Below are 72089 nucleotides of genomic sequence, written 5' to 3' on the forward strand. Positions count from 1 at the left end.
GTCGCTAGGTGATCGCTGGTGAGCTGTCACACAGACAGCTTCACCAGCGATCAGCACAGCGATGCCAAGCGTGCGGCATCGCTGTAAAAAATAAAAATAGTTATTCTCACCTTCCGACGTCCTGTTCAGCCATCCGGCCTCTCTCCACACTCCGGTCCCAGTGATCCTTTGCATGAATGACCGCGAGACTTTGTTATCCCTCGAGACCGTGACATCTCACGGTCATTCATGCAAAGGATCACTGGGGCCGGAGCTTGGAGAGAGGCAAGATGATTGAACAGGACGTCGGAAGGTGAGAATAACTATATTTTTTATTTTTTTTTATTATTTTTTACAGCTGATCGTTGGTCTCCCGCCTGTCACACACAGCAATGCGTGCTGGCCAGCGGGAGACCAGCGACCAAAGAATTGTCCAGAGGTTTCTTCCAGCGATCAGCGATACCAGCAGGGGGGCCGCTCGCTGATCGCTGTCACACACAGCGATCTCGCTGGTGAGATCGCTGTTAAGTCACAAAAGTTGTGACTCAGCAGCGATCTTGCTACCGAGATCGCTTAGTGAGACGGGGCCTTTAGGGTAGGTTAGCATATCTCCATTTCCAATGTCCAATTGTGGTGTAGACATGCATGCCCAGACAATCCTTTCAACTTGCACTTACAATTTAAACCACAGAAACAGATTAGTCAAAGTTGTTTTTATTTCAAAAGCTTTGACAGCTTCAAAAATGTAATGGTGAATTTGCACATGTAAAATACCTTACAATACACATTAGAATCCAAAAGGTACCAAAAAGTACAGTAAAATTAACACTTCCAATTCTGGAAATGTATGACACAAACAATACAAAATAAAAAGGTGGAAGTTGACACTGGTTCCCTAGGATGAGGCCATCTGTACAAAAGGAGCAAGAGTCCTTAACTCCAAGAGGCAGTCCCTAGAAGCAGAGCTGCAGTTTTAAGCAGACCCCCAAATCAGCTGTATTTACCTAATGATAGAATAATAAATCATTACTTATTCATACAATTTAACACTGCCAATCTGTACAGTATACATGCAAGTCTGGGAGAATGAAACTTTTTTTTTTTTTAGAAATTTGTGCCACATTGGAACTCCTAAATGCATACCTGAAGAAATGTTCAGTATGGCTTGTAGTTATTTTGATGGCCACCACGTCTAGGAGTTTTTCCATAATTTGCACTGCCCTGACCTAACATGGGGGAGGGAAAGAAAATAAAGGCCTTGGAAAATAGATTCTACATTGCTCAGGTGTATAGCAATGAAGAGTTTAGAAGAGTTTTTTCTTGATTTCTAAACTAGTGACACTTACTGTAATCATAACCTGGTCCATATCCATAATACCCGTATCCAGTGTAGTCATAGCTTCCATAGCCACCATATCCTTGTTGGCCATAGCCATATCCTTGATTGCCATAACCTTGGTTCCAGTAACTGCTGTATCCTTGATTCCAACTTTGTCCTTGACCTAAGAAGACATTTGTCAGCACGTACCAATATCTGAAACAAACATGTATGGAGAAGGTGGTGGAAGAGACCTAAAAGAATATTCAGTATAGTGGAAGGGGTTAAAACTGATGTCCATAGTACAGCTATGCATAAATTGGTCCAAAATGAGTATTTTAAAGTCTCCTCAGCGTGATCACTACGTGGTGGCCTAAACATGTCAGTTTACACTTCACATTTTCAAGCCTTAAACATGGTAATGCATTGAACAGCGTTTTGTTGGAAGCTATAAAATATCTGAGTGCCAATACCCAAAATATTAGTCTCAGTAGAAGTGTTGCACAGCCAATGATTACTTTTAGGGTATGTTCACATTGAATTTAAAAGCTTCTACCTGAAAAGACAGCATCACAGCAAGTCTTCACATGAAGCTTTTTTGATTTTCCTGAATGAAAAACTCAAGGCCATGGCCAAAAAACTGCAACATAAATTGATGACAAGCCATTTTGAGGTCAGGAAACCACATCACAAGTTAGCTGTTTGAATGATACTTTCTAGAAATCCAAATTTACTGGTATTGTAAAACAGTGTTTTCTGCATGAAAATGTCTTGACAAGCTTTAATAGCAGAAGCGAGTGACATTTCTAAAATCTCATTCACATGGTCTTTCCAGAATTTGTCATTTTCAGGACAATTCTGCAATTCATGGAAAGAAATATACTACCTTTTAACATTCCATTAAGAGCAACCAAAAGGGGCAGTCATCTCCAAAATACCATTTCAATATGGAAGGATATAATATTAGCAAATACCTCCAATTAGAAGAGTAGTGTAGTTCTTCTGATTTGCTATGTCACTTACCTTATTTGCAAGGCAATTGTTTACGTATCCATGACTATGACAAGTGACAGTTTGATGTTGAGAGGTTGTAACCATGGATACCCAAGCTACTGCATTACCTTGCACATGGGGTAAATGACAGCCAGCCAATTAGAACTATACTACATTTCTAAGTGGAGGCATTTGCCAATATTACACCTGTTGCATATTGGAAGAGGATCTTGGAAGATGAGATTACCCCTTTAAGATCCACTGCATCTCCCATTGGTTTTACAGTGAAAAACTAGGCCCAAATTCATCAAGAATAACACTGTTCACACCAGCTTTGAGGGAGTCTACTGAAGTCAGGTGACCGAGTCACTAAGGCACACGTCTTAGAGAATCAGGCATGTCTGAAAAGCCACAAGTCCTGCATTTGGTGCAGATTGCAATAGCATCTACTGGTGGAAAAATATTGCAAAGTGTGCTGCACATTTCCCCTTCACATCACAAAGTGAAATTCACAGCATGTCAAAGGGTGAAATGTGAGGATGATCTGCAATAAGTGGGTGATAAGTGGCTAGTATAGATCTTTTTATAACAGAAGCTTCATAATACTGCAAAATTGTCAATTTTAAGCCAAATAGCCTTAAAAGGGAATGTATCTAAAAATTATCCACCGTTTAAAGAAAAAACATTTTAATACTAGTAACACAAACTTTGTTTTATACTTTCATTTGCAGAGTAAAAAAAAACTGCACCAAAAGAAAAAAAAAGAAAAAAAAAAAAAAAGAAGTCTTTGCCATTTTCAAAATAGCCATTAGGGTTATTTCAGACAGGCTTGCATTCTGGGTTTGTTTAAAGGGAACCTGTCACCAGTTTGGGCCAATATAAGTCATGGCCATCACCTTTCAGGACTGATATACAGCATTCTATAATGTTGTATATCTGCACCCAACCCGACCTGCAAAAGAAAAGTAAATTATACTCACCTGCGGGGTGGTACGGTCTGAGGAGTGTCCATGTTCTTGGTCTGGCACCTCCCATCTTCCGATGCCGCCCTCCTGCTTGCTTCGTGTGGATGAAGCATCCCTGCGTCATCCAGTCTCCTGGGCACAGCACTCCTGCACAGGGGTACTTTTCTGCCCTGTTGAGGGCAGAACAAAGTACTGCAGTGCGCAAGTGCCAGGGCTCTTTGACCTTTCCCAGCACCTGCACACTGCAGTACTTTGCTCTGCCCTCAACTGGACAGAAAATTACCCCTGTGCAGGAGCACAACACAAAGCAAGCAAGAGTGGCATCACAAGATAGGGGTGTCGTTCTTCTTGGTCTGGTGCCTCCTATCTTCTTGCGATGCCACGCTCCTGCGCAGGCACACTTATCTGTCCTGTTGAGGGCTGAGCAAGTACTGCGGTGCGCAGGTGCCAGGAAAGGTCAAAGAGCCCTGGCACCTGCGCACTGCAGTACTTTTCTCTGCCCTCAACAATGCACGAAGCAAACAGGAGGGCAGCACCAGACCAAGAACATCGACACCACTTGGACCAGACCGCCCCGCAGGCGAGTATAATTTATTTTTCTTCTCTTGCAGGTCGTGTTAGGGACAGATATACAGCATTATAGAATGCTATGCATCAGCCCCGAGAGGTGGTGGCCGTAACTTATATCGCCCAAAACTTGTGACAGGTTGCATTTAAGTTAGTTTTTGCTTCTCAACCCAGGCAGGATTACAAAGCTAATTGACATTAAATAAAATGTGACTACAGATTCCCTTTAACTGTTTATATGGGCACACAGGTTAGACTGCTGAAGAGTAATACCCATCTCACATCAGATGCCTTGTTGATAAATCTTTAATCCGTTTATGGAGATTACCTCTTCCAGGTTATAGGCAGGACATTGCCCAGAAGATAATGCTTCCTTCGAAATAAATGTACGTCACCTCTCAGCAATGTCGCTTTATCCCTGTGACATCAGCCGCTTGAGGGGAATTCTCGTGTGTGGCATTACTGTGTTTTTTCCATCAAGTGCTTTCTGCTCAGGTGCCGCTCCCAATGTGATTACACATGCACACAAGATAGCACTAGGAACGGCAAATGATGATGACAATACAGTAATGCGCATGCACGAGATTTCCTCTCAAGCGGCTGATGTCAGAGGGATAGAGCAACACTGATAGGAAGTGAGATGTGGTGATGAAGCATCTATAGGGCGGCAGACTGCCTATAGCTTCCAAGAAGTCCATTACACAAATGGATTCACAAGGATTTAACCACAACAAGGAATCTGATACGAGACACAGGTATCACTCTCCAGCAGTCTGTAACCTGTATGTCCATAATAGCAGGGCTGTGCAGTCACAGTACATTTTGGTGGAGTCTGTATAAAATGGACAGACTCCTAAAATATATAATAAATTGGGTATAGTTCAATGCAGAATGTGCTGTAAATTTTGAGTTTGTGTGATAGAAGACACCACTCCTTATAAAGTATGGTGATCAACATCTCATACTAATAGACAAGTATGAGAGCAGAAAGCTTGCAAACACAGATCACCAACCAGCAATTAAAAAAAAAAACCTACTCAAAACAAAAAAAATAAATAAAAACGACAAGTCAGACTATTAAAATCATTTAAAAAGCACAACTGGTTATGAGCACCACTGTTCTTAAATACATATATAGCTGTACATGATTGTAAGACATCCACTAGGTTACCACGTAATGCACCGATTCACATGGACATTGGTACTTCTGGTTTTATCGGCTCCGTATTTGCTATTCAATCAGTAACTTTACATTCACATGCTCATTAGCAGTTTAATGGTACGAACTACAGTAAGCCAGGCCTCTGCTATTAATGCCATGTGGACTACTTAAAAATCAGAAGTGTAGCTTATGCCCACTGTGTAAAGTGAAAGCAGCAAGATCTTTAGAGATTATATTGGGAGAAATTTAAAAAAAAAAAAAAAAAAAAAAAAAAAGGCAGCTTGAGTTACTAACAAATTTAAAAAAAAAAAACCTCCATGTGCACAGCCTTTAACAAATTAGATTAAGTACATTGGTCACTGACGAAACATTGTTTAAGTGTGAGCCCACGTTTATTTCCAATAAGCCCACCTCCATAGGAAGCCAAATAGCTGTCTGGGCAAGATAAGGAATTCTATTCCACCCCCCCCCACCATCATCTCAGGTGGGCAGTAGAACTCTGCCCAATACTGAAATCTAAGTGTCATTTACATGATGGTGCAGGTACATAGCAATTCTAGAAGCCCCCATATCTGCAGACTATTCGCTGCACATGGCATATGAAGAAACTGGTCATGGTTTCTTAGGTCTCATGTGGAATGACCAAATATGGAAGTAAATTAGACCGATAAACATACTGTATTATGGAATCAAACTCCAGTTTACCAGATTCATACAAATACTTTGTTTTTCTGTAAATCTTGGCATAACATGTGAAACATTAAGTCTAATGTAATATGTTCTCAATGTTTACTGAAACAGTAAGCAGGTACCCCAAGCCATCCCTTGTATTACTCACCTTTTCCACCCCGTCCACCTCTACCGCCAAAGCCTCCTCTTCCACCATACTGTTGTTGATATACTTCTTTAGGTTGGGCTATCTTAATCTCACACTAAAAACAAACAAGGGCACAATGTAGAAAACAATAGTTCCATCCCTGAATGAGGATCAGACTGAAAGACTAATATACTCAACCAGACCATATCTGTTCTCTAAACCAGTGGGAGACCTTTTTATGCCAAGAGCCACTTAGATAGTTATATCATCTAGGGGCTGCACAAAAGTCAAACTTGGAAGGTACCCAGCTAAATTTGGTCAAACCATTAACTCCCCCTGTGATGGCTAGACCAGCTTCTATTTGGTGAGGCATGCGATTTTAGGTGGTATGGATTATGTTACACATGTGGGAGTCTGGAGCACTTCACAAAACTTATAACAAAGTTGAAAGTTTGCAGCAGCAAGTTGTTCTGAACACTGTTGAATACTGCACTTATGTCTTCCTCAAAGAGGGAAATTCATCACTGCTTAGGGTACGTTCCCACTATCAGGAATTGTTGCATATTTACACAGCATTAAACCAGCACTGGCCAGATATTACAGCATATAAAGTGACGACCTTCGGCACTCAAAGGCTATGTGCACAAGCTGCGGTTTTGGCCACAGCAGTACTGCAGACCGTGTACGGTAGCATGTAAGTCTATGGGATTTACAATCTGCTGTGCACATGCTGCAGATTTTTAACTGCGGAAAAGCTGCGGTTTTGAATCCGCAGAAAGAAATGACATGTCACTTTTCTGTGGATTCTGCTGCAGTTTACCATCCCCCCACTGTAGAGATAAACCGCAGGCCAATCCGCAGGTCATTTTACCTGCAGTTCCGCAGATACAAATCCGCAGACCAATCCCCAAAGTAGTTGAAGTTTCAAATAATTTTCAATTTAATGAACAGCCAACAAAACGGGAAAACAGAGATCAATCCATCCGACGTTTCGGCATCATTGCCTTTATCAAGGAAGTCTGTATGGGAATTAAGCCGATAAAAGTCCAAATATTCAGGGTGACATGAAAGTCATGTCAATATAAACTGGTAGGAACAGGCACTATGCTGTGATGTGAGGATGCCAGTGCGCTTCTGGTGGTTACATGGATTGATGTCTGTTTTTCCCATTATGTTGGCAGTTCATTAAATTGAAAATTTGAAACTTCAACTCCTTTGTGACTGCGTGCTGAAGGTCATTATTTTATATTGTATTCTATAAATAGAGTGTACCACTTCTGACTGGCTCTATTAGATGTTACAGCATAGTGGATGGGATTTCTAGAAATCCTGCGTACACCGACATGTGGAGAGTCTCTTGCGAAGACGCAATAAACAGTATTAAATGCTGTAAATCAGCACCGTTCAGTGAACATATGTGGATCTACCTGCGTTCAATAGAAGGCAGCACCCAAAGCGCTACTTCCAGATAGTGGGCACGTACCCTTACATTACAATAGAAGGCAAGGGGGGGGGGGGGGGGGGAGAGTTCTGCAGTAATATAAATATATATAATTTACACACACACACACATTAGGGTTTTACTATATAGTGTGGTTGGAACACGATTGCGTTATGCCGATGGTGTCTACGGTGGCCCAAGCCAAAAGATGGCTGTGCGATCACCCAAGGATGGTGGCCTCATGCTCAGCACGAGCTGACACCTCCTCCCTGCATGTCAGACACTGCTCTATTAATGCTCTGCAAACAAGTCAACATTTAAAGGGAGGGTGCCGTGTTTTTTCATAATTTAATGTAAAAAAGAAAATAGTATAAAAAAATATTGTCCCCCAAGCTTGACTCAGTGGTGTGTATGGTTTGTTTTTTTACTGTATTAATGCAGCCACTGGGGGCTGCCATCTTGCCTTTCTGGCTGCTGAACGACACTTTCCATGCTCATTTACGGCAGTCCCTGGGCATAAGACATAACAGTCGGCTCCCGACCCCTATCTGTATCATTGCAGCGGCATCAGGAGTGAACTGAGCACGCCTCTGTGGGCAGCTCAACTCACAGCTGTAGGTGTGGCCAGGCGCCATCTTATTGGAGCCCAGTGCTTTCTTGCTCCATTTACACTCTATTGCAAGTCCTGGATGCTGTACTGTTCCTGCATAACAGCGCTTGGATGTTCACTCTGCACATACCAGCTGCAGGAGAGGAACCAGGACAAGCTCCTGGAGACTGAGCTGCTCTTTCCAAAACACCCGACCAGCTGCTGCCCCTGCAAAACATAGGAGCTGCTCTTGGCCATCTGCTGGACATCTAATCCTCTCCTGTGTGATACTGACTGCTGAGCCGTGTATCTAATCCTCTCCTGTGTAATACTGACTGCTGAGCCATGTATCTAATCCTCTCCTGTGTGATACTGACTGCTGAGCCGTGTATCTAATCCTCTCCTGTGTGATACAGTCTGCTGGACATCTAATCCTCTCCTGTGTAATACTGACTGCTGAGCCATGTATCTAATCCTCTCCTGTGTGATACTGACTGCTGAGCCGTGTATCTAATCCTCTCCTGTGTGATACTGTCTGCTGAGCCGTGTATCTAATCCTCTCCTGTGTGATACTAACTGCTAAGCCGTGTATCTATTCCTATCCTGTGAGATACTGACTGCTGAGCCGTGTATCTAATCCTATCCAGTGTGATACGGACTGCTGAGCCGTGTATCTAATCCTATCCCATGTGATACTGCTCTCCTGAAATACTCTGTGCTGCTGTCACCCTGCTGGTTTTATGTGTGATCTATATGGTTGTATTGTGTATGATCTATATGGCAGTATTCTGTGTGAAGTATATGGCGGTATTATGTGAGAACCCTATGGCAGTATTATCTGCTAAAAGGGGACCCATTCGAGGATGGTTCTAGCTGAGCACCTGCACACGGGTCAGGGGTAATAAGTGCAGTCAGGGGAGGGCTGGTGAGGCAGCTGAATAGAGGGGTCTCATTTTTATCGTTACTATATGGCTACATTTCCCCCAGCCTGCTTCCCAGCATCACCCCGGACTGCACCGGTCGCCTCGCTTTCACACATCGCCAGGACAGGATCTGAGAAGAGGAATGGGGTGTTTGCATGCAAAGTCTGGATCAGAACAGGCCATCAATCAGCAGAAATGTTTCCTGGATTTCTGTGGTGCTGTCACCCTGCTCCTCCCCCATATATCTCCCTCTGTGCCCCCCATAGACCAGCACACTGCTCTCCTTAAATACTCTGCTGCTGTCACCCTGCTCCCAGAATCCTTGCTGCCTGCCATCCTCGGTGACCGAAGACCCCATTCCTCTCCTCAGATCCCGTCCTGGCGATGTGTGAAAGCGAGGCGACAAGGGCCTGATGTATGGTGGAAGGAGCAGGGCGACAGCAGCACAGAATATTTCAGGAGAGCAGTGTGCTGGTCTATGGGGTGCACCCTGTTTGGTGCCAGGGATTGTACATAGAGCGCTGTGTTTTGTACACCTGGATGGACCATCTGCATGTCTGCTCTACAAAAATCCAGGAAACATTTCTGTTGGTTGATGGCCTGTCCTGATCCAGACTTTACATGCAAAGACAGTCAGTAACTTTGCAGGCCCTATCAAAATGGCTGCTCACTGTGCTCCTAGATGTCATCCTCTCTTTTCCCTCAGCAAACACCCTGAAGGGGAGGACAGGAGACATCACACCCATGTCAGCAGATTACGCCCATAATTACTGCAGGGCAGTAATGTGAGCTAGTTGTACACTAGGTTTTTGTGCCAAATTTCAGTAGCTGCTCCCCCTAGTGTTAACAAGTGGAAATGCCAAACTTTAAAATTATTTTTCATATTTTACAAAATTAAAAACAAATGATAATATTTAAGAAAATGTAAACATTAATTCTTTACATTTTTTCAATTGCTGAAATTTTTTTTTATGGGATGGCACCTTCCCTTTAAGATTGTTTAACCCTTATTGTCCAGACCAAATTTTTCAAATCAGACCAGTGCCACTTTGTTGCAACTCTAGAACGCTTCAACATCGTTTGAGATTTGTTTTTTGTGACACATTTTACTATATTAAATTTATGTTCATATTCTGTTTATAAAATTATCAGAAATTTGTCAAAAAAAAAAAAAAGTTTAAAAATTAGCAGTTTTCAAACTTTGAATAATCCCTTTAATCCAGAGAGTCATACCACATAAAATGGTCATTAAACATTTACCTCAAGTCTGCTTTACATCAGCAGCATTTTTAAAATATCCTTTGGTTTGTTAGGATGTTAGAAGGTTTAAAGTTGCAGAAGCAATTTTTGCAAGGAAATTTACAAATTAACTTTTAGGGACCTATTGAGTTCTGAAGACTTTGGCGGACCCATGTCGTAAAATCCCCAAGAGTGAGACCATTTCAAAAACAGTGCCCCTCAACACATTCATAACTTCTGCCAGGTAGGTTATTAACCCTTCACGTGCTTTTCAGCTATGAATGCAAAGTGGTATGTCAGGAAGGAAAATGTTACTTTTACTACCTAAATATTTGCTATCTTCTGAACAGGCCGCTACAGCCAGCAGACGTTTAGACCGCTATTTGGCCATGAATTGCCATACTAATATCAGGACCACACAAACATGATCTCAGGGTGCCGATGGGGTTAAAGAGGGAGCCCCCACACTTAACCATTTAGATGCTGTAGTCCTGATTGACAGCAGCATTTAAGGGGTTAAAAAGCCATGGTTGATGCCCAAACCAATCAAGGCTGATACAGCAAGGTGTCAGCTATAGTGTACAGTTGTCATGCTGCATTTTCACCAGTCGGGGGGGTGCTATTGTCCGATATGTGGTCACTAGGTGGCTAAAAAAGCCACAAGACAAAAAAAAAAAAAAAAAAAAAAAGAAAAATATTAATCCAATAAGTGAAAGTCAATTCACATGAATCTGGTATTGCTGTAATCGCACCAACCCAAAGAATAAAGTTGGATAAATAATGAGGAACAGCGTAAAAAAATAAAAAAATTTCACCTGCTGTTGATTTATTCCGTCTCTTAAAAGGTGCCACAATTTTTTTTGTATTAAAAATATTTGTTTATCTAAATTTAATGCAAAATTATATTTAACATTATTTTTGCAGACAGTGGGGGCTGCCATTTTGCCTTGCAGGAGTGTAAGTTGCTACATGACACTTACACTCTGCAAATACAGGGGTCACTAGCCAACCCTACACTTGCATTGAGCTGCTCCCTGCTGTGATTTGGGCACGCCCTGGGCTGTCCAACTAGTAGCAGAGCTAGGAGATCGGCAACATTTTTCTGGAGCCCACAGTGTATTTTGTGAGCTCCACTTTCCCCCTAGGTAGCGACTAGATCAGAGTTGATTTTTTGAGGTAATGATGTCACCAGAAGGTCACTACTCTGCCGCGTCAGCGTGATACAGCGAGCAGCACCAACTAACAATCTTTCCTGCCTGCCATCCTCTGTGACCATCTACTTGTCATTATAACTTTACAGTCACCAACAAAACGGCTCCTGTGTTCCTAAATGTCATCCTCTTATCCCTTAGCAAACACCCAGAAGGGGAGAAGTGACATCACACACACGTGAGCAGATTTAGCCTATATTTACTGCAGTGCAATAATGCGAGCTAGTTGTGCACTAGGTTTTTGTAAAATTTCAGTAGCTGCTCCCCCTAGTGTTTAAAAGTGGAAATATCAAAATGATCAAATTTTAAGAAAATTTAAACATTTGTTACATTTTTCACTTTTTTTTTTTTTTTTTTTTTAACACACACTCTAGGCACTTCAGAGACTCCAAACACGACAAGGCATCCACTAATGATTTCAGTCACATTTAAAAAGTGAAACTGCGCTTCAGAGCCGTGTACTTCCACGTTCCTTTAATTTTTGTGAAGCACCTTGAGGGGTGCAGTTTAGAATGGTGTCACTTGAGTATTTTCTATCATACAGACCCCTCAAAGACACTTAAGCTATGTGCACACGTTGCGGATTTGCTGCGGATCCACAGCAGATTTTCCACGCGGAGTCACTGCAGATCTGCAAGTGATTTACAGTAAATCAATGGAAAAAATAAACAGCTGTGCACATGCTGCGGAAAAATCCACACAGAATCCGCAGTGGGTTGTTTTAAGCAGCATGTCAATTTTTTGCGGTTCCACATGCGTTTTTACACCCACTCCATTATAGAAATCTGCATGGGTAAGACGTATGCCAATCTGCAAAGAATCCGCCTGCAAGAAATCCGCACAAAAAAGCGTGGATTTTGACCTGCAGATTCTGCCAAGAGATGCAGATTCCGGGCAGAAAATTCTGTATGCAAATCTGCAGTGTTTGCACATAGTCTTAAAGTGATGTGGCCCCTAAAAAAAGGTTTTGTAATTTGCTGGAAAAGTGAGAACTCTGGTCGACTTAACCCTTATATCTTCCTAAAGAAAAAATTTGATACCAATGGAAAAATAGACATGTGGATATGTCAATTAACTATGGTATGACAATTGATTTAAGGGCATAAAAATGGAAACATTCCAGAGTTACCATGTAAAGACTGTCTGAAATGCAAAAATTTGGCCTGATCAGAAGATTCTCACAAAAAAAAAAAAAAGTTACCTTGCTACCACTGACGTTATGGAACTTCTTTTCCAAAATCTTTTTTACAGGGTCTTCTTCTTTGAACGTAATGAACACAAAGCCTCGTCTTTTGTTGGTTTTTGGGTCCATTGGAAGTTCAACTGCTTCAATCTGAAATGTGACATTTAGTAAGGATGCAGTTTGTTAAATTCCCCCCCCCCCCCAAATATTTTCTGGTTTCAGGGCAACTTAAAGTAAATATAATTTCCTCAACTCCACTGATCAAATGTGAGCAGCGTGGCAAATTTAAGGTTGTAAATGTAGAATTACTACAATCTGAAACATTAAGACCACCTACCAACACACAGACAGATCTGTGATTTGTAGGTGGTGTTCAAGTTTTAAATACTCCAGATTTACCACAGAGTTTCCAACTCTTCAGGATTTACAAGTCCCAATTGAATATGCCAAGAACAAGGACTATGATTTCAGAAAACCACATGCCTCATCTTTCCACCTACATTCTTTTGAAATTGCATTTTGGCTGCATTTGGTTTTGATCATTTTTCTATCCATCCATTTGAATTTTATATTTCGGAATAACTTTGCAGGTCCTGCCTTTTGCGCACAAGTTCCCCCCCCCCCTTTAGTTTGGTTCATTGCTGGTGTTCACAATTCCTTGATTACATCGATTACTGTGCTGCCCACTGCTGTAAGTGCTTAAGGGTTCTGGCACCTGGCTTTTGCTGCTCAACCTGAAAGCAGCATAATGGAGAGACGACAGACATGCTTATTTTAATGTCACTAGGCTGCTTGCCACAGTTTTGATACAGATCACCAGTGGAAAAAGCTGCCATGTAGGCATACATTCATGAGCTCCATATAAACACCACCATCTGGTAGCTTTCTGCCTATACCCATTCAGTGGTGAGGTTGAGGGGTTTGTACAGAGTTCAGCATTCGGAGAACAGGTACATCTTCAGCATATAAACACATGCAACCCAGTAACACTGCCAGACCCAGGTTCTCTCCACCTCCATTATGCCACCATCAAGAAACATTGAGATTCCATTTAAGAACATGATTTATGCAAGTTTCTACTGACATTGTGAAGTGTAGTGCAATGGTAAATCTATATATGCACCACGCCACTCCAACTAAAGAATAAAAAAATATATATATAAAAAATTGTTTTGGACTTCCTACACATGTATCAATTTCTTAAAAGGTGGTGGGGGCAGGGAAGTGAAGCAGCTGCTGATCGGCTGGAGGGATCACATGACAAAGTCAATCCCAAGCTTTTTACAAGGGGGAAACCAGGATTGAGAAGGGGTTGTCCTGAGTAGTCTATACACCCCTTAAGAACTATGGGATGGAGACAGCCCTCTCCATGAGAATCTGCCTCCATATATTTTATATGAAAGTGAGAGTTACTAGTGATATGTAATGGCTGCTCTCCTGCTCTCACTGCAGAGCTGTGCATGATTAAAACATCTGCAGGTTTGTTAGTGCTTCAGCTTCCATCTCACAGGCAACCAGTGTTGTAATACAGCAGAGCTACAGTAAAAATCTTGGTCTCATATGGAACTAACCGGCCACCTTGATATTGCTGAGATGCGGAGCTAACAGTCACTGGGGTTTCCATTAGACCTCCCGACACAGAAAGCCATAAGTTCCCCATGATCGCAACACGGGGGGGGGGGGGGGGGGGGGGGGGTGTCAATGGAGGTTGGTAAACGTTCCATTTTAATGTCACTCAGATTGACAGCAGTATAGAAACTGTTAATAGCCATGAATGTTACAGACAGCATCTGGGACAGCTTTTGAGCCCCCTTCACAAAAAGTCCCTTTCCCAGAACACAATGAAACTTTTGCTGGAAGGTGTTAACATATGCATTTACTTTGATTGTGAAAAATGCAATTAATGATCATTTAAGATTAAAAATTTCATGCAGGGTTAACTGCTTATTTGAACTTTACCTCTCCAAAAGTTACAAAGTATTCTCTTATCTTGTCTTCTCCTGCTTCTGGATTCAATCCACCAACAAATATTTTCTTTATTGGATCTTTCTTCATTGCCATTGCCTTTTTAGGATCAATCAGCCTTCCATCCAATCTATGTTCCTTTTGCTCCAGAACCTGAATGAGTTTTGTAAAAGGGAAGTGAACAATTTATAAAGCAATTCACAACTTCTCAGTTCATGTACACATTACTTGCTCAAACATTAGTACTCATATGCCAAACTCACTAGTTGTCATTTCTTTCACAGTGTTTGCCCCCATCTGTACATGCAAGAGACAGACATTCCTAGCGCCTTATACAGAACACCGGCAGTCTTATGTCGCCACAAAAACTCCTTCCCAGTCATAAGCATGCATATCACCCAGGAGCAAAACAAACCTTGTCAACACTTGAAGAATCTTTAAATAGAATAAAGCCAAATCCTCGAGATCGTCCTGTATTAGAGTCCATCTTGATAGTACAATCCGACACCTCTCCAAACTTCGAAAAATAATCTTTCAGGTCTTTCTTGCTTGTATCCCAACTGAGACCTCCAACAAACATTTTCCTAGATGGAAGTGCATCAGTTTAAGGAGCATTAAGTGTTAGAAGAGTCTTAGAATTTAAGAAATGGCTTGCGTGTCCGTTCACAAAATTTAAGCATATATTACCCTTCCACAGTGAGAGTTACAGATTTTTCCAACAGAATGACAAGTTACTATCAGATGTCATTTTTAACCCCCTTTAAAATAAAAAGTTCCATCACTTGCAAAGAAAGTACCCCTGAACTCCCCCTCAGTTTAGGATTGCATCACTTCACTGCAGAGTTGCATTTGTTCCTTTTGATGCATAATGTGAAATCTAATGGAAGGTGCAGCGCAAAACAGAAGGATATCAATAGATTCAGGGGAGCTCAAATTTTATGAGACACTTAGGCCATGTGCACACGATGCATATTTCCTGCGGATCCGCAGCAGATTTTACCGCGCAGAAATGTTGCAGATCTGCAGTGTAATTTACAGTAGCATGTAAATCAATGGAAAAAAAAAAACGCTGTGCACACGATGCAGTTTTTTCCGCGCAGTACAAAAAAAACGCAGCATGTCACTGTTGCGGTTTACCACCTGCTCCATTCTCCAAATCCGCAGGGGGAAAACCGCAAAAAAAACAGGACGAAATCCACAGGGAAAAATGCAGGTCATTTGACCTACGGATTTCTTATAATCTGCAGGACAAAAAAAAGTACGTGTGCACTTAGCCTTAGCTTTTTTTTTTTTTTGCAAAAGTGACATGTCTGATCTCTGTTTAAAAAAAAAAAAAAAGTTTAACTTTAGGTTGTAGAAAAACATCTCCTTATACATTAGAGCCAAATGATCATTCAGTAATGGCATAAAATTCACCTGATTAATGAGGTCAGGGGACGCTACCTTTTTAGATAGGACAGAATCTGAAATCTTCATTACTCAACTTTCAGCTGAAACCACATCTCTGCTAAAAGTGGAAGAGTGGACAATTTGTATGAAATTGACAAATTAAAGGCAATCTGTCAGTAGGATCAACACTTCTAGGCAGTCTATAAAGGCATGTAGGTCATGGTAAGCTAAACGAAGTGATACCTTGAGGCTATGTGCACACATGTGGAATTGCCGCAAATTTTATGCGTTTGCCGCGTTTTTTCACTGAGAACGCATAAAATAAGCAACCCACTGTATTCAATGGCATTCCACACATGCTGTGCTAATGCTGCATATTTTTCTGCAGCAGAATCGCATTGCAGAAAAATAAGCAGCATGCTCGATCTTTTTGCAGAATCCGGGGATTCCGCACACACAAGAGTGCATTGTTCCACTTACTTTCCGGATGTGCTACGCCCATCATGCGCAAAGTAAACGGAAAATGTGCGGATGATACCCAGGGTCGAGAGGAGACTCTCCCACAGGCCCTGGGTACCATATCCCTGTTAAAAGAACTAAAAAAAAAAAATCGTGATATTCTCTCCTTCCGTGTCCCCCGCAGCGTCCCCATGCCTCAGCGAAGCTCCCGCCAAGTCCCGTTCCCAGTGATGCCTTGCGACAATCAGGGCTGTGGAGTCGGTAAGCCACAGTTGCGACTCCGACTCCTTCATAAATGGCCAATTCATAACAAATTTACTGTTGTAAAATATTAAACATCGTGCTTATTCAGTTTCTCACCATCAAGTAATCAGACCACTTAGAGCAAAAACTACATTTATTAGAATATAGCAAATAACTTTTATAAACTTTTATAAACTGTAAGTAAATATGCAATAAACACTTATGCAGTTAATAAGAAGAAATCTATAAATTTGTCCTCAGAAAAAGTATTGCCTCTGTCAGATCCTCCTTCATGGATGCCCTCAAATCTGATCTAATTATTTTGAGAGCAGAGAACAACCTCTCTACACTAACTTGTGTTGGTGGCAAAGCAGTAACCACTCGGGCAACATCTCTGACAATGTCAGGATATAGAGGAATCGCTTGTTGCACTGTTATTTTTGATGAACGGTCAAATTTCTCAATTTCTTTTAGTGCACATGAAAAATTCTGCTGAAATGTACTGGCTGTGTTCCTTGATAGGGATGACTCTTCTATGCGGGAACGCTTTGCACGGTCCTTGTGATCCAAATATTTTTCGAAATTAAATTCTTCATCAGTTGATGAGGGTGAAGACGTGGCAGGACGACCAAATTCTTCTTGTTCTTCCTGACTGTTCTGCAACCCTTTCTTCCTTACTGCTATTTCAAACAGACCTTCTTTTCCATTACTTAGCTGTTGATCATCTAGAAGAATCCGATGCATTGGGTCTACATAAACAGCTGCCAAAAGAATGTTATTTTGTAATAGTAGCTCCTCTCTCCGTTTCATTGATGTAGCAATGCCACTTGCAATTAACCCTCCTCTTTGGGACAGGTGAAACATCAGGTTCTTCCACTCCTTTAAGAAAATACCTGGAGTTAAGTCCTCTGCTTGTAATTTTTTAGTCACTGTAAATGGGTGCTCTAGCAATTTTTCCAGCTCAGTCACCTGATTCCACTGACTTTCATTTAGCGTCAGTTGAGGGTTAGCCATGTCTACAAGAAAGGTTTTCAGTTCAACCAAGCGCTGAATCATTAAGTACTGCCCCATCGTGTGGCTTGATCAATAATTGCCCCTTTTCCAGCACGTCTCTTCAAAATTGAGTCAACTTTAGGGGTTCTGGCAACAGTAGCCAATTTTCTCACCTTGCCAATCAGTGCAGCAGCATGTCCTTCTTGCAGACTGTCTCTTATAGCCAGCTGTAGCGTATGCACAACACAGCGCATGTGATGAATGAAAGAACATATTGACACAGTTTCAACAAGATCTAAACTATCATGTTGCTGTTCATCTGAAGCAACTTCAGTTTGCTCCTCAGTTACAATACTGTGTTCCTCTATTTCAAACATTTCTGTGTCTGTGGACCCAGAATGTTCTTCTAGCTGCTGGTCACCATCATTACTCTCATTCATTAGCTTAATAGTACTTGCTCTTTTTTAAGTTCATAGTCTTGCAGAACCTTTTCCACCAAGACCTGGAGAAACTCACTGGTGTGATGAGCTTTGGTGTCTTTTACTGCCAATGTCTTGGTAACCATTTCATTTTTGTCACAAACAAATCGGACATTGATGGCAAAATAGTTCACTCTGACGTGTGCAGGCATCCATTTTAAGAAACAAAGCGTCCCTTGAGAGTTTTTTTAAGTTCTTCCTTTTGTTTAAAAGCTTCTTCGATTACTAATTTTCTAATACTCTCTCTCTCCAGAGAAACACCAAGCTTGCGGGCCATTTCCCCATTCAGACACATAAAAGCTGGTCGTGAAAATAATGAAATAGGCACACTATCCTTTACAACAAGCTCTATGATCTGTTTTTTAAATGTATCTACTGTCATTGTCACAGTAACTTTGTCACTGACAAAATATCTTGCAACTGATGGCTGCAAAGTTCTCTGCTCCTTTGTTTGGCTGGAAGAGCTAGGCACTGGTTCATTGGTTTGGATGCAGTCTCTCATCCACTGCTTTCAGTACTTCTGGATGAAAGCGCTGTAAATGTCTCTTTAGATTAGAAGCTCTGGTAGGAGCATTTTTATCTTTGCCTGAATATGCACTCATCTTGGCTTCACAGGATTTGTTTTCGTCTGGATCATTTGTCATACACTGACAGACAATGTTTTCTATCTTGAGTGATGGTGAAATGTTCAAATACAGCTGATTTAATGTGATGCTTCTTTGACATTCTCAGGTTTTTAATTCTGCATTCACAATCCAAATGACAATTGTTTTTCCTAAAAACAATTGTACAAAATTGCCAGGTCGCACAACTGATATAGTGGTCAGTAATACTGTTATTATTCCTCATGTACTCACAGTTAACTGATGCAAAGTTTGTTGAAAGGATAATACTTCTTACAGTCTTCCTCTTCTGAGTAGCAGGCAGCTGTGAGATGCTTGGAAGACGCACACCTAGTATGATCTAGTCTAGATGAGGAGCTTTACTACTAAGAATTTTCAACACATTTTCACTTTCAGTTTCATACATTGTAAGTAGGGGGGTTGGGGCAGCATGAGGTTAACCAAGTATAAGATTAGATAAGGGCAGTGGAGAACAGTGACACACAAGAAGAAAGAAATGTCTATCTCCAGAACTGCTTATCACTGTGGTTCATAGTTTGATAGAACATATATATTTGAGTAACATTTATAAAATTCATATGAAAGTTCAGTTATGAAATATTAATACATTTTTTTTTTAAAGCTGGAGTCGGTACATTTCTACAGACTCCACAGCACTGGCGACAATGACCTGTGATGACGTAGCGGTCTCATGTGATGCTACGTCATCTGGGGTCATTGTCGCAAGGCATCGCTGGGAACGGGACTTGCCGGGAGCATCGCGAGGATCAGGAAAGGCTGCGGGGGACGCCGGAAGGTGAGAATATCACGATTTTTTTTTTAATTATTTTTAACATTATATCTTTTTACTACTGATGCTGCATAGGCGGCATCAATAGTAAAAAGTTGGTCACACTTGTCAAACACGATGTTTGACAAGTGTGACCAACCTGTCAGTTTTCCAAGCGATACTACAGATTGCTTGGAAAACGCTATCATGCTGCAAGCTAATTACGCTTGCAAAACGCTAGTTTTTCGCAGGAATTCCGCATGCAGATTTCCCACGGTAGGGAGCTGCAGAATTGCTGCGGCAATTCCGCACGTGTGCACAGCCTCATTTCTCTGGAAGAGACAGCAAAAACTTTTTTTGTTAAAGAGGGGGGTTGTCGACTACTAGGACATCCCCTTACAAACTAAACGTTCAGCCCTGATAAAACCTATGTGCACCTCCTGTGCCGTACCCGCGGCGTCTGTGCCCGCTCTCCCCAGGGCTGGGAAGTGGTGTTCTGACACAAAGGCACCCAATCAGTGCTGGCATCACCATCTCCACCTTCAGACAAACTGAACATGAAGAGGAAGCCAGGGCTGTGGTTGTTCCTGAACTTCCTTATATTCAGTTTGTCCCAAGGCAGAGACTGCAATGCCAGCTGATATATGTAATTCCACCACAGCCTAGTACTGTGAGTGCAGACACCGCAGGAACAGTGTCGTCACGGGAGGAGAGTGTAGGCTTTATTTTATTGGGGCCACACATTTAGCTTAACAAGGGTTTGTCCTAGTCGTGGACAACCCCTTTAAATGAGCTGATAAAGGGGGTTGTCCAATACTCGGAAAACCCTTCTCAATCACCAAGATTCCCCTTGTAAAATATCTTTTACAACCCTACAGTGTTCGCAAGGGATAGTGACATTTGTGTCATTGAATCCCTGCAGCAATGTCACTCCCCACCTTCAGACAAATCACATACAGGTACATCTCAAAATTAGATAAAGTTAATTTCAGCTCTTCAATACAAAAAGTGAAACTATGAGTCATTACAAACAGTGATCCATTTCAAGTGTTTATTTGTTAATGTTGAGGATTATGGCTTACTGCCAATGAAAACCCAAAAGTCATCTCAGTAAGTTAGAATACTTTATAACACCAGCTTGAAAAATTACTTTAAAATCCAAACTGTTGGCCTACTGAAATGTATGTTCAGTAAATGCACTCAATACTTGGTCAGGGCTTCTTTTGCATCAATTACTGCATCAAAGCAGCAGCAAGGCATGGAGGCAATCATCCTGTGGCACTGCTGAGGTGTTTGCTAGCAGCCTTTGGCTCGTCTGCATTGTTGGGTCTGGTGTCTCATTCCTCCTGACAATACCCTGTAGATTCTCTATGGGGTTAAGGTCAGGCAAGTTTGCTGGCCAATCAAGCACAGTGATACTGTTGTTTTTAAACCAGGTATTTGTACTTTTGGCAGTGTGGACAGGTGCAAAGTCCTGATGGAGAATTAAATTTCCATCTCCAAAAAGCTTGTCAGCAGAGGGAAGCATGAAGTGCTAAAATTTCCTGGTAGATGGCTGCGTTGACTTTGGTTTTGATAAAACACAGTGGACCTACACAAGTAGATGACATGGCTCCCCAAACCATTACTGATTGTGGAAACTTCAAACTAGACCTCAAGCAGCTTGGATTGTGTGCCTCTCCATTCTTCCTCCAGACTCTGGGATCTCGATTTCCAAATGAAATGGAAAATTTACGGTACTTTCATCTGAAAACACCTTGGACAACTGAGCAACAGTCCAGTTCTTTTTCTCCTTGGCCCAGGTAAGACACTTCTGGTGTTGTCTATTGGTCACGAGTAGCTTGACCCAAGGAATGCGACACTTGTAGCCCTTGTCCTGGATACATCTGTGTGTGGTGGCTCTTGAAGCAATGACTCCAGCAGCAGTCCACTCCTTGTGAATCTCCACCAAGTTTTTGAATGGCCTTCTGATAACAATCCTTGGCTGCAGTTATCCCGGTTGCTTGTGCACCTCTTTCGATCACTTTTTCCTTCCACTCAACTTTCCATTAATATGCTTGAATACAGGACTCTAAACAGGCAGCTTCTTTAGCAATGACCTTTACACAATTACCCTCCTTGTGGCATGTGTCAATGACTGACTTCTGGACATCTGTCAAGTCAGCAGTCTTCCCCATGATTGTGGAGCCTACTGAAACAAACTAAGGGACTTTTTTTATACACTTAGGAAGCCTTTGCAGGTGTTTTTGTTAATTCCAATTTACTGACAATGCCTTTTGAGATTTCATTGGATGTTAGCCATAATCAACATTAACAGAAATAAACTCTTGAAATAGATCACTGTTTGTAATGACGATATAATATACAAGTTTCACTTTTTGTATTGAAGAACTGAATAAATTAACTTTTTGATGATATTCTAATTTTTTTGAGCAGCACCTGTACATCTAGAGGAAGAGTTTCTCACTTCATACAAATGTATGCAATTTAGTAGGTGGTGGAGCCTGGGGAAGTGAAGCAGCTGTTGATTGGCTGGAGGGATCATATAAAAAAGGTCAATCCCATGCTGGTACAGAATGGAACTGGAAGTGTTAATTTACAAAGGGGAAACAGGGATTGAGAAGCGGGTTAAGAACTATGACCGGACAGAGATCTCAACGAGAATCTGCCTCCATATCACATTTTATATGAAAGTGTAATATGTAATAGCTGCTCTCCTGTTCACTGCAGAGCTGTGTATGAGTAAAACATCTGCAGGTTCCTTAGTTCTTCAAATTACATCTCACCGGCAGTGTTGTAATACAGCAGAGCTGTACTAAATGTGCTTGTAATGAGGAAAAAAATTATGTAAATGAGCTTTTAAGAGCCAAGAAAGTGTGGATTTCTATGGAATAAGACATCCGATTAGATATGAAATCTCTTTATACTGTCATGTAGATCATGGAAAGTTGACTAGACAGCTAAGGGGAGAGTGGGTGTTTGACAGATTACCTTTGTCCATTCTACTGAAGTGTCAGCCTATTGTGCAAGTGGGTGTCAGACTTTATGCACATGTATTGAGTGGATCATGCCGTGAACCTGATGAATAGTTGCAGGCTGATATGCAGGTTTGGCCAGGTGCAGTGTCTTGTGACCACTTATGCCAAGCTCTATTATGACTGCAAACTCTTGCAGAACCCTAGCCACAGTGCAACTACATTGAGAGGATGCCTCAATATTTTACTACTCAGATACCATAAGAAAAAAGGTATTAGGTGGCCTAAAAATCAGATATAAATCAAATTCTGGACTTCACAGCTGAAACCTGCTGCACCCAGCTCCACCGCTGTGGTTAAAACAGAACTTCAAGACAGTGGGAAGCAGCATTATGAAGTCCCCATACTTCTGATGTCTATTATATGCGAGTGAACAATGACTAGAAATCATTTAGAAGTATCAATCGGAGCCCTTCCCACTAACACCTTGCTTATGGGGGTTATAGGCGCTATAGACTGACTGCCATCTCTGTAGGAATACTCCAATAAACGGGCTCACTAATGACAACTGCGTTTAAAAGCTCTGAATGCCAAATGCGAATGGGATCCAAAATTAACTTACACTTTTTTGGGCAGAAAATGCTTGAAAAGACTGACATGTAAATTGCGATGTTGAATAGACTTGCTGTGCACATGTTACACCCGTGCTGGGTATCCCAGGCTCTGCTTCAGTCTCCTGCCCTCTGTTGTGCTACACATCAGGTTTCACAAGTTTTCTTGGAACTGAACCCATGTTTGATGTGCTCAACATGTTTCCACTTAATCAGTCCTGCTGCTCTTATACTTCCCAAGTGCCCCCAGTCCTTGCTGCCCATATGGCTGTCTGTGTGCCCCTGGTGAGTCTAACATGTTCATTCATAGCATTTCTCATCAGTTTCAGGCAGGTTATGAAGCAGACCCACCTGAAAAATATGTTTGTATACCTTAAATTGAATCATCAAATACCAAAAATGCCCTTTAGAAAAATATTTTTAACCTCCATCTACTTAGAATCGGTTTTATTTTAAAACAACCAATCCTTCCTAGACGTGCCATTTATACTTCCTGTGATGTTTCATTTAAGGAGTTTCAAGTAAGTCACCACAACAACTCCTACACTCACTTTTCCCTTCTATCACACTGCATGGAACAAGACCTCATGGAGCAGCGCTACATTCACATCACAGCCTCTTGCATTGCTGCCCTCTGCAATCAATAGTGCCGACAGAAGTTATGGGAGAGGCGATCCCACCACATTTACCACTGACCTGCAGCTTCTCTGAAGCAGGATGTCAAAAGGCAGCGAGAATGAGCATTGTTAGGCATACCAGCTCCATTTGAGATTTTCATGGTGGTGTCCCACAGCTTGCATTACCAGCCTGAAACTATTAGGCTACTTTCACACATCCGTTTTTTTTAAATCCGGCATGATGCGGCGAAATTTGTGAAAACCGGATCCGGTTTTTTCACATAGCATGTAATGATCGCCGCATCATGCCGGATGGACACGCGGCGCCTCCGGGTTTTGCCGGATACGGCAAACATGCGCCGTCCGGCATCTGCAAAAAACATTGGCTGCAACGTTTTTTTTGCAGCGCCGGACCGGCTTTTTCAACTGCGCATGCCCGGGCACTATGAGTTTTAACCCCACAAGTGCCCGGCGCGCATCTCTCTCCCCCTCCCCTTCTCTCTCCCTCTCTATACGCTCCATACCTTTCTTTGGCTGGCTCTGTAGTCCCCCTCTGTCTCTCCGGCTGCTCTCTCGTCCCCCTCTGTCTCTCCGGCTGCTCTCTCGTCCCCCGCTGTCTCTCCGGCTGCTCTCTCGTCCCCCGCTGTCTCTCCGGCTGCTCTCTCGTCCCCCGCTGTCTCTCCGGCTGCTCTCTCGTCCCCCGCTGTCTCTCCGGCTGCTCTCTCGTCCCCCGCTGTCTCTCCGGCTGCTCTCTCGTCCCCCGCTGTCTCTCCGGCTGCTCTCTCGTCCCCCGCTGTCTCTCCGGCTGCTCTCTCGTCCCCCGCTGTCTCTCCGGCTGCTCTCTCGTCCCCCGGTGCTGCGGCTCCTTTAAAATGTCCTCCTAGCCGCATCAGGGGCCGCATGTACATTCGGTGTCATCGCTGCAGGCCGGATCCGGCGGCCCGGCTATTCGCCGCAAGCCGCCGGACCCCTGACACCGGATGTGTGAAAGAGACCTTAGGGGGCTGGTGATGTCACTCGTACCCTGATGACTTTCTGTTTAAGAGAATCAAGCTGCGGGTTGGTGGTTACAAGGTGTGACAACATCAGGAATATTGATTTCAGACATCAGCAAGGCACATCAATGGAAGAAGCTGTGGCAAGTGACTGAAGTACTGTCCCTGGCAGTGTGCTAGAAGAGAGCAGTATGTTTAGGACCTTCCTCCTGATTACCTATTGTTTGAGACACTATGAAATCTGTTTTATACATCATGTGATGGTTCATTTAAACATTCGCTTTATAGGGGTAAAAAAAAAATCCAAGATAAAGAAAGTTTCATGTTTGCTCATTTGGCATGCAATGTCAGTTGTTGGAAAAATGATCCTATGACTACTTGTTCCCCAATTATTGACATGTGTAAATGGCTGTTAAAATCTGCCATGTTTACACTTCTGCAATAGGAACATAACCAAGACCACCGATCCATCTCATGACGTCACCAACATCAGTAGCTGACAACTGTCTAAGGCTAGTTTCACACTAGTGTATGGCCGAGGTGCGGAGGGATGCGGACTTCCTCTGTGAATCTCAGTCCACGGCCACGCCTCCTCCCGTCAGCTCCACCTATCTCAGCATGCGCACCCCATCTTTAGCATTGGGTACACATGTCACATGCTGAGGTAGGTAGAGCTGATGGGAGGAGGCGTGGCCGTGGGCGGAGCTTCAGAGGAAATCCACAGCCCTCTGTACCTCGGCCATACGCTAGTGTGAAACTAGCCTAAAGGGGGTTTAAAGTTCCTTTGTGGTACCCACGATTTTATTAGGCAGGGAAACAGTCCTGCATGATTTGCCAGTATTTCAGACAAACTGCAGAGAGGCTCACAAAGCTAGAAAAGTTCTCACCATTGACCTAGAAGTATTTTCACCAGGATCGCAGCTTGTCAGCGATCTGTGGATGGATGACAAGTGTATGATCTAGAAGTCAAACTGATAATAGGGTAATGCTTGCCATCCAGTCAAAGGCTCTGGAACTTGTAAAGACCAAATGCAGTGCTCAGTCCCAAAGAAAGTAAGGAGGAGTAGCAGTGGGCATGCAGTCAGCACACCATTCAATGGAGGCTCAAGAGCAACATTCTCATTATTGGTGGTGGGGAAAAGTACAGGCCCCAATGATCAGGCACTTGCCAACCATCTCGTTGATGGGTGATATTCTCTACGAGAAAGCAATTTATATAAACCAATATAGAATTATAGACTGACACCAAGATAGCTAGTTGAAAAGTAGTAAGATACTACACATTAACCACCATTACAAATCTGTAGTCAAACGTTTGCTGAGCACTTCCTGTGCATCAAGTGGCATAGTCTGTCAAGGTCTGGTTACATGGACGGATGGGCACAATATGATCAGCACCACAAGCAATGTGCACCAGGGCTCTGGAGTTAAGAGTCATGGCCCATTTTGATGGAGTCCATATCAAATGGATAGCTTCCTAAAATAGTTAATAAATTGGATACAGTAGTTTAGTGCAGGATGTGCCGTAAATTTTTACATAATTTGGGAAAGTTATAATATGTCCTTTAAATGTACGTACATGATCTGTTGTGAGGCAGTGCTGTGGAGACAGAAGTCTGGGAAACTGAGTCGGTGATTTGGCTTACTGACTCCACAGCCCTGACGCGCACTGAGCGATAGGCTGTACGGCTTGGCAGTGAGATTCTTTTTAATGTTCATTTACAAATATCTTTCTATATAAATGCTCCTTTCCAAGATCCCATGATAAAAGGACAGTCAGTGAGGCTGGTTTACATAGCGTTAATGCGCTGCGTTTAACGCATCAGTTACACAGCGGCATTAACGCTATGTAACTGATGCTTTAACGCTGCCATACACTGCTATAGACGAGTGCATCGCCAACGCATGTCATAATTGGCATGCGTTAGCGATGTGCCATCATTCTGTGACTGACCCTTGGATGCGGTTTGCAGCGTCCGAGGGGCCGTCACTGCTAGCGCTGTTGAAGCATCTGCATAAACGCGATCATTAAAGGCAGTAGCGTTAACGCAGCCCGTCAATGCTATGCGTTGAATGGACTGCATTAACGCTATGTGAACCTGGCCTTAAACAGCCCCCGAGAACTCAGCTGACATCAGTGAATACCTGTCCAATTTACATGTGTCCCTGCAGAGATGGTGGTCAATCCTGAGTGAGGCAGAACGAACAGCAGACATTTAAAGGGGTTGTCCCAAGAACAAAGTACATTTTAATCAATAGATCTTGTAGAATCATTTCCACAATTGGACGTGTAAAAAAAATAAATAAAACGTCCCTGTGCTGAGATAATCCTATACGTGTAATGGCCGTGTAGGAACATGGTCTGATCATACCACAGCTCCTGGGTGGGGGACAAAGCAAGAGAGGATACAGACATTACAACATGGGATCACAGCTGATACTGTGAGGCAAGACATTTCACTGCCTGTTTTTAAACATTTTACCTCAAAGAAAGAATAATCCAATATCCCATGTTGAAATGTCTGTAGACTCTTGCTTACCCCCCCTGCCCAGGAGCTGTGGTATGAGCAGACCAGGTCCCTGTACGGTCAGACACAGCCATTACACAGTACACAGCAGGGGCACATTTATAGATTTATCTCAGCACAGGAACATTTTATTTTTTAATCGCATCCAACCGTGGAAATTATTCTACAAAGATCTATTGGTTCAAATATTGAGTAAATGTAACTTATTCATGTGAAATGTTTTCACAAATTCCTGTTGATACAATAGCCTGCACATGAAGTATTAACACTTGTCCTACTGTAGCAGAATTTCATGCGCAGTTTGGGGATTTTACTGCTGGAATGGTGTCACTAATCCAAGTTCCCAGCTGCAGTCTTTATCTTCTATCAGCGTCATTCTGTCTCTGGTAGTTTGTGACCTGCTGGATCGCTCTAGTGTTTGCTGGGCAGCCTGGAAGTCAGACAAAGCTTCATCCTTACACCGAGAGCCTACGACACAGACTTCTGGTCAGACCGAGTCCTGGTCACAAGATAGACTGGGACTGGAGTGACACTGGGAACAGCTCAAGACAAGAGACTGAAAAGTGCATTACTAGAGGCAAGGAACTCCAGATTAGTGCCACCACAGAGATTAAAAAAAACAAACTACTCACACCACTGAGTGTTGCTCCAAGTTGTACATCGAATACTCTGGGAAAACCCAGGAGGAATTTTACAGCCTCAGGTCTCTTACAGAGGTTTTTCCTGGACCGAGAAGTGTGCTAAACCCTTTCATGACAGAATGTGCTACATCAGGAGCATAAAAGAGGATCTATATCCAGCAATGCAGCTAAGGGCTCGCTCACACAGTCGTATAAACCCAACAAGAGCAATCTGATTAAAAAATAATCGGATGCCACTCCGACCATCAGTGTGGCTTTTGTTTTGTATGGAAACATTGCAATTCTGAAAGGGAAACTGTAAGGGGCCCGGTAAAAGATTATAATAGCTGCTAGGTGAAAAAAAAAAAATCCCACTCTCCCGGATGAGAAAAGGGCATCAGATCTATAGAAAATCCAGGACACAGCAGCACTAAGGGCCAAGATCTATGGAAACACTAAATACATGAGATCTATACTGCATTGTTGCTAAATAAAGTCTACATACAGAAAATGAAGGTTCTTAGTGCAGAAATATACATTCATGTACGCACATCGACCACACAAGGCGACCTCCCTGTGATGGGTACCTAGCCCACCAAGCACGGATCTCAGGCTCTACCATCAGAGGGAGGTCGCCTGGCAGTGGTTAATGGGCAGATATGAATTAGCCAAGTTTTGCGCCAAGAATCTGTTTGCAAGTGTGCAGTATTTGCGTACATCTTGGCCCTTACAATGTGCTGCTGGGGGGTTTTGTCGTCACTGCGGCTTGCATCTGTAACATTATATGGAGGTGCTGGTTTCTTTTCACTATATACATTAGTTTCAGCGTACACGAACAGGAGTGACTAGAGAAAGCTCAGGATTACAGGTTCAAGATTCCTAGGGAGAAAGCAAGAACGGTTTGGGACAGGGCAAACACTTGTCAGGTCTGTAGACCAAACAAAAATCTTAAAATTAGACTGTCAAACTAAAAGGCCCCTGAAAAATACCTGAACTGTCATATCAGTCACCGCACTTCCCGAAAAACTGCAATAAAAAGCCAAGACGGTATGAGAGGCTAGCAGAGCGCAGACAAGTCCTTCCAGCAAGTCTGATGGATCTGGAAGAGGCCACAGATAAAACAAAGGTGCACAAACACCTGCCCTGTCATGAAAGGGTTACAGCCCAGGAGCATCCACCTGGCAGCATTACATGCCCTCCGCGTCTACTCCAAGGCCTGTATAGTCATATGGGCCAGAGGCCCAGGACGCCACAGGGAGGCCGGCTCAGGTACAGGGGCCATGATGTGCCCTAACCAATCAAGTCTATGGGGGAGCCCGGCACAGCTGCATGAAGTGACTGCTCAGGACGGCTCGCGGCCCCTCCCCCTACAGCAGATGGCGCCAACAATAGCTGCGGAACAAAGGAGGCACGTTAGAGCGATACAGTTACCAGAGAGGCTCCACAACTTACGCGGCTTGATTTACACTGGCAGAATTATCAGGTACGCACCCTGCGTCCTCCTCGGCCTTGCTTGCATTGATCTGCTCACCCTCGGAGCCATTTTGGCCTACCAGCGCCGCGGACTGTTTAGTGTCGGCGTCACCCTCTGCAGCGTCATGGCCGTTCTCGGAGGTCTCCATGTACTGCTGCTCGGCCTCGGACATTTCGGTGCAGTCGGGCGAGGTGATCACTTCTAGGAAGAGAGCGAGAGGTTAGTGCGGCCCAGCACGGAGGGCGCTCACGTAGCTACGCGCGGCACAAAGCCAACCCGCGACCCTTCCCACGCCACTCCGGGACCCGTACCGTAAAAACAGTCACGGAAGGTGTAGCGTCACTGTAAGCCTGAGCCTCCTGGGTGCCTGACAGCGCACGGACCCTGTACGAGCGCTCGCCTCCTCCAAAATGGTCTCTCGTGAGAAAGCCAACTCGTGGCTACCTTTATAAAGCCGGAACGGGCCCCGTTGAACACCAGCGCACACTATAGGTCACCGCGCTGGCGCTAGCGAATCATGGAGAGGCGCTATTGGCTGGGTCGTCGCAGAGGGTTGGAGGCGGGGCATGTCTGCGCGTTATATCGCGAGAGTTTGTGAGCGGCTGAGCCTCAGAGCCTGGGAAAGAGCTTATTGTCTGGCGGCGGCCAGCGGCCGCTGGGCTTCCGTGGGAAAGGCGCGGGCTTACCGATGTACAGTCGGTGCTGCTTGCAGTTAGGCGGTTTACAAGCGCAAAAGGCCACTCAGGTGCTCTGTCACCCTAAACACATTCAGCCCCTGCTCTGTGGGGTCTCTGCCCCTGTAGTGTAGTGGCTTAGCTGCCACACTGATTTACCATATACATATGAGGCGGATTTGGTGGCCCTTAGTGTGGCCAAAGGCTCTGCACTTCATTATGCCTCGAGTTTACATATGGAGCAATGGCATCTTGATTGACAGTAGCTGACCTCTGCATCCCTATGGTGTTATAGTGGGCTCTGCTTCCTGGCTCTTCTCTTCAGTATAGTCCAGGGCCCGCCGCTCCTGTCTGCGCTATAGTCCAGGGCCCGCCGCTCCTGTCTGCGCTATAGTCCAGGGCCCGCCGCTCCTGTCTGCGCTATAGTCCAGGGCCCGCCGCTCCTGTCTGCGCTATAGTCCAGGGCCCGCCGCTCCTGTCTGCGCTATAGTCCAGGGCCCGCCGCTCCTGTCTGCGCTATAGTCCAGGGCCCGCCGCTCCTGTCTGCGCTATAGTCCAGGGCCCGCCGCTCCTGTCTGCGCTATAGTCCAGGGCCCGCCGCTCCTGTCTGCGCTATAGTCCAGGGCCCGCCGCTCCTGTCTGCGCTATAGTCCAGGGCCCGCCGCTCCTGTCTGCGCTATAGTCCAGGGCCCGCCGCTCCTGTCTGCGCTATAGTCCAGGGCCCGCCGCTCCTGTCTGCGCTATAGTCCAGGGCCCGCCGCTCCTGTCTGCGCTATAGTCCAGGGCCCGCCGCTCCTGTCTGCGCTATAGTCCAGGGCCCGCCGCTCCTGTCTGCCCTATAGTCCAGGGCCCGCCGCTCCTCTCTGCACTCTAGTCCATGGCCCGCCGCTCCTGTCTGTATTACAGTCCAGGGCCTGCTGCTCCTGTCTGCACTATTGTCCAGGGCCCGCCGCTCCTGTATATAGTATAGTCCAGGGCCCGCCGCTCCTGTCTGCCCTATAGTCCAGGGCCCACTGCTCCTCTCTGCACTATAGTCCAGGGCCCACCGCTCCTCTCTGCACTATAGTCCAGGGCCCGCCGCTCCTGTCTGCACTATAGTCCAGGGCCCGCCGCTCCTGTCTGCACTATAGTCCAGGGCCCGCCGCTCCTGTCTGCGCTATAGTCCAGGGCCCGCCGCTCCTGTCTGCGCTATAGTCCAGGGCCCGCCGCTCCTGTCTGCGCTATAGTCCAGGGCCCGCCGCTCCTGTCTGCGCTATAGTCCAGGGCCCGCCGCTCCTGTCTGCGCTATAGTCCAGGGCCCGCCGCTCCTGTCTGCGCTATAGTCCAGGGCCCGCCGCTCCTGTCTGCACTATAGTCCAGGGCCCGCCGCTCCTGTCTGCACTATAGTCCAGGGCCCGCCGCTCCTGTCTGCACTATAGTCCAGGGTCCGCCGCTCCTGTCTGCACTATAGTCCAGCGCCCGCCGCTCCTGTCTGCCCTACAGTCCAGCTCCCGCCGCTCCTGTCTGCCCTACAGTCCAGTGCCAGCCGCTCCTGTCTGCCCTACAGTCCAGGGTCCGCAGCTCCTGGCTGCACTACAGCCCAGGGCCTGCTGCTCCTGTCTGCACTATAGTCCAGGGCCCGCCGCTCCAGGCTGCTGTACAGTCCAGGGCCCACCTATCCTGTCTGCAGTACAGTCCAGGGCCCGCCGCTCCTGTCTGCAGTACTGTCCAGCGCCCGCCGCTCCTGTCTGCAATACAGTGGGGCGCCCGCTGCTCCTGTCTGCAGTACAGTCCAGGGCCTCTGCTCCTGTCTGCTCTACAGTCCAGGGCCCTCTGCTCCTGCACTATAATAATAATAATCTTTATTTATATAGCGCCAACATATTCCGCAACGCTTTACAGTTTATCAGTTCCAAACATAAGTCATAAGTAACAACGTTAACAATACAATAAAGCCAAATAAGACGACCCTGCTCGTGAGAGCTTACAATCTACAATGAGGTGGGGGAGATACAAAATACAGGTGTGTATTTACAATTATGTATTTACAATGACGTTCCAGCCATCTTGAGGGAGTGAGGGATGGATGGAGATAGTGAATGGGCTACACATGCACACTTACACATAGAATGTCTGTGATTAGTGTACATGATAGACCGCTCTGAACAAATGTGTTTTGAGGGAGCGCCTGAAACTATGCAAATTGTGGATAGTCCTAATTTCTTGGGGTAGAGCATTCCAGAGGACTGGCGCAGCGTGGGAGAAGTCTTGGAGTCACGAGTGGGAGGTATGGATTAGTGCAGAGGTTAGTCGAAAGTCGTTTGCAGAGCGCAGAGGGCGGTTAGGCCGATAGACAGAAATGAGGGAGGAGATGTAGGGGAGTGCTGCACTGTGGAGAGCTTTGTTGGTGAGAACAAGTACTTTGAATTGGATTCTATAATGAATGGGCAGCCAATGTAAGGACTGGCGAAGAGCGGACGTGTCCAAGTACCGATTAGCCAGCTGGACGATCCTGGCCGCTGCAGTAAGTATGGACTGGAGAGGGGATAGTGGAGTAACAGGGAGGCCAATTAATAGAGTGGTGCAGTAATCCAGGCAGGAGTGGATCAATGCTACAGTGAGGGTTTTTGTTGTTTCCATGGTGAGAAACGGGCGGATTCTAGAGATGTTCTGTAGGTGTAAGCGGCAAGAGCGGGCAAGAGATTGTATATGGGATGTGAAGGAGAGATTGGTGTCAAACATAACACCCAGACAGCGCGCCTGCTGCCGGGGTGTTATTGTGGTGCCACCCACGGAGAGGGAAATGTCAGATTTAGGGAGGTTAGTAGACAGCGGGAGCAGAAGAAGTTCAATTTTGGAGAGGTTGAGTTTCAGATAGAGAGCGGACATGATGTTGGAGACTGCGGACAGACAGTCACTGGCGTTCTGTAGTACAGCGGGGGTAAGGTCGGGCAATGACGTATACAGTTGTGTGTCATCAGCATAAAAATGGTACTGAAAGCCAAATCTGCTGATGGTCTGTCCAATTGGGGCCGTGTAGAGAGAGAAGAGAAGGGGGCCAAGGACTCAGCCCTGAGGTAGCCCAACAGCGAGAGGAAGAGGAGATGGCGTTGAGCCAGAGAACAAAACACTGAAGGAGCTTTCAGAAAGATAGGAAGAGAACCAGGAGAGAGCAGTGTCCTTAATGCCTAGTGACTGGAGCCTAGAGAGTAGAAGATGGTGGTCAACAGCGTCAAAAGCTGCAGATAGATCAAGAAGAATGAGCAGAGAGTGGTCACCGTTACGTTTTGCTGTCAGAAGGTCATTGGTCACTTTGATGAGTACAGTTTCAGTCGAATGTAGGGGGCGGAAGCTGGACTGTGAAGGGTCTAGGATGGATTGAGTGGAGAGGTAATGGGTAAGGTGGGAGTAAACTAGGCGCTCCAAAAGTTTAGAGATGAAGAGATTGGAGACTGGTCTGTAGTTGTTTCTGCAGGATGGGTCGAGAGCGGGTTTCTTTAGTAATGGAGTAACGATGGCATGGTTGAAGGAGAATGGGAAAATGCCCGAGGAGAGGGAGAGATTAAAGATTGCAGTTAGGTGAGTTGTGTCGACTGGAGAGAGAGACTGGAGGAGATGTGAGGGAATGAGGTCGGTAGTGCATGTGGTCGGACGAGAGGAAGAGAGGAGTCTGGAGACTTTTTCTGTGATGGGATCAAATGTGGAATGTGAGCCAGGGTAGAGGCAGGAAGGGATGGGAGTCACAGCACTTGGTGGTTGGGAGCAGATTTCCTGATGGATATTATATATTTTTTCTGTAAAGTGGGAGGCCAGGTCGTCAGCACAAAAGTCTGTGATAGGGACTTGTGCTTTTGGCCTGAGGAGGGAGTGAAAAGTGTCAAAAAGTTTCTTGGGGTTGTTGGCTAGTGAGATCAGGGTGGTGAAGTATGTCTGGTTTGGCGAGGTAAAGGGCAGCGTTATAGGTTCTTAATATAAATTTGAAGTGGATGAAGTCTTCTGGTGTGCGGGTTTTTCTCCATAGGCGTTCAGCACTCCTAGAGCATCGCTGGAGAAGTTGAGTTTGCGATGTGAGCCAGGGCTGTTTTACTCTGTGCTTGGAGGTTCTGAGGGTGAGGGGAGCTACTTGGTCAAGGGTGCTTCTAAGAGTGTCGTCGTAGTGATGAACAGCCAGATCAGGACAGGAAAAAGAGGAGATTGGGGACAGTGATGATTGTAGGGAGTCTGAAAGTGTCTGAGTGTTAATGGCTTCTAGATTTCTGAATGTGTGGTAGGTAGGAGTGAGCTGGGGTGGGTGAAGATTTGTGAGCGTGAAGGAGAGAATGTTGTGGTCAGAGAGTGGAAGCGGTGAGTTATTTAGGTGGGATATTGAACAGAGCCGGACAAAGACCAGATCAAGGGTGTTACCGTCCTTGTGTGTCTCAGAGGTTGAAAGCTGCGAGAGGCCTAGAGAGGTGGTTAGTGATAGGAGCTGGGATGCAGATGTGGAAGTAGCGCTGTTAATGGGGATGTTGAAGTCTCCAAGGATAAGAGTTGGTAGTTCTGACGACATGAAGTGCGGCAGCCAGGCTGAAAAATGGTCAAGGAAGTGGGTGGCTGAGCCTGGGGGCCGGTATATGACCGCTACTCTGAGGGAGAGGAGACAGAAGAGCCTGATGGTGTGGACCTCAAAAGAAGGGAATGAGAGTGATTGAACTGGGGGATGACCTGTAAAGTGTATTGTGGGGACAGGAGCATGCCGGCTTCGCCACCATGTCTGTTTGTGGGTCTCGGGGAATGAGAGAATTGTAAGCCACCATAGGAAATGGCGGCAGGAGAGAAAGTGTCAGAATCCTGAATCCAGGTTTCAGTGAGGGCCAACAGATTAAGAGAGTTGTTCAGAAAGTAGTTGTGCAGGAAAGGAAGCTTGTTACATACAGACCGTGGATGCCAGAGGGCACAATTAAAAGATGGAGATGAGGGAGTGCAAGTAATATTAATAAAATTATTATGGTTTCAATATGAGGTAGGGTAGGGGTTGAGGTTGGGGGATGGTCAACCTGGGTTGGGGGAGATGTCACCTGAAATCAGTAGGAGTAGGAAGATAAAGAGCAAATAGTTGTTGGAATTGTAAGTAGTTTTTTTTCTGCGATGTGTTTGGGCAAGATGGGCTGAGGTTTTTTCAGGAAGGTGAGAAGTGCATGAGAGCTGTACATGAGAGAGGGAAGTATAGAGGGGCTTATGTGTTTAAGTCATGATGGAGGGGGTATGGGGTGGTGAATGTGGATGGCAAGGGAGCACAGGAGGATAGAAATAAAGCACATGGCTAAAAGGGAATGCAAAGTGGGGGTTACCTGATTCCTGCCCTGATTAACTGCCATGGATAACTGCCGTTTTGCTTGATGCTTAGCTTCTGTGATGCTTTGCTTATGGGATGCCTGCATGCACCCCACACTGCGTGCTTCCCCTTAGGAACTAATATATATAGGCCACACTACAGGGTCAGGAGAGAGGGATTGTGGGAGCTGGTTTGGGATAATTTGGCAGCTGGGGCCAGCACACCAGGGGGTGGTTAAATGGTCAAAGGCACGAGACCAGGCTGCATCTATATGCTATAGCACCTTCCACCTGATAAGATCTAGAGAGGCCCCAGTCACGGATATAAAGCAGTATTAAATACAGTGCAACAAATGAATTATACCAAAGCTTTAGCAGGCACATTAAAATATGTCGCAAATTAGTAAAGCAGCAGAAGACAGACAGCAAGTAGAAGTATGGACTTGTACCAGTCCAGGGTCTGCTGCTCTTGTCTGCAGTACAGTCCAGAACCCACCACTCCTGTCTGCAGTACAGTCCAGGGCCCGCCGCTCTGGTCTGCAGTACAGTCCAGGGCTCGCACGCTCCTGTCTGCAGTACAGTCCACGCCCGCCGCTCCTGTTATGAATGGGTCACCGAGGAGGAAAAAAGCAACACACGCTAAGTCTCAGAAAACCAGAGAGGTTGGTAACTATGCAGTCTGCAGAGCCCTGATCTTAACACACAGCTAGAAGCAGTCGTGGAGCGTGCCTACGGTGGTCCTGGATGCCTCGTCACAACCGGAGAGCTAAATAAGCCTAAAGTAAAAAAAGAGGAAAACTAACTCCCCAGAGCAGACCCCAAAGGAAAGACAGCCGCCCACATGTATTGATGGTGAAGCAAGATGAAAACACAAACAAAGGCAGAAAAATAGGCTGAGCAAACGATGGGGCCAAACTAACTTGAAAGGACAGGAAAGGAAAGATACTGTCTGCAATCTGCCAAAAAACCCTACCAAAACTAATGTCCAATGCTTCTGACAAAATTAACCCTGAAGTCACAAGACTTCTCCCACTATATCAGCACTCTGGAATATTCTGAGACAGAGCAAAAAGAGGCCAATCTAATAAAGGACAAAAAGGCAAATTGGCAAATACAGATAAATAAGAGTGGAAATTCAGCACAGCCCAGCCGGGCTGGCTGACCACACAAAAACTGAGTTGACCAACAAGAGCAAGTGTGAACATTAGCAAAAAACAAACTTAACTTGAGATGACTGGAGCAGAGCTGAAGTCCAAGACCTCAGAAACAGACTGAATCACCAGATTGTAGTACAGTCCAGGGCCCACTGCTCCTGTCTGCAGTATAGTCCAGGGCCCACTGCTCCGGTCTGTAGTATAGTCCAGGGCCCGCTTCTCCCATCTGCAGTATAGTCCAGGGCCTGCTGCTCCTGTCTGCAGTACAGTCCAGGGCCCGCTGCTCCTGTCTGCAGTATAGTCCAGGGCCTGCTTCTCCGGTCTATAGTACAGTCCAGGGCCCGCTGCTCCGTGTAATGTAAAATGTCTATAAAGTATGATGTTTTCTGTAATCTTCTAGAATCCTCCATTCTATGAGAAAGTAGCCTGTCAGCTTTTGCAGCCCCCTCCTTTTGCCCCCCCCCTTAGCAGCTGTGTGTGTGTACAGCTCTCTGCCTGCATCTGAGACCTGATACCGGGCATTTCCTCTTGAAGCCTTCTCCTCCCCTCCCTGCACAGCTAAAGGGAAAAGATCTCTTTGTTCTGACCACGAGGCTGGATGCAAGTAAATGGGAAGTATTAAAACAAGTCATATTTCAAAAACCATACACCTCAGAGATATAATAATCATATCACTGCGTAGGCAATGAAACCAGCTTACCAATCCCTAATTTTCATGATGCTAATCCCTCCAGAAACTGAGATATGGATTGCTCCCTAATGGAGTGTCTTAATTATGGCATGCTTGGTGTTGTTGGATTCTATTCAATAAATCACAAACAATGATGCCCTATGTGTGTTGGTATGGGCTTTTCTTGTTTAGATATAGTTATTCTAAGTTTTGTAGCCAAATCATAACTTAGAGAAAGGGGGTAGGACCTCACCAGACCGCCCATTTCGTGAGGTCACAGACCCTAGGCTATAAGGTATTCCCGTACCAAATTCCAGTCAGTTAAAGCTGGAGATCTGATGCTAGAAAGACTGTAAATGTCTTGGGATGTCTGGCTGCGGCCCATCCCCCGAGCCACATGGGATGCCTAATACCAACTAAGCAAATGTAAGTGTTAATCTCTGTGTTTTCTAATCCTTTTGTTTTATACTGCATTGTACATACTTAATGTCTCAACTTTATAACAACTTTATGTAATCACTGCCCGCATTTTGGGGAATAAATGATAAAATCTATCAGCTCTGTCTCCATACACTAAGAAACGAACTATGCGCCTTTTTTAGATAATTACGCTACTGTTTGGGTTGGCTCCGAACCCCTCCATTAAGTCTATAACTTAAGTGGAGAAACCAGGAGCTGGTGGCAGCGTGGTGTGTGCGGTTGGTTAGGCTGGTTGGCAGTCCGGAAGGGTCTTATATTGCTGGATGAAGGGCTGCGGCCACAGTATTGATAATTCCCTTACTGCAGTAGTCTAATTGGCCGTGCACAACAAGCAGCCCGTCCGGCGACTAATTATCCTAGGTGCAGTTCCCTGACTGACCTGAGGGTAAGGGGGACGCCGGAGAGCTGCGAGTTCCAAAGTGGAACTGAGAAAGTGGGATATACATAAATCCCCGCAGTTCTTGGAAGGTTGTTAGCAGTGGTGGGGCATCCAAAATACCCCCCTGTGGTAAATTGTTAGAGCAAGATTAGCTTGCTGTGTTTTGGTCACATGGTGCCAGTGGTGGGATAACTAAGATAAGCCCCCACTGCGCCTGTGATAGCCGTGTGGTGGCCATGCGTCACGACCCTCTGTCCGCTGACAAACCCGTGTCATTGGTGGGATCGTGACATTGGTGGCACCGGCCACGCTGTTCGTCACATTCCGGTCTGCAGTACAGTCCAGGGCTCGCTGCTCCTGTCTGCAGTATAGTCCAGGGCCCGCTGCTCCTGTGAGCAGTACAGTCCAGGGCCCGCTGCTCCTGTGAGCAGTACAGTCCAGGGCCCGCTGCTCCTGTGAGCAGTACAGTCCAGGGCCCGCTGCTCCGGTCTGCAGTATAGTCCAGGGCTCGCTGCTCCTGTCTGCAGTATAGTCCAGGGCCCGCTGCTCCGGTGTGCAGTACAGTCCAGGGCCCGCTGCTCCGGTCTGTAGTACAGTCCAGGGCCCGCTGCTCCGGTCTGTAGTACAGTCCAGGGCCCGCTGCTCCGGTCTGTAGTACAGTCCAGGGCCCGCTGCTCCGGTCTGTAGTACAGTCCAGGGCCCGCTGCTCCAGTCTGTAGTACAGTCCAGGGCCCGCTGCTCCGGTCTGTAGTACAGTCCAGGGCCCGCTGCTCCGGTCTGTAGTACAGTCCAGGGCCCACTGCTCCGGTCTCTAGTACAGTCCAGGGCCCGCTGCTCCTGTCTGCCGTATAGTCCAGGGCCCGCTGCTCCTCTCTGGAGTACAGTTCAGGGCCCGCAACTGATATAGTGGGGGCGAAGTCGAGTGACTTCAGTATTTTTCTATCAGACGTGTTGGACATTTTTTGCAGGTTTTTTTTGCGTGATTGCAAACAGTGTCTTTCCTTTCCTGTCCTGTCTAGTTGGTGTGGGCCCATCATTTGCGCAGCCTATTTTCCTACCTGTGTTTGTGTTTTCATCTTGTCTCACCGACAATATATGTTTGGGGGCTATCTATTCCTTTGGGATCTGCTCTGGGGCAGTTTAGATTTCCCCTTTCTTGCTTTAGGCTTATTTAGTTCTCTGGCTGTGTCGAGGTGTCTAGAATCATCGTAGGTATGCTTCACGGCTACTGATAGTTGTGTGGATAGGATCAGGGGTCTGCAATCCGCTTAGTTACCAACCTCTTTGGTTTTCTGTGGCTTAGCTTGGTCTTGCTTTCCTTCTCGGTGACCCAATCATAACAGAATCACCAGCCTAAACCGCAGATTCTAGGGTACTCAAAAGCAGGAGAGAATTATAAAAAAAAAAACGTCAGATTTTTTTTTTATATATATTTTTTCCTCTTTTTCTCTGGGGCCGTAGGAGGATTTTTTCTTTAATGGAGATTAAGCAATTGTCTGATCCTGTTGAGCAGCTCGCTGCTGAAGTGCGAGGAATTTCCGCATATCTCGCTCAATCACCTGCTGTTGAACCAAAAATCCCTACTCCTGATGTGTTTTCTGGGGATTGGTCTAAATTTTTGAATTTTAAGAATAATTGTGAGCTATTTCTTGCCTTGAAGCCTAACTCATCGGGCAGCTCTGTGCAGCAGGTTAAAATAGTCATCTCCTTGCTGCGTGGCGATCCCCAGGATTGGGCTTTTTCTCTGACACCTGGAAATCCTATTCTGACTAATGTGGACGCATTTTTTCAAGCCTTGGGGTTGTTGTATGATGAACCTAATGCTATTGATGAAGCTGAGAAAACCCTATTGGCATTGAACCAGGGTCAGGATTCTGCAGAGTTTTACTGTCAAAAATTCCAAAAGTGGGCGGTCCTTACTACATGGAATGACAGTGCCTTAGCAGCTCTCTTTCGGAAGGGTTTATCAGAAACTGTAAAAGATGTTCCTGTTCCCTCTGGTCTTGATGATTCTATGTCATTAGCCATTCAAGTTGATCGGCGTTTACGTGAACGTAAAACTGCACGAGAGGCGTTGCCGCCTTTTGAACAAACGTCTGAACCCAAGCAATGTGATAGGGTTTTGTCTAGGGCGCAACGTCAGGAGTTTAGAAGGCGTAATAAGCTGTGTTTTTTTTTGTGGGGACGCCTCTCATACTGTTTCTGTCTGCCGTAAACGAGAGAAACGTTTTGCGCACACATTTGCTGTGGGCAGTGTACAACCTAAGTTCCTTTTGGCAATTACTCTGATCTGCTCCTTATCTACATTTTCCGCTAAGGCTTTTGTAGATTCAGGAGCAGCTTTGAATCTGATGGATTTGGACTTTGCTAAACGTTGTGGCTTTCCTATGATACCCCTGCGGACTCCTATCCCTTTGAGGGGTATTGATGCTACTCCTTTGGCGGAGAATAAACCCCAGTTTTGGACCCAGGTGATAATGCGGGTCGCCCCGGACCACCTAGAAAATTGTAAATTTTTGGTGCTGCACAATTTGCATGATACTATTGTTCTGGGTTTTCCCTGGTTGCAAACTCATAATCCTGTTTTGGATTGGAAATCTGTGTCTGTGGTGAGTTGGGATTGTCAGTGTTTTCTTAGTGACACTCCTGTTTTCTCCACCTCTCCCCAGTCTCATGATATTCCTGATTATTTGGCTGATTTTTCTGATGTATTTAGTGAGAGTAAGTCTGCATCTTTGCCTCCTCATAGGAGTTATGACTGTGCAATTGAGCTAATGCCTGGTTGTAAATTTCCCAAGGGTTGGCTTTTCAACTTATCGGTACCCGAACATGATGCTATGCGATCTTATATCAAGGAATCGTTGGAGAAGGGTCATATTAGACCATCCTCTTCACCCTTAGGTGCTGGGGGTTTTTTGTGACCAAGAAAGATGGTTCATTAAGGCCTTGTATTGACTATCGTTCTCTTAACAAAATCACTGTTAAATATCAGTACCCGTTACCCCTGATTTCTGATTTGTTTTCCAGAGTTAAAAGTGCCTGCTGGTTTACCAAGCTTGACCTCAGGGGGGAGTATAATCTTATTCGCATCAAGCATGGGGATGAATGGAAGATGGCGTTTAATACTCCGGAGGGACATTTTGAGTACCTGGTGATGCCTTTTGGGCTCACTAATGCCCCTTCTGTCTTCCAATCTTTTCTGAACGATATTTTCCGGGACTTTGTGGATAAGTTTTTGATCATTAATCTGGATGATATTTTGATCTTTTCCAGTGATTGGGATTCTCATGTGGAACATGTCCGGACTGTATTCCGGATTTTGGGGGGAAAATTCCCTGGATGTTAAGGGATCGAAATGCCTCTTTGGTGTACAGAGGATTTCATTTTTGGGATTTATTTTGTCTCCGTTGGCTATTGAAATGGACCCGGCCAAGGTACAGGCCATTTATGATTGGGTTCAGCCCACTTCTTTGAAGTCTCTCCAGAAGTTTTTGGGTTTTGCTAATTTCTATTGTAAATTTATAGGTAATTTTTCTGGTATTGTCAAACCACTGACTGATCTGACCAAAAAGGGCGCTGATGTGGTGAATTGGTCTCCAGAGGCAGTCTCGGCATTTCAGGAGCTTAAGTGGAGATTCACTTCTGCTCCAGTTCTACGGCAACCTGATGTCTCACTTCCATTTCAGGTGGAGGTAGATGCTTCAGAGATTGGTGCAGGAGCTGTTTTGTCCCAAAAAGATCCGGTGACTTCTAAAATGAATCCCTGTGCCTTCTTTTCTCGAAAATTCTCCCCATCTGAACGTAACTATGACGTGGGGAATCGGGAATTGTTGGCCATGAAATGGGCATTTGAAGAGTGGAGACATTGGTTGGAGGGAACTAGACATCAAGTTGTGGTCCTCACTGACCACTAGAATTTGAATTATCTTGAATCAGCCAAACGACAGGCTAGGTGGGCCTTGTTTTTCACACATTTTAATTTTGTGGTCTCTTTTCTTCCAGGCACTAAGAATGTAAAGGTACTGTCACACTTAGCGATGCACCAGCGATCCCAGCCAGCGATATGACGCGGTCAGGATCACTGGTGCATCGCTAAGTGGTCGCTAGTGAGCTGCCACACAGGCAGATCTCACCAGCGGCATCGCTGGGGACGGGGGTCGCTACTTATCTGTCACACTAAGCGATCCTGCGTCCTCCCGCCCGGCTCCACGCTCGTCGCTCGTCTCTCCGCAGGAAGCTGACAACGAGAAACGGTCCGGGACGTTCTCGCGCAATCAGCGATAACCAGCGGGGGAGTGGGTCATAGGTAAGTATCACACACAGCGATATCGCTAGCAATATCGCTATAACGTCACAAGTTATAGCGATATTGCTAGAGATATCGCTTAGTGTGACAGGCCCTTTAAGGCGGACGCCCTTTCTAGGAGTTTCTTTGTGAATTCTCTTATTGTGACCGAGCCTACTGCCATTCTAGGTGAGGGGGTAGTTCTTTCCGCCATCTCGCCCGATTTGAGACGTGCCCTGGAGGACTTTCAGGAGGACAAACCTGAGCGTTGCCCTAAAAGGGAAAATTGTATGTTCCTGACCAGTGGAGGAAGAGAGTAATGTCTGAAATTCATTGCTCCGCGTTGGCTGGTCATCCAGGTATTTTTGGTACCAGAGATTTGGTGAGTCAGTCTTTTTGGTGGCCTGCCTTATCTCGTGATGTCAGGAATTTTGTGCAGTCCTGTGGGACTTGTTCTTGGTCTAAACCCTGTTCTCGTTCTAGTGGGTTGTTGATGCCCCTGCCGGTGCCCAAGAGGCCATGGACCCATATCTCAATGGATTTTATTTCTGATCTTCCTGGCTCTCAGAGAATGACTGTTATCTGGGTGATTTGTGATAGATTTTCTAAGATGATCCATCTTGTACCACTTCCAAAGTTGCCTTTTTCAGAGTTGGTGCCCTTGTTTTTACAACAGGTGGTTCGGTTGCATGGGATTCCTGAGAACATTGTGTCGGACAGAGGAGTCCAGTTTGTTTCCAGATTTTGTAGAACTTTTTGTTCCAATCTGGGAATTCAGTTTTCTTTCTCCTCTGCGTTTCATCCTCAAACCAGTGGGCAGACTGAGAGAACAAACCAGACTTTGGAGTCCTATTTGAGATGTTTTATATCTGCTGATCAGGATGACTGGGTCTCATTTTTGCCCTTTACCGAATTCGCGCTAAACAATAGAGCTAGTTCTGCCACTTTGATGTGGCCCTTTTTCTGTAACTGAGTTTCATCTTCGATTTTCTTCAGGGCAAATGGAATCTTCGACCTGCCCAAGTGTGGACACGGTGGTAGAGAGAATGCAGCAGATTTGGGACCAAATGGTGGATAAGTTGTCCCTCTCTCAGGAAAAAGCCCAACGGTTTTCCAACTGGCATAGGACCATTGATCCCCGGTTTAAAGTGGGTGATATGGTTTGGTTGTCGTCAAAGAATATTTCTATGAAGGTTGCGTCTCCAAAGTTCAAGCCAAGATTCATTGGACCTTATAAGATTTTGGAGATTCTTAATCCTGTTTCTTTTCTATTGGCTCTTCCAGTAGCGTTTAAGATCCATAACGAGTTTCATAAATCTCTGTTGAAGAGGTTTGTGGAGCCAGTAGTTCCTATGGCGGCACCTCCTGACCCTGTATTGCTTAAAGGCAATGTGGAATATGAGGTAGAGAAAATATTGGATTCTCGTTTGGCTAGACGGAGACTCCAGTACAGGACCTACAGAAGTTCCAAATATCACTGTGACAACTGGGCCAGTAGAACCTCTGGAGGATCCATTCCTGGGGTTTCTCTATGCCTATGTGACCACCTAACACATGTGTATGGACCATGTCTAACACTCTGCGTCTGTATGGCCCTGGCACCAGTAACTGCTCAATTACCTTCCCTTTCAGGTTGGTAACGCGATATCACCTCCCAATTCATGGCAAAATGTGGGTATCGAGTGTCAGACCCCAGCTCTTGAGCTACCCCATTAAGTACCGTTACATTGTTAAATGCACCTCATGAGAGAACACCTCCTCAAACGTGCCAAGACTTCAGCATTTAACCTGGCATACTCTTTTGCGTCCTGCAGCGCCAAGTCATAGTAAGCTTTTGTGATTCCCCTGTTAGATACGGTGCCAGAACCTCCGCCCAGAGGCAATTTTTCCCGCTCTGCCACACTTTCAAACACCGCCAGGAATGCCTCGACATCCTCACCCGGGGTCATCTTTTGTAATGCTCTTCTTACTTCTCCTTCTCACGTGAGAGTCATCACCTCGATTTGGGTTTTGGACGGTCTCTCTGCTGCGGACGTCTCACACCAGGAGTTCCATCTGCCTCTGATACGGTTTTCATGCAATAGTCCAGGCAAGTTCATTTCACTTCATAAACCGCTCTGGGAGGCAAAGCAAAACAGCCTTTTCTGGCACAAATTGAAAACAAAACTTAAAACAAATAGTCCATGTGGTATTGCGGGTATGCCCACTCAAGTTAGTGACTTTTGCAACACATACTGGAGGTAAACACAAACTGCAGGCAAGTAGTCCATAAAGCCCTGCAGCTCCCCCTGCTCAGGTCAGTGTCTTTAACAACACACACTGGAGGGTGTCTTACCACAGACACTGAATGAGAGACCTGGCCTTCATTTTATCTGCCAAACCACACCCCCTGGGGTTGACGTTATATTGGAGGAGACATTTTTTTTCTAGCAAGAAGGATCTGCAGGCAGCCCTGCTCTATGCAACAAATGCTGACTTGCTACTAGTGCCAACCGGTGCTCATAGCGATCCGACAATGACAACCACAGGATCTCCTTCAGACCCCGGGTTGTCATGCCAACCCATCGGCGACCCGCGGTCATGTGACATGGGGGCACTGATGGGTGGGGTTAATGATGCGCTTCCTGCTGTCATGTCAGCTGTCATGGGCCAAAAACTGTGCGGGCTCCGGCATTGAGCTGTCTTCTAGGCAGCAGACGGCCGGGCGGCCGACAACTGCTGCTGGGGGACCTGCTGAGGGGAATTTGCCCAGTTTTGCCCTACTCATGGAATCATTGTATAACAGATTATAGACTGCTCATAGAATATAAAAGCAAAGTTGGAGATATACCTATGTAGGAATGTAAAAGGAAATGGAAATCCAGAGAAAGACGAAGGATGCTACATTTTTTTTTAATTTTATTCAAAGCATTTAAAATCATATTCTGTCCAGCACTGTATTACTCTTATGAAACAGGATCAACACTTTTTGACTTGCGTCTTATTCGTGATCGGAATGTGGTGGCAGACCCAAGGAGTAAAGCCCCAACATATGTTTTGGCATACTGCCTTCTTCTGGGGGTTGCATCACACCATCAAGAGCAACGCTTTGTATCACAGACCAACCGATCAGTTGGTAAATACACACGAATGGACTAATTGTAAAGTGGGTTAAGTTTCGAGTCAAGGTAAATGGTGGGTCACATGTCCTGGGCTCAGTATCATAATAAGCATCTCTTAGGACAGAGTGGTGGTGTCAGTCATTAGAGGGTGGTCCCGTTCCCAGTAATTTATGTACACCCCCTAGATGCCAACCAATAATGTACCTTCACTTAGTAATGTGTGTGGGAGTGTGGCGCCACCTAGTGATTTACCACTATTTTTACATGTTTATTTTTTGTGATTTTATTATCAATAAAAAATTGCTGTTTTATTTCAAATAAATGACATTATTCTGTCTCTGTGTTTATTTACAATACAACTAGAGGATTATTAATGGATAGGTGTCTTATAGATGTCTCTCCATTACTAATCCGTGGGCTTGATATCACCTGACAATAAAAAGGTGACATCAACCCCACAAATATGACCCCCGCTGTCATGCACCTGACAGCACAACAAACAACCAGTGTTTGGGAGGCCAAACCCGAACAGTAACACAGACTTCCTGGTGTAGTCAGTGTTCAGTGTCTGTGCTCGAAAAGTAGATGTTTGGTACGGACGTTGAACTTTACTGTTTGGGTTCTCCCATCTCTATTCTTGACAAATTAGTACCAGCCGGGAGATTTGTGTGAATCCCCGACTATGTTTTCCTCACAAACTGGTGGCAGTGGCATGATATGCATGATCTCCCTGCTGTTCCCTGACACCCATGATCTTTCTGCTGGTCCATAGCTTTTCCAATGAACAAGGTACTGCAAGTATCGTCTTACTATCATGGAATCAAGGATTTGATTTTTAATCTCATAAGTACCAATGATCTTGGAAGTGGACCCAACTTAGCAGGGAGAACCTTAAGTTTGATATTTCTAGTACATAACAACACTTTGTTCTCAATAGCAAAGGTGAGCTCATCCATGCGCCTCTTATTAGTGGATGAGGTCTGTCTACTCTGTGCCTGTCTCAGGATTTCTCTGATTTCAGACAAGCAAGCTTCAATTTGTCTGCAGATTTACCAGCCTCTGGAGTGTCAACTTCAAAGGTTGCAAAGGAACCAAAACAGTAAATGATACCCAAGATTATAGAAGAATGGAGATGTCTTAATGGATCCTTGATATTATTTATAGCAAACTCAGCTAGCAGAAAGTGTTCTACCCAGTCAGACTGATGGTCAGACATAAAACACCGAATAAATTGCTTGAGTGTTTGGCACATTCAGTTTGAGCATTAGTCTCTGGGTGATAAGCTGATGAAAAGGACAATTCAATATTAATTCTAATACAGAATGTCCTCCAGAATTTGGAAACAAACTGAGTTCCTCTAATGGAAACAATATTTTCCAGAATCCCATGTACACACACAATGTTTTTCATACAAAACTTAGGCTGGTTTCACACTAGCGTTTGATCGTGCAGCGCATCGTGCGCTATCGGGCGCACGCGCAATGTTCCCATATCTTTAACATGGTGGTCGCAGGGTCTTGCGAATGTACGCGCTTATCAGCGTTTAGCGTGCGCTGCGCATTTTACAGGTGTGCGCCGTACGCTACATGTTGCATTTTTTGTTCCGCCTACATCATTAAAAAAATCGCGCGCACATGTGCGCCCAAAAATAGCATTACAGTCTATGTGGTCGCTGACGAGCGCTTGGCAGCGCGCACGTCAGCGCCTTGTGCGCGCACGTGATTTGAGTAAACAATGTCTAGACACTTGTCTAAAACTCCCCCTAAACAAGCAACATTGTTTGGGAGGAGTATAGATAAAAGAAGGTGTCTTCAGGGACAATTATTCTACAGACAGCCTTGCAGAGAGCAGACAAAAGCCTAGAAGAGCCTTCTACCTGTGGATTCAAGCTTCAGGAGCCAAAATGTGAGTATTCTTCAACATAATGTCTGTGTGTCCTGTACAATTTTATAATGTACTAATGTATTTTTTGTTTTCATTTAAACATGTCTTCTTCTGGCTCACTGTATTCGCCATCTCGGCAAGAACTGGCCCAAGCTGATCGTGAGGTGAGAATCTTGCTGCCTTTGCGTAAGTATATCTGCCTCTAGAAATGTGTTTTAATTTTTTATTTCTTTACAGACATCGGACACGGGCAGTGAAGATGGAGTGCGGGAGCGGTCTGAGCGGGAGCAGTCTGAGCGGGAGGATTCTGAGCGGGAGGATTCTGAGCGGGAGCAGCGTAGTCAAGTCGTGGCGAGGAGACGCAATGTTGGTATTTTTTTTTTTCTGTCTTTATTTATCTTGCTTTTTCTCTGTTTCTTTTTGTATCTGTTTCATTTTCCAAAATTCAAAACATTATAATATTTTTTCTAGGTTCCACAATGGGATGACGAAGAAGTAGTGTACATCGACAACGAGCACCTGATCCGCCTCGTTGAGGAGCGTATCCCGTACAGCCGTGACCAGCAGTACAAAGACACAGTGGTGACCCGGCAGCTCTGGAATGAGGTGGCCGCAGCGATGATGGATGGCTGGGACAGCGTCTCTTCAAGTTCAAAAAGGGCGTTCAGTAAGTATAAAGATGCTCTGTGATACTGCATTGATTTTTGGACCTGATGGTGCTGATGTGTTTTTTGCAAGATATATTCTTGCATTAAACACATCAATGCCTTGTGGAATACATTGATTGATTTTTGTCTTCAACTGCTGCATTGATTTATGGTCCTGATGGTGCTGGTGTTTTTTTGGCAAGATATATTCTTGCATGAAAAGCACCAATGCCTTGTGGAAAACTGTGATTGATTTTTGTCTTCAACTGGTGCATTGATTTATGGTCCTGATGGTGCCAGTGTTTTTTTGGCAAGATATATTCTTGCATTAAAAACACCAATGCCATGTGGAAAACAGCGATTGATTTTTGTCTTCAACTGCTGCATTGATTTATGGTCCTGATGGTGCTGGTGTTTATTTTGTGAGGTAGCGCTGTCATTCAAGGTTGGGGGACACTCGCTTGGCAGCCACACAATTAGATCCAGCTCGGGTTTTCATAAGCCATAACAGTCCGTGAGGTTTATTCACCATCATAAACCACAGCAGCAATATACAACAGCGCAGCGTCCATTATATAGCTTCACATGACAACATAGCGTCCATTATACAGGCTATTTAGCCTCAGGGTTGTCTCACCCATGTCAGGGTTCCCATATGGCTGTTTCTCCAGGCTGCAGACATCCACTCCCTCCTCAGGGACTCTCAGACACTGGCCGCCATTACACACACAGCCGCTCCACAGGCTGTTAGTGAGGAGATCCTTCTCCTCACGGGACCTTCCAAACTGGACCAATCAGGTCCCAGCATTCACCTCCATGTAACCTAACCTGGCCACATTATATGGTCCATAGCCACGCCCACCGGGTCACATGACTATGTCCTCACCACAGGTCCTTCACACAGACATATATACTTTACAATAGCGTTCATAAACATACATATGTCTCTATCTCAAGGTCACCCAACTTGAGATACATAATGGCTCTTCAACCACTCACACTCTTGGGACATCCACACAGCGCCCCCTAGTGGACACAGTGGTCATTACACCACAATTTTATTTTATTTTTTTCTCTATCCAATTTTTTTTAAATCAATCCTGGCAAGAGTACAATCACTGAGGTAATAAGACTAACATTCAGTTACAAACATATTAAGACAGGACTTTTTTTTAACAGACTGGGTATAAATTATTTATTCAATTAACCATCCCAAATGCCTGGCTAAAGGCATAATTGAATTAAGAGCATATTTTTCAACTTGCTTAGGCTTAGATTCCTTTACCAAGTCCTTGGAATTAAGCTTTTTATTATACAGGGCGTACTAGGTCTAAAGCGACGTGAGACCCAATTATAACTTCCTTTGCTGAAGACAAAAATAATTGTCATTTTTTTAGATTGTTCTTAAATGGAAATAAATTAAATTGTACCTTCATCTAATATGAGGGGACACATTGAATAAAGGCCTTCTATAAGTTGAAAAGTTCCTGCTTACAAGATGTCAATGGCACTTTGCTTGTAGGGATGAATACAGTAGTTTTAAGTCTGTTTCTTTTATATAAGCAACAAAATGTCATTGCTGGTGTTTTTTTGGCAAGATATATTCTTGCATTAAAAACACCAATGCCATGTGGAAAACAGCAATTGATATTTGTCTTCAACTGCTGCATTGATTTATGGTCCTGATGGTGCTGGTGTTTTTTTGGCAAGATATATTCTTGTATTAAAAACACCAATGCCATGTGGAAAACAGTGATTGCCTTGTCGACTCCTGTCTTGATCCTGTTTTCACTCTTGCTCCGGATGATACTGTTGTTTTCGCTGCTACATATATTCTAGCAGGAAACATAACAGTGTCCTCAGTATCAACAGTGACTGCATTGTGTCTAGAATTTTATTTGTGCTGCAGCATTGACTGTTTGCAAAGTTCTATCCGGTGTTTGTGCTGATAATTAAGTTGCCTTAAGTGCATTTTCTAATTTTTTTTTTTCCCAACAGTGAACAAAATCCGCACACGTTGGCGCTCGATGAAGGACCGCTTCACCACTGATGTTCGTGCTGAGGGACAGGTTCGGAGTGGTTCTGCGGCAAGGCGCAGAAGAAAGTATCGCTATCATCACGAGTTGGCTTTCCTGAGACCGGTCCTTGCCAGCAGAGCGTAAGTTTTTTTTTGTTTGTTTGTTATTACTATGTGATTTTCAATTCCACAGGTGATGCTTCTTGTAAATACATGATACTAATGTTTTCCCTTTCTTTCCACAGCACTTGGAGCAGCACCCTGCAACCAGTCCCGGGAGCGGTTCTTCATCGATCGACCTCGGACCCGTCCCAGCCATCTGACAGCCAGGAAGCATCTTGCAGGTCAGCAACACAGACAGCTGGTGACCAGGAAGCTGGTCCATCAGGTGTTCCCCTGTCCCAGGTCTCTGTCACTGGTTATGCGGGCACTACCCGCCAGCGGCAGAGGGCCTCGGACAGGCCTGTCATGCCCGAGTTCATGCTCTTGAGTGAGGCCTTTAAGGGCAGCCTCAAGACGCTGTCCGCCAGAATGGAAAGTGGTTTTTCCCTGATGGAACGTGGTTTTAATCACATGGAACACCGCTTCCACTCTGTTGACCAGCGCCTTGACCGTCTGGTGGTCGACCTCAACAGACCAGCGCACCATTTTTTCATTAAAATTGAACAGGGCATGGCGGAACACCTTAGTCCTGAGCAACAGCTGAGTGTGTTACAGGCCTGCAACACTGCTTACTTGCAGGCTATGCAGCAGAATCGGTATGTTCAGCAGTCAGTGGTGTCATTTCCAACAGTTCCACCGCTGACTCGCTTCAGCACACTACAGACTTCTGCTGCATACCACTGCACGGCCACCTGCATTCCTAGCGAAGCCGGACACCACTACACCACCCCAAGTCTGAGTGCTGCTGGACACTCCTCCGCCACCACCACTATTGCAAGCACTGCTCCTGTATGGAGCTCCACCACCGCCACAGCACCACCAGCTTGGAGCTAAACCACCACAGAACCTGCTTGGGCCACAGACACCACCAGTCAACACCAAAGGAGCACCGCCAGCACTCCTCAGCAACAGAGCACCGCCAGCACTCCTCAGCAACAGAGCACCGCCAGCACTCTTCAGCAACAGAGCACCGCCAGCACTCCTCAGCAACAGAGCACCGCCAGAACTCCTCATCAAAGGAGCACCGCCAGCACTCCTCATCAAAGGAGCACCACCAGCACTCCTCATCAAAGGAGCACCGCCAGCACTCCTCATCAAAGGAGCACCACCACCACTCCTCATCTTAAGATCACCGCCACCAATACTCCTCCTCGGAGTCCCCCAAGAACTTTGGCTGAGATCCCAGACAGGCAGCCTCCTGCTCGGAGCACCGACCCAACTTTCTCCCCTTCTAGGAGCACCGCCACTGCCACTTCTAGCAGCACCGCCACTGCCACCACAGAGCAGCAAAGGGGTGATCCTCATTCCCTATTTTACGGTGCAACGACACAGTCCACTATCACCAGGTGGTCGACCAAAGTAAGGCGGTCACAGGCTGCAAGTCGGTCCGGGCAGGATATTCGTCCATCCACCCTCTCCTCCTAATGTGTCTCAACCTGCCTCCATGTCCATTCCAGAGCTCCCTTCCCCCAGTACTTTCGTCGCCTCTTCTCCTAGAACCCCTTCCTCAACCTCCAGTCGTTCCTCGTCTCTCCACACACCCAAAGTATCCCAATCTTCCCCCTAACGTCATTCTTAATAAAAAAGTTTTTTTTATTTTTTGTTACAAAATAAATGTGCAATTGTGCTTTCAAAATATTTGGATTAGTTATTGTGTCAATCGCCGACTACACACACTGCGCCGTACACTTAGCATTTTTGCCACCAGATATCTCCATTACTGAGACATGTTTCTTGTGTCAGTCTTGGAGATATGTGTTGTCAACGAAACAAATCTACATGACTTGTCTTTTCAACAACAGTCTCTACATTCTTGCAATATTGCACAAACTGGATCCAGCAGAGTTCCACAACTCTAGACCTCAAGATACACCATCAGATCATGTTGTATGGAATCCTCTTTTTTTGTGCTCTTGTGAAGCAGTTAGCAACGGAGCTATGGATTTCATTACAACATGATCTGTTGGTGGACCTTGAGGAGTGGAGTTGGGGAACCCTGCTGGATCCAGTCTGTGCAATATTACTAGAATTAAAAACATATGTGACATGCACAAGTGTGAACAAGTCGGTCAGACAATGCTCACACCACCCAATGGCTGAAACACAATGGCTGAAACACAATGGCTGTTGTGCTTCAGCCATTGGGTGGTGTGAGCATTGTCTGACCGACTTGTTCACACTTGTGCATGTCACATATGTTTTTAGTCCGTTTTTTCCTTGCTCAGCATGGTTTGGGAGACCCCACCCCTCTCCTGTGTGACATACACATAAATGAGCTGTCTTACACCACAAGCCCATATACTAGGAGGCGCCTGTCTGTATCCTGTTCATTTAGACACTGTTCACATGTTCAGGTTTTAAATACATTAGATAGGGACTGCTTCGTGAAGGGTTACCGTGACGTGGTGAAGCGGCTTGGTATACATTTTTTGCAAAAAGCGTATGGACTAAATACCCTGTATTTGTTATACAGCACTTGCTGATTACTGTCATGTTTTTTACTGCAGAGTATTTTTTGCAAATTTGTCATTTTTGTTTTCTTGTTGTGTTTCAGCCATTGGGTGGTGTGAGCAATGTCTGACCGACTTGTTCACACTTGTGCATGTCACATATGTTTTTAATCCGTTTTTTCCTTGCTCAGCATGGTTTGGGAGACCCCACCCCTCTCCTTTGTGACATGCACATAAATGAGCTGTCTTACACCACAAGCCCATATACTAGGAGGCGCCTGTCTGTATCCTGTTCATTTAGACACTGTTCACATGTTCAGGTTTTAAATACATTAGATAGGGACTGCCTTGTGAAGGGTTACCGTGACATGGTGAAGCGGCTTGGTATACATTTTTTGCAAAAAACTTATAGACTAAATACCCTGTATTTGTTATACAGCACTTGCTGATTACTGTCATGTTTTTTACTGCAGAGTATTTTTTGCAAATATTACTAGAATGTAGAGACTGCTGTGGAAAAGACAACTCATATAGATAGATATGTGCTGTCCAAAAAACAATCTACATGACTTGTGTTTTTCACAGCAGTCTCTACATTCTTTTAATATTGCACAGACTGGATCCAGCAGGGTTCCCCAACTCCAGTCCTCAAGGTCCACCAACAGATAATGTTGTATGGAATCCTCTTTTTTTTGGACTCTTGTGAAACTGTTATCAATGGAGATATGGATTTCATTACAACATGATCTGTTGGTGGACCTTGGTTTAGTTGACAACACATATCTCCTTGACTGACACAAGAAACATCAGTAATGGAGATATCTGGTGTATTGCACACACTAAATTATGGAAGGGTTCCCCAACTACAGTGTTCAAAGCCAACAAACAAATCATGTTTTTAGTAATTCCATTTGAGTTACAAAAAAAAAAAAGGAAACATGATCTGTTGGTTGACATTTAGGACTACATTTTGGAAACCCTGGCATAGAGGATGGTGTTTATTGCAAGGCATATCTATTGTTACCTTGCCTTTTTTTTTTCCATTCTCATTTAACTATTAGAGAAAAGGCAAGGAACTATACATATACCTTGTAAATAACCACATACTCAATTACGTGTTTGTGTAAGAAACACATTACTGATGGTGAAAATAAATGTTATACTTCCCAAATACCCTGACCTTGCATCACTATCACACCTGGGCAGGTGAATTGATTTTGAACCTGCAGCGTTGCTATAACCCTCCATATATTTTGCAGAAGAGTGTAGTGATGCTGCAGTTTAATCTGTATTGTAATGGCCATTTGTGATAAGTATTCAGCATGACACAAGGCCTGGGTATTTTACCTGACACAGTTGTATTATCTCCACCATCGCTGTTAATTGAACACACTGTAGAGATTATAAAGGTAATACAACTTGTGTATGTATAGTTACCTACTCAGGAGTATTTGTGAAATCATGATGCACAAAACACAGCATCATAAATTCACTGATACACCTGGCTACTTGCTAATGGTATTGGGAGTGTAAAAACAGAGAATGCACTCGGTACAGGTATCAAAACAGTTTTTTTTATTAACATACCAACAACATGCAATAAATTTTTTTTACACCATTTGCTCTTGCCATTCCACCCGTCCTACATCTGAGTTGCAGTAGGCCGCAAATTGGTCCCTCATTTGGCCATCTTTGACGGATGACCTGAGAGGGTGCTGTGTAAATTCAGGCAATGGATTAGGAGCAACATCATCTATATCTAAGTTCGGGTGCTCTCGAGAAATTACAAAATTATGTAGAACAACACAGGCCTTCACCACCTCATCCACTGTTTCCAGTTTCAGATTAATAGCTGTGCCAAGAATGCGCCATCTAGATACAAGTATACCAAATGCACACTCTACTGTTCTCCTGGCCCTGGTGAGCCTGTAATTATAAATTCTTTTGTGGAGGTCCAAGTCCCGGCTGGAGTAGGGTTTGAGCAGGTTTTGGCACATCTGGAACGCTTCATCACCAACCATTACAAATGGCTGTGGCGTACCTTCGGTGTTGGGAAGAGGCTGTGGCATGGGGAAATTGAAGTTGTTGCCATACAACCTCCTGCCCATGTCCGAGGTCTTAAAAGCCTGGGAGTCATTCCCACGGCCAAAATGCCCCAATGTCCACTGCAATAAACATACAGTCTGCATCCGCAATGGCCATCAGTACAGTAGAAAAGTACTTTTTGTAGTTATAGAACTCAGAGCCTGTTCTTTTGGGCTTGATAATCCGGATGTGTTTCCCATCCACCACTCCCAAACACTTAGGGAAATTGCATACAGTCCAGAATCTGTCGGCGATTTCCAACCACTTTTCTGCGGTTGGCATGGGCATGAATTTGGGACAAAGAACGTTCCACAAAGTCTGGCAGGTGTCCGCTACAATTCCAGACAACGTGGAGATTCCATTCCGGTACTGGAAGTGCAGTGACGAGAGGGTCTCTCCAGTAGCCAGGAATCTGTGACACAAAGAAAACCAAAAAAATTAATATTTGTGTATACGTAATTTTTTTACACACGTTAAATTAACCCCTTTCCTACATTGGACGTAATATTCCGTCCATGTGACCTGGGCCCTAAGTCCCATGGACGGAGTATTACATCATAGCGATCAGCGGCGCCCACGTGGTGAGCGCCGCTGATCGCGGCCGGGTGTCAGCTGATTATCACAGCTGACACCCGGCACAATGTGTCAGGGGCGGTCACGGACTGCCCCCGACACGTTACCCCCTTGCACACCGCGATCAACACGATCGCGGTGTACCGGGGGTTAAAGGGAAGCATTGGCAGGGAGGGGGCTCCCTCCGTACTTCCCTGAGCCCCCCACAGCAGCGCAATGTGCAGCGCTGCTGTGGGGGTCTCTTTCCCTACAGGTCCCCGGATCCAAGATGGTGACGGGGGCCTGTAGGGAGCTGACTTCCTCAGTGCCTGCAAAGCGCAGGCAAGGAGGAAGGAGGAAGTCTGCGTCTATGCCTGTGACAGATTGCTGATTTGTCACAGTGATCTGTGATGTGACAGATCAGCGATCTGTCACAGGACAGTGATGTCCCCCCTGGGACAACCTAATAAAGTTAAAAAAAAAAAAAAAAAGTGTAAAAATAATTTTAAAAAAATCGCTAAATAAATTAGAAAAAAAAAAAATATTCCCAAATAAATTCATTTTTTGGAAATAAAAAAACAAAACAATAAAAGTACACATATTTGGTATCGCCGCGTACGTAACGACCTGCCCTATAAAACTGTCCCATTAGTTAACCCCTTTAGTGAACCCCTTAAAAAAAAAACTAAGCAAAAAATAATGATTTATTATCATACCGCCGAACAAAAAGTGTAATAACGCGCGATCAAAAAGACGCATATAAATATCCATGGTACCGCTGAAAACATCATCTTGTCCCGCAAAAAACGAGCCGCCATACAGCATCATCAGCGAAAAAATAAAAAAGTTATAGCTCGCAGAATAAAGCGATGCAAAAATAATTATTTTTTATATAAAATAGTTTTCATTGCATAATGTGACGACTCCTGGAGTGGACCCTCTGGGTCGTGACACCAACCCTCCCAGGGCAAGCTGACCTAGTGAAGACCACCCCCTATACAGGGAGTGTCAGGGGCAAGCCCCAGGGGGTGAGGCACCACGACTGCTGGCACCAGGCGGCCGGCTCACAGGAGACACGAGTTGAGTGTGTCTGCAGGAACGTGTAAAGCGTGGACACGGCAACACGTGGTATACAGAGACTACGTTCGTCCGGGTGTGAGTGAAGCAGGATTTGTGCACACGTCAGAGCACTGAGTCAGGCAGCAGGTGTGCCAGGAGGTGTAACAGAGTACAGGAGCAGGGTGTGTGCCAGAGGGCACAACAGAGCATAAGACAGAGTGCAGGATTGGTACATGTGCCAGGAGGCACAACAGAGTAAGAGACTGAGTACAGAATCAGAGTGTGTGCCAGGAGGCACAACTGAGTATAAGACAGAGCACGGAATCAGAGTGTGTGCCAGGAGGCACAACTGAGGATGAGACAGAGTACAGGGTAAGAGCGTGTGCCAGGAGGCACAACCGAGTATGAGACAGAGTACAGGGTCAGAGCATGTGCCAGGAGGCACAACCAAGTACGAGACAGAGCACAGGGTCAGAGCGTGTGCCAAGAGGCACAACAGAGTGCAAGGCAGGGGACCTGAATACAGCGCACAGCCAGGCAGGGACACGGCAGACCAAGCCAGGAAGCACAACAATAATCAGGCACCTCCCCTAGGGGGAGGTCGTCTGATATAGCACATGACTACTACTGGTTCCGGGTCAGGACCTAGCCAGAAAGCACATGACCACTACAGGTTCCGGGTCAGGTTCTCCATTACCATAGAGAGGACCGAGCCCTATACAGCACTGACAGGAGTGCGCAAGCGCAAACGTGACATGTAGGAGGAGACCCGGGGATGAGAGCTGCACGTGCGCACCTGACGGGACCCCCGGAGTGACCGCGGCTCCGGAAGAGATGACTTCGGGACCGAGGTCCCGCCCCCAGGTGAGCATGGCGTGACAGTACCCCCCCCTTTACGCCCCCTCTTTCTAAAACTGGAGAGGAACTTAGACAAAATCTGGGGTGCGTGGATATTCTCCCTGGGTTCCCATGACCTCTCCTTGGGGCCAAAACCCTTCCAATCGACCAAGAACATGGTTCTCCCTCTTACCTTCTTCATGGCCAAAATGTCATTCACCTCAAACTCATCCCCCAAGCCAACAGGCTGGGGTGTGTGGCCTGGAGAAGGATGAAATCGGTTAAGAACCACAGGTTTTAGGAGAGATACATGGAAAGAATTGGGAATACGGAGTGAAGGAGGCAGCTTCAATTTGTAAGCAACATCATTAATCCGCCTGAGGACCTCAAAAGGACCAATGTAACGGGGACCCAGTTTGTAAGATGGTACCTTAAGGCGGACGTATTTGGTGGAGAGCCACACCTTGTCACCAGGGAGAAATGGAGGAACGTCCAGACGCCTCTTGTCAGCGTGTAATTTCATTCTGTCCCATGCTTTCTCGAGAGCGGTTTTGGTCTCCTGCCATACCCTGGAGAACTCCACAGACAGAGAATCGGCAGCAGGTACCCCCGAGACAGGAAGTACCGGTAGAGGCACATTGGGATGCTGTCCAATGACGATGAAGAAAGGAGACTTGGTAGACGATTCACTGGAGTGATTATTATAGGCAAACCCAGCCCACGGAAGTAGACCGACCCAGTCATTCTGATGAGCATTAGAAAAATGCCGGAGGTAGGATGTAAGGATCTGGTTGGTACGTTCTACCTGCCCATTGGTTTAGGGGTGATAGGCGGAAGAGAAATCCAATGACACTTTCACGAGTCCACATAGAGCTCTCCAGAATCGGGAGGTGAATTGGACCCCTCTGTCAGACACGATGTGCTGGGGGAAGCCGTGAATCCTGAAGATATGGGAAATGAAGATCTTCGCCAAGTCAGGAGCAGAGGGTAGTCCGGGAAGAGGAATGAAGTGGGCCATCTTTGAAAATCGGTCTACAACCACCAAGACCACAGTACAACCGGAAGAACAAGGCAGATCAGTAATGAAATACATGGCTATGTGCTGCCATGGAGCCGACGGAACGGGAAGCGGGAACAGAAGACCGGAGGGTGGTTGTCTGGGTATCTTGTTCTGGGCACAGGACGGGCAAGATGCCACAAAGTCTTTAACATCCTGGGAGAGTGAAGGCCACCAATAATGGCGAGAAATTAAGTCCAAAGTCTTTTTGACACCAACGTGGCCGGCAATCTTGGACGAATGTCCCCAATTTAGCACTCGTTTTCGGTTATTCTCAGCCACAAAGGTTCTTCCCGGAGGTAACGTGGTTAACGTGACAGGGGCCACAGTAATCACTTTGGATATATCAATGATATGAGAGGGTTCTTCCTCTGCATCAGACGACAGGAATGATCTTGACAACGCATCCGCTCTAACGTTCTTATCGTCGGGCCGAAAATGTAGCTCAAAGTCAAAGCGGGCGAAGAATAGGGACCACCTGGCTTGCCGAGGATTGAGCCTCTGTGCGGACTGGATGTACGCCAGGTTCTTATGGTCCGTGAAGATCTTGAATGGATGTATGGCACCTTCCAGTAAGTACCTCCACTCCTCCAAGGCCAACTTAATGGCCAAGAGCTCTTTGTCGCCAATGGAGTAGTTCTGCTCAGTGGAGGAAAATACTTAAGAAAAGAAGCCACAGGTGACAAAACGTCCAGAAGAGGATTTCTGCAGAAGGACTGCGCCAGCCCCAGTAGAGGATGCGTCCACCTCGAGAGTGAAAGGTCTACTAACCTCAGGTCGATGAAGCGCCGGAGCCGCGGCGAAGGCTTGTTTCAACGACTGGAATGCCTCTTCAGCCTCAGAGGGCCAAGCCTTTGGGTTAGCTCCCTTGCAGAGAAGGGATGAGATGGGGCGAACCAACGAGGAGAAATGAGGAACAAACTGTCGGTAGTAGTTCGCAAAACCAAGGAAGCGTTGGATTGCCTTCACCCCATGGGGCTGTGGCCAATCGAGGACGGCGGACACCTTTGCCGGATCCATGCGTAGACCTGATTCTGAGATAATGTACCCCAAGAATGGCAGGGACGTTTGCTCGAAGGCACATTTCTCGAGCTTGGCATAAAGGCGGTTCTCCCTCAGGCGCTGGAGGACTTGACGCACGTTCTTTCTGTGGGCGGAGAGGTCTGGAGAAAAAACGAGGATGTCATCCAGATAGACTACCACGCAGGAGTACAGCATATCCCGGAAGACGTCATTCACGAACTCCTGGAACACCGCTGGGGCATTGCAGAGGCCGAAGGGCATGACCAAGTACTCATAGTGACCATCTCTGGTGTTAAAGGCGGTCTTCCACTCATCCCCGGAACGAATACGGATCAAGTTGTAGGCCCCACGAAGATCCAGTTTGGTGAAAATTCGAGCTCCTCTAAGTCGGTCAAAGAGCTCCGGGATCAATGGCAATGGGTACTTGTTCTTGACCGTGATATCGTTCAGGCCTCGGTAGTCTATGCAAGGACGGAGGGAGCCGTCCTTCTTTTTTACAAAGAAAAATCCCGCTCCCGCGGGCGAGGAGGACTTACGGATAAAACCTCTCGCAAGGTTCTCCTGGATATAGTCAGACATAGCTTGGGTCTCAGCAGGGGATAGCGGGTATATCCTACCCCCGGGTGGTATAGAACCAGGAATGAGGTCAATCGGACAGTCATATGGCCGATGGAGGGGCAGAGTCTCGGCCTCCTTCTTGTCGAAGACATCTGCAAAGGACCAGTAAGCCGACGGCAGACCTGTAGGTGCCGGAGATGGACCGGCAGAGTCCATCGGACGGACGGGCAACAGGCACTTCTCCTGACAGAACGGTCCCCACCGGAGTATCTCGCCCGACCGCCAGTCCAGGGTTGGCTCATGAGTCCGTAGCCAAGGGAGGCCTAGAAGAAATGTGTAAGACATGGTAGACAAGACGAGGAAGGAGATCTTCTCCCGGTGCAGGGCTCCAATCTGCAGCTCGATCTCTTCGGTGGCCTGGGTAACGGTCTCCTGCACGGACGTACCATTGACCGAAACAATCGACCGAGGAGTCTCCAGGGATCTGACAGGAATCCGGTATTTTTTAACCGCCTCGAGTGTGATAAAATTCCCCTCCGCGCCAGAATCCAGAAAAGCCTCCTCAGAATAACGCTTGGCACCGAGATTTAATAATACGGACACGTGCAGGGGAGGAGAGGAATCACGTACACCTAGGGAGGCCTCTCCTATCAACCCTAGGCGGAGAAGTTTCCCGGCTTCTCGGAGCAGGAACGGAGGAGGTGAGAGGAGCTCCTCTCTCTGGCTAATTCACGGGCGCGTTCCTGAAACCGCAGGTCAATGCGTGTCGCCAGAGAGATCAGATCCTCTAAAGAGGTGGGGGTATCCCGACCTGCCAGTACGTCTTTGATCCGACCGGACAGGCCACGCCAAAAGATCCCTACGAGAGCCTCGTTGTTCCAACCGAGTTCGGAGGCCAAGGTACGAAAACGGATGGCATACTGTCCCACCGGTAGCGTACCCTGATGGAGGTTAAAGAGGGACTCGGTGATAGAGGCCAGCCGACCCGGCTCGTCGAACACCTTGCGGAAGGTGTCCAAAAAGGTGGAAAGTTGAGAGACGAGTGGGTCATTGCGCTCCCAGAGGGGGTTCACCCATGCTAACGCCTCCCCCTCTAAGTGTGAAACAATAAAGGCAAATTGGGCGCGCTCAGTGGGATAGTGCTGCGGCAAAAGCTCAAAATGTAACCAGCATTGGTTCAGAAATCCTCGACAAAACTTGGGGTCCCCGCTATATCGGGGTGGCTTGCCGAGGCGCGGCATCGGGTGCGGGGCCGAGGACTGGGCAGAAACGGATTGTATGGCCGACAAACGGGACTCCATGGATTTCAAAAGGGCCATAATCCTGGTCTGACTCTCCCGTAGGAACACCAGTTCCTTTTGGATGGAGGTGGTGGTACCAGCGGGGTCCATGGCCTGATTATACTGTGACGACTCCTGGAGTGGACCCTCTGGGTCGTGACACCAACCCTCCCAGGGCGAGCTGACCTAGTGAAGACCACCCCCTATACAGGGAGTGTCAGGGGCAAGCCCCAGGGGGTGAGGCACCACGACTGCTGGCACCAGGCGGCCGGCTCACAGGAGACACGAGTTGAGTGTGTCTGCAGGAACGTGTAAAGCGTGGACACGGCAACACGTGGTATACAGAGACTACGTTCGTCCGGGTGTGAGTGAAGCAGGATTTGTGCACACGTCAGAGCACTGAGTCAGGCAGCAGGTGTGCCAGGAGGTGTAACAGAGTACAGGAGCAGGGTGTGTGCCAGAGGGCACAAAAGAGCATAAGACAGAGTGCAGGATTGGTACATGTGCCAGGAGGCACAACAGAGTAAGAGACTGAGTACAGAATCAGAGTGTGTGCCAGGAGGCACAACTGAGTATAAGACAGAGCACGGAATCAGAGTGTGTGCCAGGAGGCACAACTGAGTATAAGACAGAGCACGGAATCAGAGTGTGTGCCAGGAGGCACAACTGAGTATAAGACAGAGCACGGAATCAGAGTGTGTGCCAGGAGGCACAACTGAGGATGAGACAGAGTACAGGGTAAGAGCGTGTGCCAGGAGGCACAACCGAGTATGAGACAGAGTACAGGGTCAGAGCATGTGCCAGGAGGCACAACCAAGTACGAGACAGAGCACAGGGTCAGAGCGTGTGCCAAGAGGCACAACAGAGTGCAAGGCAGCAGGTGTGCCAGGAGGTGTAACAGAGTACAGGAGCAGGGTGTGTGCCAGAGGGCACAACAGAGCATAAGACAGAGTGCAGGATTGGTACATGTGCCAGGAGGCACAACAGAGTAAGAGACTGAGTACAGAATCAGAGTGTGTGCCAGGAGGCACAACTGAGTATAAGACAGAGCACGGAATCAGAGTGTGTGCCAGGAGGCACAACTGAGTATAAGACAGAGCACGGAATCAGAGTGTGTGCCAGGAGGCACAACTGAGTATAAGACAGAGCTTGGAATCAGAGTGTGTGCCAGGAGGCACAACTGAGGATGAGACAGAGTACAGGGTAAGAGCGTGTGCCAGGAGGCACAACCGAGTATGAGACAGAGTACAGGGTCAGAGCATGTGCCAGGAGGCACAACCATGTACGAGACAGAGCACAGGGTCAGAGCGTGTGCCAAGAGGCACAACAGAATGCAAGGCAGGGGACCTGAATACAGCGCACAGCCAGGCAGGGACACGGCAGACCAAGCCAGGAAGCACAACAATAATCAGGCACCTCCCCTAGGGGGAGGTCGTCTGATATAGCACGTGACTACTACTGGTTCTGGGTCAGGACCTAGCCAGAAAGCACATGACCACTACAGGTTCCGGGTCAGGTCCTCCATTACCATAGAGAGGACCGAGCCCTATACAGCACTGACAGGAGTGCGCAAGCGCAAACGTGACATGTAGGAGGAGACCCGGGGACGAGAGCTGCGCGTGCGCACCCGACGGGACCCCCGGAGTGACCGCGGCTCCTGAAGAGTTGACTTCGGGACCGAGGTCCCACCCCCAGGTGAGCATGGCGTGACACATAAAAGCGCCAAAACATGAAGAAACGACATAAGTGAGGTATCGCTGTACCCATACCGACCCGAAGAATAAAACCGTCTTATCAATTTCACTGCACGCAGAACGGCGTAAACGCACCCCCTAAAAGAAATTCATGTAACGCTGGTTTTTGTTCATTCTGCGTCCCAAAAATCGGAATAAAAGCGATCAAAAAATGTCACGTGCCGGAAAATGATACCAATAAAAACGTCAACTCGTCCTGCAAAAAATAAGACCTCACATGACTCAGTGGGTCAAAATACGGAAAAGTTATAGCGCTCAATATGTGGTGATGCAAAAACTATTTTTACAATAAAAAGCGTCTTTTAGCCTATGACAGCTGCCAAACATAAAAACCCGCTATAAATAGTAAATCAAACCCCCCGTTATCACCCCCTTAGTTAGCGAAAAATAATAAAATTAAAAGAAAATGTACTTATTTCCATTTTCCCATTAGGGTTAGGGCTAGGGTTAGGGCTGAGATTAGGGTTAGGTGTTGTGAGCTCATTTTCTCGTTCACCTTTGATGTCCGATGAACTCCCTCTGCTGGTGAAGGGAGGTCGTGAAACTGATTTGGATGGGAGAGACCTGTCACCTGAACAGGTGGATTGCGATTGGACATCCGGAATCTCTGAGTGGATATAAGGCAGCCGACGTCCTGTAGGGTTGCTGGTGATTTCTCTGCTCTGAGCTCTGGCCTCCAGTTCAGTTCCTGTCTTCTAAAGCTAAGTTTTGCTCTGTTATTGTTCCATGAGATTTTGTCTGATTTGCTTAGTTTTGTGTCCAGCCAGCCCCGGCTGGGGCTTTGCTGAATTTCCATTTTTGTCCCTGATCGGTTAAATCTCTTTTGCTCTGTCTTCAGAATATATCGGAGTGCTGATATAGGGATTTTGAAGTCTAGTGACTTCAGGGCCGTTTTTCCTATCAGACGTGTTGGGACATTTTTGGTAGGGTTTTTGCGGATTGCAGCCAGCATCTTTTATGTCCTTTCCTATCTAGTTATTTGGGCCCCAACGTTTGCTCTGCCTGTCTTTCTGTCTGTGTTTGTGTTTTCATCTGTTTTCACCAACAATACATGTTGGGGGCTGTCTATTGCTTTGGGGTCTGCTCTGGGGCAGTTTAGATTTCCCCTTTCTTTCTTTAGGCTTATTTAGTTCTTCGGCTGTGAAGAGGCATCTAGGACCACCGTATTAACGCTCCACGGCTACTGTTAGTTGTTGTGAATAGGATCAGGGGTCTGCAATCCGCTAGCTACCAACCTCTCCGGTTTTCTGGACTTAGTTTGCATTTTTGTTTTTTCCTCCTCCAGGTACTCATTCTTAACAGAATCACCAGCGATACCGCAGATTCTAGAGTACTCAATAGCAGGAAAGAATGGTAAAAAAAAAAAAAGTGTCAGAATTTTTTTTTTTATGTATATTTTTTCCTCTTTCTCTGGGGCCGTAGGAGGATTTTTTCTTAATGGAGATTAAGCAATTGTCTGATCGTGTGGAGCAGCTCACTGCTGTAGTGCGGGGAATTTCCGCCTATCTTGCTCATTCACATGCTGCTGAACCAAAGATCCCTACTCCTGATGTGTTTTTTGGGGATCGGTCTAAATTTTTGAATTTTAAGAATAATTGTAAATTATTTCTTGCCTTGAAGCCTAGCTCATCGGGGAGCTCTGCACAGCAGGTTAAAATTGTCATCTCCTTGCTGCGCGGCGATCCCCAGGATTGGGCGTTTTCTTTGACACCTGATGATCCTATTCTGACTAATGTGGATGCATTTTTTTCAAGCCCTGGGGTTGTTGTATGATGAACCTAATGCTATTGATCAAGCTGAAAAAGCCCTGTTGGCATTGAGCCAGGGTCAGGATTCTGCAGAGTTGTACTGTCAAAATTTCCAAAAGTGGGCGGTCCTTACTACTTGGAATGATGGTGTCTTGGCAGCTCTCTTTCGGAAGGGTTTGTCAGAAACCGTAAAAGATACTATTGTGGGATTTCCTGTTCCCTCTGGTCTTGACGATTCTATGTCATTAGCCATTCAGGTTGATCGGCGTTTACGTGAACGTAAAATTACATGAGAAATGTTGCCACCTGTTGAACAAATGTCTGAACCTATGCAATGTGATAGAGTTTTGTCTAGGGCGCAACGTCAGGAGTTCAGAAGGCGTAATAAGCTGTGTTTTTTCTGTGGAGATGCCTCTCATATTATTTCTGTCTGCCCTAAACGAGAGAAACGTTTTGCACACACATTTGCTGTTGGTGGTGTACAACCTAAGTTTCTTCTGGCAATTACTCTGATCTGCTCCCTGTCCACATTTTCCGCTAAGGCTTTTGTGGATTCAGGAGCGACTCTGAACCTGATGGACTTGGATTTTGCTAAACGTTGTGGATTTCCTATGACACCTCTGCGGACGCCTATCCCTTTGAGGGGTATTGATGCTACTCCTTTGGCGAAGAATAAACCTCAGTTTTGGACCCAGGTGGTAATGCGGGTCGCCCCAGACCATCAAGAAAATTGCAGATTTTTGGTGTTGCATAATTTGCATGATACCATTGTTCTGGGGTTTCCCTGGTTGCAAATCCATAATCCAGTTTTGGATTGGAAATCTGTGTCTGTGGTGAGTTGGGGTTGTCGGTGTGCTCTTAGTGACGCTCCTGTTTTCTCCACCTCTCCCCAGTCGCATGATGTTCCTGACTATTTGGCTGATTTTTATGATGTATTTAGTGAGAATAAGTCTGCGTCTTTGCCTCCTCATAGGAGTTATGACTGTGCAATTGAGCTGAGCCCTGGGTGTAAATTTCCCAAGGGTCGACTTTTCAATTTATCTGTACCCGAGCACGAGGCTATGCGATCTTATATTAAGGAGTCGTTGGAGAAGGGTCATATTGGACCATCCTCTTCACCCTTGGCTGCTGGGGTTTTTTTCGTGGCCAAGAAAGATGGTTCCATAAGGCCTTGTATTGACTATCGTTCCCTCAACAAAATTACTGTTAAATATCAGTATCCGTTACCCCTGATTTCTTATCTATTCTCCAGAGTTAAAGGTGCTTGCTGGTTTACCAAGCTTGACCTCAGGGGGGCGTGTAATCTTATTCGCATTAAGCATGGGGATGAATGGAAGACGGTGTTTAACACTCCGGAGGGACATTTTGAGTACCTGGTGATGCCTTTTGAGCTCACTAATGCCCCTTCTGTCTTCCAGTGCTTCATGAATGATATTTTACGGGACTTTGTGGATACATTTTTGATCATCTATCTGGATGATATTTTGATCTTTTCCAGGGATTGGGACTCTCATGTGGAACATGTTCGGACTGTGTTCCGGATTTTGAGGGAGAATTCCCTGTATGTTAAGGGATAGAAATGCCTTTTTGGTGTACAGAGGATTTCATTTTTGGGATTTATTTTGTCTCCGTCAACTATTGAAATGGACCCGGCCAAGGTGCAGGCCACTTATGATTGGGTTCAGCCCACTTCTTTGAAGGCCCTCCAGAAGTTTTTGGGTTTTGCTAATTTTTATCGTAAATTTATAGCTAATTTTTCTGGTATTGCCAAACCATTGACTGATTTGACTAAGAAGGGTGCTGATGTGCTGAATTGGTCTCCAGAGGCTGTTTCTTCCTTTCAAGAGCTGAAGCGGAGATTCACTTCTGCTCCGGTTTTGCGGCAACCTGATGTCTCACTCCCGTTTCAGGTAGAGGTGGACGCTTCTGAGATTGGTGCAGGAGCTGTTTTGTCCCAAAAAGATCCGGTAACATCTAAAATGAATCCCTGTGCTTTCTTTCCCGAAAGTTCTCCCCATCTGAACGCAACTATGATGTGGGGAATCGGGAACTGTTAGCCATGAAATGGGCATTTGAGGAGTAGAGACATTGGTTGGAGGGAGCTAGACATCAAGTCGTGGTCCTCACTGACCACAAGAATTTGATTTACCTTGAGTCGGCCAAACGCTTGAATCCTAGACAGGCTAGGTGGGCCTTGTTTTTCACACGTTTTGATTTTGTAGTCTCTTTTCTTCCGGGCACTAAGAATGTCAAGGCAGACGCCCTCTCTAGGAGTTACTTTGCTGATTCTCCTATTGTGACCAAGCCTGCTACCATCTTAGGTGAGGGGGTAGTTCTTCTGCCATCTCACCTGATTTGAGATGTGCTCTGGAAGAGTTTCAGGAGGACAAACCTGAGCGTTGTCCCATTGGAAAATTGTATGTTCCTGACCAGTGGAGGAAGAGAGTGATGTCTGAAGTTCATTGCTCTGCATTGGCTGGTGATCCAGGTATTTTTGGTACTAGAGATTTGGTGAGTCTGTCTTTTTGGTGGCCCGCCTTATCTCGTGATGTCAGGAATTTTGTGCAGTCCTGTGGGACTTGCTCCCAGTCTAAACCTTGTTCTCGCTCTAGTGGGTTGTTGATGCCTTTGTTGGTGCCCAGGAGGCCATGGACCCATATTTCAATGGATTTTATTTCTGATCTGCCTGTCTCTCAGAGAATGACTGTTATCTGGGTGATTTGTGATAGATTCTCTAAGATGGTCCATCTTGTACCACTCCCTAAGTTGCCATCTTCCTCAGAGTTGGTGCCCTTGTTTTTGCAACAGGTGGTTTTGCTTGCATGGAATTCCTGAGAACATTGTATCTGACAGAGGAGTTCAGTTTGTCTCTAGATTTTGGAGGACTTTTTGTTCCAAGCTGGGAATTCAGTTGTCCTTCTCCTCTGCGTTTCACCCTCAGACCAATGGGCAGACGGAGAGAACAAACCAGACTTTGGAGTCTTATTTGAGATGTTTTATCTCTGCTGATCAGGATGATTGGGTCTCATTTTTGCCCTTGGCCGAATTTGCTTTAAATAATAGAGCTAGTTCTGCCACTTTGATGTCACCTTTTTTTTGTTACTTTGGGTTTCATCCTCGATTCTCTTCAGGGCAGGTGGAGAGAATGCACCAGATTTGGGACCAAGTGGTGGATAAGTTGTCTCTCTCCCAGGAAAAGGCCCAGCGGTTTTCCAACCGGCATAGGACCATTGGTCCCCGGTTTAAGGTGGGTGATATGGTTTGGTTGTCATCAAAGAATATCTCTATGAAGGTGGCTTCTCCAAAGTTTAAACCTAGATTTATTGGACCTTACAAGATTTTGGAGATTCTTAATCCGGTCTCTTTTCGATTGGCTCTTTCTGTTACATTTAAGATCCATAACGTGTTTCATAAGTCTCTGTTGAAGAGGTTTGTTGAGCCAGTAGTTCCTGTGGTGGCACCTCCTGACCCTGTATTGGTTGAAGGTAATGTGGAATATGAGGTTGAGAAGATACTGGATTCTCGTCTGGCTAGACGGAGACTCCAGTATTTGGGTAAGTGGAAGGGTTATGGCCAGAAGGATAATTCTTGGATCTCTGCATCTAATATTCATGCCGAACGATTGATTCGTGCTTTTCATCGGGCCCATCCTGATCGGCCTGGTGGCGTGGATGAGGGTTCATTGACCCCTCCTCAAGGGGGAGGTACTGTTGTGAGCTCATTTTATCGTTCACCTTTGATGGCCGATGAACGCCCTCTGCTGGTGAAGGGAGGTCGTGAAACTGATTTGGATGGGAGAGACCTGTCACCTGAACAGGTGGATTGCGATTTGACATCCGGAATCTCTGAGTGGATATAAGGCAGCCGACACCCTGTAGGGTTGCTGGTGATTTCTCTGCTCTGAGCTCTGGCCTCCAGTTCAGTTCCTGTCTTCTAAAGCTAAGTTTTGCTCTGTTATTGTTCCATGAGATTTTGTCTGATTTGCTTAGTTTTGTGTTCAGCCAGCCCCGGCTGGGGCTTTGCTGAATTTCCATTTTTGTCCCTGATCGGTTAAATCTCTTTTGCTCTGTCTTCAGAATATATCGGAGTGCTGATATAGGGATTTTGAAGTCTAGTGACTTCAGGGCCGTTTTTCCTATCAGACGTGTTGGGACATTTTTAGTAGGGTTTTTGCGGATTGCAGCCAGCATCTTTTATGTCCTTTCCTATCTAGTTAGTTGGGCCCCATCGTTTGCTCTGCCTGTCTTTCTGTCTGTGTTTGTGTTTTCATCTGTTTTCACCAACAATACATGTTGGGGGGCTGTCTATTGCTTTGGGGTCTGCTCTGGGGCAGTTTAGATTTCCCCTTTCTTTCTTTAGGCTTATTTAGTTCTTCGGCTGTGAAGAGGCATCTAGGACCACCGTAGGAACGCTCCACGGCTACTGTTAGTTGTTGTGAATAGGATCAGGGGTCTGCAATCCGCTAGCTACCAACCTCTCCGGTTTTCTGGACTTAGCTTGCATTTTTGTTTTTTCCTCCTCTGGGTACTCATTCATAACAGTTAGGGTGTGTTGGGGTTATGGTTGGAGTTAGAATTGGGGGTTTCCACTGTTTGGGCACATCAGGTGCTCTCCAAATGCAACATGGCGCTCAATTCCGGCCAATTCTGCGTTGAAAAAGTCAAATGGTGCTCCTTCCCTTCCAAGCTCTGCCATGCGCTCAAACAGTGTTTTACCCCCACATATAGGGAATCAGCCTACTCAGGACAAATTGCAGAACAACTTTTGGGGTCCAATTTCTCCTGTTACCCTTAGGAAAATAAAAAATTGGGGGCAAAAATATCATTTTTGTGGAAAAAAATGATTTTTTTATTTTCACGCCCGGGCGTTATAAACTTCTGTGAATCACTTGGAGGTTCAAAGTGCTCACCAAACATCTAGATAAGTTCCATGGTGGGGGGTCTAGTTTCCAAAATGGGGTCACTTCTGGGGAGTTTCAATAGTTTAGGTACATCAGGGGCTCTCCAAACGCACATGACACCCGCAGACCATTCCATCAAAGTCTGCATTCCAAAACGTCACTACTTCCCTTCCGAGCCCCGACGTGTGCCTATACAGTAGTTTTTTCCCACATATGAGGTATCAGCGTACTCAGGACAAATTGGACAACAACTTTTGGGGTCCAATCTCTCCTATTACCCTTGGGAAAATAAAAAAAAATTGGGGACTAATTGATCATGTTTGTGGAAAAAATATGATTTTTTTATTTTTATGCCCAGGCATTATAAACTTCTGTGAAGCCCTTGGGGGTTCAAAGTGCTCACCACACATCTAGATAAGTTCCTTAGGGGATCTAGTTTCCAAAATGGGGTCACTTGTGGGGGGTTTCCACTGTTTAGGTACATTAGGGGATCTCCAAAAGCAACATGACACCCGCAGACCATTCCATCAAAGTCTGCATTCCAAAACATCACTACTTCCCTTCCGAGCCCCGACGTGTGGCCATACAGTAGTTTTCTCTCACATATGAGGTATCAGCATACTCAGGACAAATTGGACAACAACTTTTGGGGTCCAATTTCTCCTGGTACCCTTGGGAAAATAAAAAAATTGGGGACTAATTGATCATGTTTGTGGAAAAAATACGATTTTTTTATTTTCATGCCCGGGCATTATAAACTTCTGTGAAGCCCTTGGGGGTTCAAAGTGCTCACCACACATCTAGGTAAGTTCCTTAGGGGGTCTAGTTTCCAAAATGGGGTCACTTGTGGGGGGTTTCCACTGTTTAGGTTCATCAGGGGCTCTCCAAAGCAACATGACACCCGCAGACCATTCCATCAAAGTCTGCATTCCAAAACGTCACTACTTCCCTTCCGAGCCCCGACGTGTGGCCATACAGTAGTTTTTTCCCACATATGAGGTATCAGCGTACTCAGGACAAATTGGACAACAACTTTTGGGGTCCAATCTCTCCTGTTACCCTTGGGAAAATAAAAAAAATTGGGGACTAATTGATCATGTTTGTGGAAAAAAATACGATTTTTTTATTTTTATGCCTAGGCATTATAAACTTCTGTGAAGCCCTTGGGGGTTCAAAGTGCTCACCACACATCTAGATAAGTTCCTTAGGGGATCTAGTTTCCAAAATGGGGTCACTTGTGGGGGGTTTCCACTGTTTAGGTACATTAGGGGATCTCCAAAAGCAACATGACACCCGCAGACCATTCCATCAAAGTCTGCATTCCAAAACATCACTACTTCCCTTCCGAGCCCCGACGTGTGGCCATACAGTAGTTTTCTCTCACATATGAGGTATCAGCGTACTCAGGACAAATTGGACAACAACTTTTGGGGTCCAATTTCTCCTGGTACCCTTGGGAAAATAAAAAAATTGGGGACTAATTGATCATGTTTGTGGAAAAAATACGATTTTTTTATTTTCATGCCCGGGCATTATAAACTTCTGTGAAGCCCTTGGGGGTTCAAAGTGCTCAACACACATCTAGATAAGTTCCTTAGGGTGTCTAGTTTCCAAAATGGGGTCACTTGTGGGGGGTTTCCACTGTTTAAGCACATCAGGGGCTCTCCAAAGCAACATGACACCCGCAGACCATTCCATCAAAGTCTACATTCCAAAACGTCACTACTTCCCTTCCGAGCCCCGACGTGTGCCCATACTGTAGTTTTCTCCCACATGTGAGGTATCAGCATACTCAGGACAAATTGGACAACAACTTTTGGGTCCAATTTCTCCTGGTACCATTGGGAAAATAAAAAAATTGGTGACTAAAAGATCATGTTTGTGGAAAAAAATTTTTTTATTTTCACACCCAGGCATTATAAACTTCTGAGAAGCACTGGGGGTTTCAAAGTTCTCACCACACATCTAGATAAGTTCCTTGGGAGGTCTAGTTTCCAAAATGGTGTCATTTGTGGGGGGTTTCCACTGTTTTGGTACATCAGGGGCTTTCCAAACGCGACATGGTGTCCGATCCCGATCTCAATTCCAGCCAAAAACGTCAAATGGCGCTGCTTCCCTTCCGAGCTCTGCCATGCGCCCAAATAGTGGTTTACCCCCACATGTGGGGTATCAGTGTACTCAGGACAAATTGCACAATAACTTTTAGGGTCCTGTTACCATTGGAAAAATAAGAATTGAGGGTGAAAAGATCATTTTTGTGGAAAAAATATGATTTTTTAATTGTACGGCTGTATTTTATAAACTTCTGTGAAGCCCTTGGGGGTTCAAAGTTCTCACCACACATCTAGATAAGTTCCTTGGGGGGTATAGTTTCCAAAATGGTGTAATTTGTGGGGGGTTTCCACTGTTTTGGTACATCAGGGGTTTTCCAATCGCGACATGGTGTCCGATCTCAATTCCAGCCAAAAACGTCAAATGGCGCTGCTTCCCTTCCGAGCTCTGCCATGCGCCCAAATAGTGGTTTACCCCCACATGTGGGGTATCAGCGTACTCAGGACAAATTGCACAATAACTTTTAGGGTCCTGTTACCCTTGGGAAAATAAAAATTTGGGGTGAAAAGATCATTTTTGTGGAAAAAATATGATTTTTTAATTGTACCGCTGTATGTTATAAACTTCTGTGAAGCCCTTGTGGCTTCAAAGTTCTCACCAGGGCTGTGGAGTCGGAGTCGGAGTCGTGGAGTCGGAGTCGGAGTTAGTTTTGGTTGGAGTCGGAATCGGAGTCGGTAGAAATGTACCGACCCCGACTCCAGCTTTAAAAAAAATGTATTAATATTTCATAATTGAACTTTCATATGAATTTTATAAATGTTACTCAAATATATATGTTCTATCGAACTATGAACAACAGTGA

At 45.7% G+C, this 72089-nt stretch overlaps 1 protein-coding gene across 3 annotated transcripts; it reads right to left on the bottom strand.

Annotated features, from left to right (window-relative positions):
• Nucleotides 1-677: 677 nt before the first annotated feature.
• On the bottom strand, nt 678-29596 carry HNRNPAB (heterogeneous nuclear ribonucleoprotein A/B). Of its 3 annotated transcripts, none has more exons than XM_073573723.1 (9): nt 29439-29596; nt 29145-29328; nt 14768-14936; nt 14347-14505; nt 12406-12537; nt 5823-5916; nt 1326-1481; nt 1123-1205; nt 678-983 (listed from the first exon to the last, which is right to left on the bottom strand). In XM_073573723.1, the coding sequence occupies exons 2-8, from the start codon at nt 29297-29299 to the stop codon at nt 1135-1137; spliced, it is 936 nt and encodes a 311-aa protein (XP_073429824.1). In that variant the 5' UTR covers nt 29300-29328; nt 29439-29596; the 3' UTR covers nt 678-983; nt 1123-1134. The 3 variants fall into 3 exon arrangements, with proteins under 3 accessions (XP_073429824.1, XP_073429822.1, XP_073429823.1); XM_073573721.1 differs by having other exon boundaries at nt 29106-29328; XM_073573722.1 differs by having other exon boundaries at nt 29106-29325; nt 29439-29587.
• Nucleotides 29597-72089: the final 42493 nt, after the last annotated feature.

Source organism: Dendrobates tinctorius, unplaced genomic scaffold (genome assembly GCF_039654945.1).
Source record: "Dendrobates tinctorius isolate UK_male_01 unplaced genomic scaffold, ASM3965494v1 ptg000036l, whole genome shotgun sequence".
In the NCBI taxonomy this organism is placed as follows: Eukaryota; Metazoa; Chordata; class Amphibia; order Anura; family Dendrobatidae; genus Dendrobates; species Dendrobates tinctorius.

Coding starts and splice junctions, on each gene's coding strand:
- HNRNPAB (XM_073573721.1), bottom strand. CDS start 29,299: ATGTCCGAGGCCGAGCAGCAGTACATGGAGACCTCCGAGAACGGCCAT. Junction 12,538..14,346: donor ACTTTGTAACTTTTGGAGAG/GTAAAGTTCAAA, acceptor GTCACATTTCAG/ATTGAAGCAGTTGAACTTCC. Junction 5,917..12,405: donor ATAACGTCAGTGGTAGCAAG/GTAACTTTTTTT, acceptor GTTTGTTTTTAG/TGTGAGATTAAGATAGCCCA.